This window comes from Dipodomys merriami, unplaced genomic scaffold (genome assembly GCF_024711535.1).
Source record: "Dipodomys merriami isolate MVZ:Mamm:240054 unplaced genomic scaffold, mDipMer1.0.p SCAF_57, whole genome shotgun sequence".
In the NCBI taxonomy this organism is placed as follows: Eukaryota; Metazoa; Chordata; class Mammalia; order Rodentia; family Heteromyidae; genus Dipodomys; species Dipodomys merriami.
The window spans coordinates 6,471,347-6,543,435 of NW_027206146.1; the positions used below are offsets into that span (position 1 = coordinate 6,471,347).

Genomic DNA, 72,089 nt, shown 5'->3' on the forward strand with positions numbered 1-72,089 from the left:
ACCCTGGAGGTCTTCCCCTTCCCCCCATTGCCAATCATCATATGGACTCCAATATGAGAATTTCACAGTATCTGGCAGGTACTGGTGGCTCACACTTGTCATCCCAGCTACTCAGGAAGCTGAGGTGTGAGGATCGTGGTTCAAAGTCATCTCTGGGCAGGAATATCCGTGAGACTCTTATTTCCAATAAACCACCAGAAAATTGGAAGTGGCGCTGTATTTCAGAGTAGTAGAGTGCTATCCCTGAGTAAAAGAGCTCAGAGGTAGCACCAAGGCCCTGGGTTCAAGCCTCACCACTGACCAAAAAAAAAGCTGAAAATGGAGCTGTGGCTCATATGGTAGAGCTCTGGGCTTGTGCAAAAAAGTCCAGGAACAGCCCCTTATGCCCTGAATTCAAGCCCTAATAAGGGCACCCCCAATCATAGGGCTTGAACTCTAGGCCTGGGCACTGTCCCTGGGCTCTTCAGTGCTATAGCACTTGAGCCACAGCACCACTTCTGGCTTTTTCTGCATATGTGGTACTGAGGAATCGAACCTGGGGCTTCATGCATGCTAGGCAAGCACTCTACCACTAAGCCACATTCCCAGTCTATTATGTTTTTTTCCCTCTGTTTTATCAGCAGCAGGAGGGGTGGTCATCCAATGAACACATCTGAAACTTATCACGATCACGTTTCTGCATGACCCCATCTTGGTGCTCTTCCTCCTCTTGGAGGTTTTCCTTGGCTTCCTCGGGAACTCGTTGCTCTTCTCGTGGTCAGTGCACAGCTGCCTGCACTGGCCAGCCCTGAGGAAACCTCTGGACCTCATCCTGGCACATCTGGCACTGACCAACGCCTTGAGCGCCGTGTTCAGGCTGATCCCGGACCTCCTGCCCCTCTTGGGTGTGGGGGGGGACCCAGTCCTTTTTTTTTTTTTCTGTCTGACCTGGGCTGCAGGGCACTGCTCTATGGCTACAGTGTCACCCGCGCCCTGAACATCTGTACACTGTCGCTTCTCACGGCCTTCCAGGCCACCACCCTCCATCCTGGCCACCTCACGTGGGCCTGGCTGCAATGCAAGGCTCCCTCCTTCATCTTGCCCACTTGCCTCTCCTTCTGGATCTTCAACTTGCTCCTCTACCTCCCTGTCCTGAACCGTGGCCCCAGGCCAGGCAATTATTCGGTCCCTGCAGCTTCTTTCCCTTGGGCGCCCTGTGAAAGTGGCCAGCTGCGTTACCACACCTCCACGACGCTCTTGTGTGTCCTGATCCTGCGAGATGCCCTCTGTGTGGGCCTCACGGTGGCCGCCAGCCTCTACATGGTGACATTCCTCTACATGCATCGCCACACAGCCCGGCTCCTGCGCAGCCCTGCCCAGGTCTCCCCATTGCAACGTGAGATCAAAGCCACCCACAACGTCCTCACGCTGATAACCTTCTTTGGAGGTGCATTTGGCTTGAACAGCTTTGTCACTTTTTACTCTTTTTATAGACTGCAGGAAAACCCAGCATTGCAGAAGATGAGCAGGATCCTGTCATCCTGCTATCCGGCCATCTGTCCTTTTGTCCTGATGAGGCACAGGAGAGTGATTTCCAAATTCATTGCTTCATTTTCAAAGATGCGAATTTCCTTGACCCAGAGTAGATGCCGCTGCTGATGGGTCACCCCTGAGAACTGCTATTGGCAACATTAAAGGGGTGTATGTGAGCTTTTGGGTTTTTCACTAGGCATGAAGTGATTCATGCTGTTGTTGTTGTAGTACCTGCGTGTGTATGTGTGTGTGTGTGTGTGTTTGTGTGTGTGTGTGCGTGTGTATCCTAGGGCTTGAACTCAGGGCCTGGGTGCTGTCCCTGAGCTTTTGTGCTCCAGGCTGGTGGTGCTCTACCACTTGAGTCACAGCTCCACTTCCAGCTTTTTTAGTAGTTTATTGGGGATGAGGGTCTCACAGACGTTTCTGCCCAGGCTGGCTTTGTATGGTGATCCTCATATCTCAGCCTCTGGTGCAGCTAGGATTATAGGCATGAGTCACAGGAGACTGGTGTTTGTATAACTTTTATTCATTGCTTTTGACAAATTGCTCAAACTTCTAATATTATATGGAAGAAGTGAATGGAAAAGGGACAGAATTTCATGCTCTTAATCGGGGGGGGGGGAACTTTCACTTTAGCTTCCATAGTGATGATCATAAATAGCATTTATGTGGATGTGTTCTCATTATATGAATTATATATATATATATATATATATATATATATATATATATATATATATATATATATATATAAAGTATTTGGCTTTTCTTTTTTTCCCAAGAAGAGGTGTTGGATTTAATAAAAGTTTATTTTGGCACTGATTGAATTGCCAGGTGAATCCAGTCATTTGTGTGTGTGATTTTGTTTGTGGCTATGTGATCTTTTTTTCTGTTTGTGAAATAGTACTTTAACTCCCTGGAATGGAATCAACTTGGTGACTGATGTTAGGGAGTAAACTGAGTCAGGAAGCTGAATGGAAAGAGAAATCTCAAATTGCATTCATCAAGGAGTGTTGCTAATCACAACCCGAGACAGTGCGACAGGATACCAGAAAGTACAGGGACAGGTGTAGAGAAAAAGAAGAAATTCAGAGGGGACCAGGGGTCTCAAGGCTCACCAGCACTTGGGCCTTGACTTCCCCACAAGCAGACATGTTCATTTGAGTTCACACAGGGAAGGTTACCATAGGTACATGCAAACAGAAAACATTTATACTAGCATCACAACCAGAGCCAAAACAGATTTTGTGAGCTTCCCAGGGTCTCTCGTCTTGCAAAAGGAGAATGCAACTCAGGGAATGTCCAGACATGTAGTCCACCAGATCTAGACTCTAAGCTTAAGCTGGGGCTTGAACTCCGGGCCTGGGTACTGTCCCTGAGCTTCTTTTGCTCAAGTCTAGTGCTCTACCAATTGAGCCACAGTACCACTTCTGGCCTTTTCTGTGTATGTGGTACTGAGGAATCAAACCCAGGGCTTCATGTATGCTAAGCAAAGATTCTACTACTAAGCCCCTTTCCCAGCCAGTATAGAGCCTTATAAGCAGGAAATAGTGGAAGTACACTTCAAATTATACACAATGTGTAGTGGTGGGATTCTAGGCTCACAGTGTATCATCAAATGAGCAAGTGTGTCACATACCAAGTTGGAGGCCTGGTCTCTGAGAAAAAAATGGAAAAAGAGCTAACCAATGTGCAACGGCCTCTAAAGTAGAGAAGTAGCCCCCTTCTCTGCAGACACTCTCCAGAAAGTCCCATGGTTACAGCTATATACCCAGAGCCATAGTCTCTCCCCAGTTCTATCCAATTTGTTGCCTGAATCCTGATCACTGATGTGCTCCATTGTGTCCCAGTGCCATGCTGCTTGTCACAGTGTAGAATCATTGAGGCTGTAGGATCTAAATACAGGTGTCATGGCCTATATCTTGCTTTGTCCTTGGCTGTACCCTTTCTCATTGGCTGCATCCTGCTTTGTATTGGCTGTATCCTGCTCCCTCATTGGCTGTCTACTGACTTGTCATTGACTAGATCCTGCTTCTTCATTGGCTGACAAGAATTCATAGGATGATTTAATAAAATTTCTTTTAACAAACAGCACTGTTAGTAGCAATAGAATGTAAGGGTGAAATGAAATATCTAGCCACTGTCTTCATAAAAGTTCATTTTTTTGGGGGGGTCCTGAACTCTGGGCCTGGGCGCTGTCCCTCAGCTCTTCAGCTCAAGGCTAGTGCTCTACCACTTGAGCCACAGTGCCAATTCTGGCTCTTTTTCTTTTTGCTTCTGTGGTGCAGAGGAATTGAACTCAAGGCCTCATGCATGCAAGGCAAGCACTCTACCACTGAGCCACCTTTTCAGACCAGAAAATGCATTCTTTATCCCAACAATTATATTTTAAGCAACAAAACCCAAAAAAACTTTGATGGAACACCTTTTTACACACACACACACACACACACACACACACACACACACACACAGAGAGAGAGAGAGAGAGAGAGAGAGAGAGAGAGAGAGAGAGAGGCACATTCAGTAAGACTTCAAAACGTCAATGTTTTAAATTGCATCATATCTGAATTTGAGTAAGTTGTCTAGTGCTCAATACCCACAGCTCCACTCCAGGTCCTCTGGTGATCAATTTGATATTCTAGTCTCATGGACATTACTGCCTGGGCTAGCTTTGAACCTGTATCCTCAGATGTTAGCATCCTGAATAGTAGAATGACAGGCCTGAGACACTGGCTCCAGGCCCTTGTGGTGTTTCTATCATCCAACAAACAGCAAGGATGAGGTGAGCAGAGTTGGATGACCACCATGGTCTGGTCTTCAATTCCTCTAACAATGGATCATTCTTGGTGTAACATGAGTGAGTGATCCATCGTGAAACCATTCTGTTATTCTTCATGAGCAAGAATGGGCAGAGGGTGGGGTAGCTGAAGGACAACATCAGAGGCACACCCTTGGATTGTTCAATTTCTCCAGCATGTACAAGGAATAGACAGTCACGATGTTGTTGGAGCAATAGAAGAACATGAAGCAGCTGACCAGCAGCAGGTTGGTGTGGGTGGCTGTGTTCTCGGGCACTGGCTGGGAGGCAAGACTGGGACTGTGGAGGTGCCGGGCTCTGCGATGGTGTCGGTAGAGGAGCGTCACCATGTAGAGGCTGGGGGCCACCATGAGGACCAGGGACAGAACATCTCTCAAAACAATGGAGCTGATAATGGGCGATGGGGTGTGCCGTTCAACGTTCATTTGACAGTAGGGATGAGAAAATCCCCGGCTGATGTCGGTGGAATTTAAATTGGATTCCACAGTTTTGATCATGTGGAAATAGATGAAGGAATTCAAAATCCAGAAGGAGAGCAGTGAGGGGAGGATGCAGGTGGAGGATCGGCTTTTCAGCTAAGCCTACTGGGCAGGGGTGCGGCTGATGGTGAGGGCCTGGAAGGTGCTCATGAAGGTGGTAGTGCAGGCGGACAGTCCCCACCTGACCCTGAATAGGAACAGCATAGCCTTACACGTGGCATCATCCCAGAAACACAGGACTCCATACGAGGAGACGATGTAGGGCATGGACTCAAAAATGATGGTCAAGGCCTTGACCAGGTTCAGGTGCATGAAAACCATGGCAATGGGCTTCCGGAGCCGGGGTTTGCACAGAGCTGTACGCGTACAGCAGGAAGAGGACACAGTTCCCCAGGATGCCCAGACACACCTTAGACACAAAGAAGAGCCTGAACACAGTTTCTCCTGCAGTGGCTGCCATGATGTGTGTGTGTGTGTGTGTGTGTGTGTGTGTGTGTATGTGTGTGTGTGTGTGTGTGTGTGTGTGTGTGTGTGTATGTGAGAGAGAGAGAGAGAGAGAGAGAGAGAGAGAGAGAGAGAGAGAGAGAGAGAGAGAGAGAGAGAGAGAGAATGTATATGTGTGTTGCTGAGAATCAAAGCAAGAGTGCTGCCCAGCCAGGAAGGTGAGAAAGTTCTAGACAATACTCTGAGTCCTGCATGCGGAAATCTTCATGGCACTCCATTTCTTGATCAGGTAAGCCATTCTGAGGATGAACGCCAAAAGATAGAGTGTTAAACAATGATTTATAAATACTTTCTGGGGCTGGGAAGGTGGCTCAGTTGTAGAGTGCTTGCCTTGCATGCATAAGACCCTGGGTTCAATTCCTCAGTACCATATAAGGAAAAAGAAAAAAGCCAGAAGTGGCGCTGTGGCTTAAGTGGTTGAGTGCTAGCCTTGAGCTGAAGAGCTGAGTGACAGCGCCCAGGCCCTGAGTTCAGGCCCCACGACTGGACCCCCAAAAAATAGTTTCTTTTTTTGGGGGGTGGGGCATACCACTTATGAATTGGAAACTCAGGGCCCGGGTACTGTTCCTGAGCTTTTTTACTCAAAGCTGGTGCTATCTCAGTTGAAGCACAGCTCCATTTCTGGCTTGTTGGTGGATCACTGGAGATCAGTCTCAAGGACTTACCTTTCTGGTCTGACTTTGAACCTGGATTCTCAGATCTTTGCCTCCTGAACTGTTGGGATTACAGGGGTGAGCCACCAGGGCCTGGCCCATACAATTGTTTTAAGTGGAGTCTGGGAAAAATGTTCCATTTGCCAGTTCTGGATGGTTGGATGTGTTCTGACCTTGGTATTTCAGACATGAATGTGCTGTGACCCTTGAATCTGGGATGTAGGGCCTGGAAGGACCTGGGGAGACACATGTAAGAATCAGGAGGGAATTCAAGGGCACCACACTGGGCTGGGGTGTTAGGAAGGAAGATCACTGGCTGTCTCTTCCTGTGGTCCCTGGGACTCCATCATGGTCGGCAGTGGACAAGAAGTGCCGGGAGCCCATGCATCTGATTGGCTTCACTTTTTGTAAAATCTTCATTTTTTGAACAGCTGTTGCACAAATAGCACATCCATGTAAAATCCCTGTGGGGATGGCTATAGCATGTCTTTTGTTTTTTCTGGTTGGTCATGGGACTTGAACTCTGGGCCTGGGTACTGTCTCCATTCAAAAGCTCAAGGCGAACACTCTACTTCTTGAACCACAGAGCCACTTCTGGTTTTCTGTGGTTCATTGGAGATGAAAGTCTCACGGACTTTCCGGCCCTGGTTGGCTTCGAATCTCAATCCTTAGATCTCAGCTTCCTGAATAGCTAGTATTATAGGCGTGAGTCACCAGTACGCAGTACATTATGACATTTTTCTTTTCTTCTTTTCTTTTTTTTTTTTTTTGAGTCCAGTTGTGGGGCCTGAACTCTGGGCCTGGGTGCTGTCCCTCAGCTCTTCACCTCAAGGCTAGGGCTCTACCACTTGAGCCACAGCAACACTTCTGGCTTTTTTCTTTTTTCTTATATGGGACTGAGGAATTGAACCCTGGGCCTCAGGCTTGCAAGGAAAGCGCTCTACCACTGAGCCACCTTCCCAGCCCCAATATGACATTTTTCATGGTGTATAGAGATACTAGAAGGTAAATATATATCCCATATTTTCTTTACTTTTTTTCTCTCAGTCGTGGGGCTTGAACTCAGGGTCTGGGTGCTGTCCCTGAGCTCTTCAGCTCAGGGCAAGCGCTCTACCACTTTAGCCACAGCACCACTTCCAGTTTTGTTTCTTGGAGATAAGTGTCTCCCGGACTTTTCTCCCTAGGTTGGCTTTGAACCGTGACCCTCAGATCTCAGCCTCCTAAGTAGCTTGGATTACAAGCGTGAGCCACCAGCGCCTGGCTTATTTTCTGCATGTTTGAGAGTTTTCCCCCTGTATCATTCTCACTCATTACTGTTCTTTTGTTTTCTCTCACATCACATAGAATCCTTTGTTCCTCAATAAACTTGCACTGAATTAAACTATTATCCCATTTTTCCTGACCAAGTCTGTAAGAACATTTTCAACCCATTCTCCTGAACAATCTCCTGCACAATAAAGTTTCACTCTGGCCCTCTTTGCTGCTGCATGGAAGTATTCTCACCGTTTCCTGGCCAGAAGCAACAGCCAAATTGTTGAGCATGACAACTCTGTGTGTTGCCCTCCTCAGCATCCATTGTGCCTTCCAGAGACAGTTTAACTTTCATGAATTAGAATTCTTAGGAATTGTGATATTGGCTATGGTTCACAAATGTTCATCATATTCTCATATTGTAATATGTGTTATTTTTCCTATGTAATCAGGATCTTTCCAGATTTTCTATTTCTATGTGTGTTGGTCGTGGGGCTTGATTGTGGGTCTGAGCATGGTCCCTGAAAATTTTTCCTCAAGACCAGTACTCTATGACTTGATCCACAGCTCTGTGTCTGGCTTTTTGGTGCATAATTGGAGGTCAGTGTCTTATGGACTTTCTTGCCTAGGCTGGCTTTCAACTGTCATCCTCAGATCTCAGGTTCCTGAGTAGTTAGGATTACAGGCGTAAACCACACACACCAAAATTATCTTTTAACAAGTGCTTGCCTTTTTTCTTTCGCTATCTCTAAACTTTTTATGTTATTTAGCATGACCTCTAGAACTTTCTAGTGAAGTTTGTTATTTTGTATTTTCCCTTCTTATTGGACAGAAGAGCAGTGTGAAATGAGAGTATTAAATGCAGCTCCCTCACAAAGAACTGAATTGGGCTGCGTATTTTCCATAAGACTCTCTGTTCTGATTCTCATTCCATGACCCACTGGGCAATTTTAGGACTCATGTTACTAGGACCGACCATTGTGATGCATTATTTTACACAAAGACTTTAGTAATTAGCAGAAATAACTGGAGGAAAAAAGGAAAGATGGAAATGATATAAATAAACCTGATCAAGGCAGTGCCGTGAGAAACCGAACACCCAGCCTTTCTTAAATGTCATATTTCACCCAGTCAGAATAAAATTTCATTTATTCTCTCTCAGACACTGATGAAGCCAATCCACTGCTCTGAGAAGCCACAAGGGTGCATAGTTGTTTCAGCTGAACAAGATTTCCCAACACAATTATTGTGCTTTACAAATGGAATGAAAACTGCCCCTGAAAAATGATATCTCCACACTCTTGAAATATAAAAATCTGCTGTAAAAACTTGCTACTATGAAGATGCACTATGAAATTTCTGCCACAGAAATCAAATAGATGATTCAGACACAAAGATCAAGAGAACAATGTCAGAAAGGAGCCCCAACATTAGAGACTGGGTCCTCGGGTGATGACAAGGAGAGCAGACAGCCCTTATGGGAGAAAACAGAGAACCAGTCAGCTCCTTGTGAACAAGGCCACGTTTCACACATCCACCACTCAGTGTCCAATAGGATGGGGAAACGTTCACCATTAATGTAGTAGCTGGCAAACTAATTTAGATGGGAATTTTAGAGATAGCAATAGAGAAAATGCAAGCCCTTATGGAAAGAAGATTTTGTGCTACTCAGATGGCTGATATCTGAGGATCCCAGTTCTAAGCCAGCTCAAGCAAAAAAGTTTGTGAGATTTGTGTCTCCACAGAATCACCAAAATCTGGAAGCAGAGCTAGAGCTCACATGGTACAGTGTTAGCTTTGGGGTAAAGAATTTAGTGACAGTGTCCTAGCCCCAGCACTGGCACATAATCACACACACACACACACACACACACACACACACACACACACACACACACACACACACACATGATTTTGTAATTCCGCCCCCCAAAAGAAAGATCCCGTCCCCCCCAAAAATCCCGCCCCTCCCCCCAAAAGAAAGAAAGATAGAAAATGTACTAGAACTGTGTTAAGTGTTAACTTATTACTGGAAGATGCTATCTTTAAGGAGAAATGAGATTGCTGAGCTCCAGTGGTTTATGCCTGTCATCCTAGCTACTCAGGAGCCTGAGATCTGAAGATTGTTGTGCAAAGCCAGCTCTGGCAGGAAATCTGTGAGACTCTTATCTCCAATAAAACAGCAGAAAACCGGAAGTGGTGCTGTGGCTCAAGTGGTAGAGTGTTCACCTTGAGCTGAAGAGCTGAGGGACAGTGCCCAGGCCTAGAGTTCAAGTCCCATGACTGATAAATAAGAGAGAGAGAGAGAGAGAGAGAGAGAGAGAGAGAGAGAGAGAGAGAGAGAGAGAGAGAGAGAGAGAGAGAGATGAAATTAACATGCATTTGTAGGAAGCCCTTGTGTGTGTGTGTGTGTGTGTGTGTGTGTGTGTGTGTGTGTGTGTGTGTGTGTGTGTGTTTGTTAAGGCTTCAACTCAGGGCCTGGGTGCTCTCTCTGAGTATTTGTGCTCAAAGCTGGTCCCCTACCACTTGCGCAACAGTTTCAATTCTGGCTTTTTTGTGGCTTATTGGCTATAAGCCTGCATAGGCTGCCTTTGAACCTTGATTTTTAGATCTCAGATACCTGAATATCTAGGATGACTAGTGTGAGCCCCTGGCACGGGGCTGATGATTATGATATCAGCTTGGAGAGCAGTTTCAGTGAGATTGTTATAATCACTGTTACTCAGAGTGTTTGTTTTTTGTGCATAGAAAAGCTTCCAATCATATATATTTAGCTTGTTTCCTGCTGCTTTGCCATTAGAGTTCATGTAGCACAAAAGTGTCATTCCACTGGAGTTTTTCATGTTTTATATACAGAATCATCACATCTGCAAATAGGATTAATTTCTCTTTTTTAAAATTTGTTATTGTAAAGATACTATACAGTGAGTTACAGTTACATGAGCAAGGTAATGAGTACACTTCCTATTGATCATTGTTATCCCTCCGTTGTTTTCCCTCTACCATCCCTTTCCTCCCTACCTTCCCCGAGGTTTTTTTTTTTAATTGTGAACATACTGTACAGAGGGGTTACAATTACATGGGAAGACAATGAGTACATTTTCTATCAAGCATTGTAGCTTCCTCCTTTGTTTACACTTCACATCCCTTCCCAGCCTCCCCCTGCCCCCACCCTATCCCCCTCCCCACCAAAGTTGTAAATTTTTTTTCAACATGACAACTTGTATTTCTCATTGCTGCAATGGGTCCACCATTATCCTTATTTAAACGACTTGTTTTTCCCCTTCCCCTCCACAAATTATACCGACATCAAAACAGTGAAAGCAGGGGTTATACTGTGGGGGAGGGACATACAAAGCAACAAAGAAATAATCTTATGAATGAGTTAGAAACAAATGAATGAAAGAAAAAAACATTTAAATACATATCTTAGTGTTCATTTTCCTAATATCAACTTATGTGACCTTTTCTGCTTGACTCATACATATACTAGGTATTGTAAATAAGGGAAGCCATGGGATCTATGTTTCTTTGGGCTTGGCTTACTTCACTTAATATAATTTTTTCCAGGGGCTGGGGAGATGGCTCAGTGGTAGAGTGCTTGCCTTGCATGCATGAGGCCCTGGGTTCGATTCCCCAGCACCACATAAGCAAAAAGATAAAAGCCGGAAGTGGTGCTGTGGCTCAAGTGGTAGAGCGCTAGCCTTGAGCTGAAGAGCTGAGAGACAGAGCCCAGGCCCAGAGTTCAGGCCCCACGACCGGACCCCCACCCAAAAATATAATTTTTTCCAAATCTTTCCATTTCCTAACAAATGGGACAATGTCATTCTTTCTGATGGAGGCATAGAATTCCATTGTGTATATATACCACATTTTCTTGATCCATTCATCTACTGAGGGGCATCTGGGTTGGTTCCATATCTTAGCTATAGTAAATAATGCTGCAATAAACATAGTTGTGCCAGTAGCTTTAGTGTGGTCTTGTTTGTAAACATTTGGGTAAATGCCCAAAAGTGGGACTGCTGGGTCATAGGGGAGCTCTATGTGGAGTTTTTTGAGGAACCCCCATACTACTTTCTAAAGTGGTTGAACAAGTTTACACTCCCACCCACAATGAAGTAAGGTTCCCTTCTGTCCACATCCCCTCCAGCATCTGTTGTTATTAGAGTTCTTGTTTTTGCCATTCTAAATGGGGTGAGGTGATATCTTAATGTTGTTTTGATTTGCATTTCTTTTATGGCTAGGGAGGTTGAGCATTTCTTCATGTGTCTGTTGGCCATCCTTCTTTCTTTTTCAGAGAAATTTCTCTTTAAGTCTTTAGCTCACTTATTTATAAGCTGATTCAAACTTTGGCAAAGTAGTAGAGTATAAAATTAACCCCCCCAAAATCAATGGCTTTTCTGTTTGCCAAACAATTAGGAAAGTGTGGCTGAAATTAGGAAAGCAACTCCATTTGTAATAGCCCCACAAAAAGTAAAATACCTAGGAATTAACTTAACCAAAGAAGTGAAAGCCCTCTATGATGAAAACTTTAAAAACTTGAAAAAGGAAATCAAAACAGAACTTAGAAAATGGCAATAACTCCCATGCTCCTGGATTGGAAAGATGAACATCGTGAAAATGGCAATACTTCCCAAGGCTATCTACAAATTCAATGCGATACCCATCAAAATTCCAACCTCATTCTTCAAGGAAATAGAAAAGGCAATCCAAAAATTCATATGGAACAATAAAAGACCCCGAATATCAAAAACGCTCCACAACGGAAAGAACGCTGCCTGAGGAATATCAATACCAAATTTCAAACTCTACTACAAAGCCACTGTAATCAAAGCAGCTTGGTACTGGCACAAGAACAGACCTCAGGACCAATGGAATAGAATTGAAATCCCAGAAATGAACCTACATACCTATAGCCATCTAATCTTCGATAAGGGAGCTAAAAAAATAGAATGGAAGAAAGACAGCCTCTTCAGTAAATGGTGCTGGCAAAATTGCTTAACTACTTGTAGAAAACTAAAGCTAGATCCTTATATATCACCTTGCACCAGAATCAACTCCAAATGGATCAATGACGTCAGAGTCAAAGCAGACACTCTGAAAACATTACAGGATGGAATAGGAGAAACTCTAGGTCTCCTTGGCGCAGGCTGAAATTTTCTTAATAGGGACCCGGAAACACAACAAATCAAAGAAAGGTTGGATAAATGGGATTCCATGAAGTTGCAGAGCTTCTGCATGGTTTCTAAAGCATTTATAAGATTATTTCTTTGTTGCTTTGTATGTCCCTCCCCCACAGTATAACCCCTGCTTTCACTATATTTGATGTCAGTATAACTTGTGGAGGAGATGGGGAAAAACCAGTTGTTTAAGGATACAGGTGGACCTGTTGCAACAATGAGAAGTACAAGTTGTCATGTCCAAAATGAGCTTTATAACGTCGGTGTGTGGGGGGGTCCGGGGGGAGGAATGGGGGGAAGGAGAAAGATTGGGATTGGGGGGGAGGGGGGAGGCTGGGAAGGGATGTGAAGGGTAAACCAAAGGAGGAGGCTGCAATGCTTGGTAAGAATTGTACGCATTATCCTGCCCATGTTATTGTAACCCCTCTGTACAGTATGTTCACAAATAAAATTAAATCAAATTAAAAAAAAAAGAAAAAAAAGGACATAGCTAGCAAGATCAATAGAAAGCCTACGGATTGGGACAAGATCTTCACTAGCCATACAATGGAAAAGGTTCTCATATCTAAAATATTCTTGGAACTTTTTTAAAAATTGTGATTAAGTGATTACATAATTTCCCAAATTTCACAGTATTGTGGAATAATGATTCTTATTTAAAGGCACAAGTTCATTCCAACTTTCCTGGAGCAAATTGTCTATCACAGTCTATAACATATAATGGTGTACACACATACACCATACATGTGATCAGCAACATGGGGACATTTAGTAGTGCTTCGACCAGATGAGTGGGAATTCTTTGTTTCTTAAATCCTGTTAATTTTGTCGTACCACCTAACATTTTAGATTTAGCATCCATTTATCAGGGGGACCATGTACCGTTTGTCTCTTTGCTCTTGGCTGACCTCGCTCAACATGATTCCTTCTAGCTCCATCCATTTCCCTGCAAATGCCATTATTTTGTCATTTCTAATAGCTGCATAATATTCCATTGTGTATAGATACCACGATTTTTGGATCTATTCATCTGTGGTGGGACATCTGGGTTGTTTCCATATCCTAGCTATTGTCAACAGTGCTGCAATAAAAATGGAGGTGCACGTGTCCTTGTAGATTGGTTCCTATTGTTCAGCGTAGATGCCTAGAAGTGGTATGACTGGGTCATAAAGGAGGTCAATCTTTAGCTTCCTAAGGACCCTCCAGACTGCTTTCCAAAGTGGTTGTATAAGTGTACATTCCCACCAGCAGTGTAATAGGGTTTCTCTTTCTCCAAATCCTCTCCAGCATTTGTCGTTGGCTGATTTGTGGATGTGGGACATTCTGATTTGGGTAAGGTGGTATCTCAGGGTTGTCTTTATTTGTATTTCCTTCACCACCAGGGATCATGAACATTTCCTCATGTGTTTCATTGCCATTTTTATTTCTTCATCTGAGAAGTTCTTCTTTAGTTACCTTGCCCATTTAGTAATTGGTTTGTTAGGTTTGGGAGGGATTAGTTTCTTGAGTTCCCTGTATATACTGGATGTTAACCTCTTGTCTGATATATTGCTGGTAAATATTATTTCCCAATTAGTTGGTTGTCTTTCTAGCTTAGTTGTGATAGTTTTAGCTGTGCAGAAGCTTTTATTTTAAGGTAGTCCCATTTGTCGAGTCTCTCTCTAATTTTTTGTGACCATGGGACTCTGTTCAGGAAGTTCCTTCCTGTGCCTATTAGTTCAAGTGTCTCTCCTTCTCTGTCCTGCAGTAGTTTCAGAGCTTCAGGTTTAATGTTAAGGTCTTTAATTCATTTTGAGTTGATGTTGGTGCATGATGATAGGCTGGGGTCCACTTTTAGTTTTCTGCATGTGGCCGCCCAGTTTTCCCAGCACCAGTGGTTGAAGAGGCTGTGTTTCTTCGATTGTATGTCTTTGGCTCCTTTGTCAAATATCAGCTGGCTGTAGGCCTGTGGATTTATTTCTGGATCTTCTATTCTGTTCCATTGTTCTTCGGGTCTGTTTTTGTGCCAGTACCATGCTGTCTTTGTTATTATAGCTCTGTAGTAGAGTTTGAAGTTCGGCATGGATATCCCTCCCATGTTGTCTTTATTCCCTAAGATTGTTTTGGCTATTCTAGGTCTTTTATTGTTCCATATGAGTTTTTGGACTGTTTTCTGTATTTCAGTGATGTATGTCATTGGGATTTTTATTAAAATTGCATTGAATTTGTATATTAATTTTGGCAGTATTACCATCTTCACTATATTAGGTCGGCCTATCCAAGAGCATGGGAGGTCTTTCCATTTCCTAGTGTCTTCTGCAATTTCTTTCTTTAACATTTTATAGTTCTCATTAAATAGTTCTTTTACATCTTTGGTTAGGTTAATTCCTAAATATTTTATTTTTTTGTGAATGGGGTTGCTCCCTTTATTTCCTTCTCTTCTTGTACATTGTCAGTGTACAGGAAGGCAACTGATTTTTGTGGGTTCATTTTGTATCCTGCTACTTTGCTGAAGTGATTTATGATTTCTAAGTGTTTGGGGATGGAGTTTTTGGGATCGTGAAGGTATAGTAGCATGTCATCTGCAAGAAGGGATAGTTCAACTTCTTCTTTCCCTATGCGGATCCCTTTAATGTCTTTTTCTTGCCTTCTTGCCCTGGCTAAGGGTTCCAAGACTATATTGAAGAGGAGTGGAGACAGTGGGCATCCTTGCCTTGTTCCTGATTTTAGGAGAATTGGTTATAGCTTTTCCCCATTAAGTATAATATTGGCTATTGGTCTGTCATAAATGGCTTTTATTGTTTTTAGAAATGTTCCTTCTATTCCTATTTCCCCCAGAGCTTTTAGCATGAATGAATGTTGAATTTTATCAAAGGCCTTTTCTGCATCTGTGGCGATAATCATGTGATTCTTGACCTTGGCTCTGTTTCTATGTTGGATTATATTTATTGACTTACGAATGTTAAACCATCCCTGCATCTCTGGGATGAAGCCTACCTGTTTATAGTTTATGATTTTTTTAAAGTGTTTCTGGATTCTGTTAGCTAGAATCTTGTTAAGGATCTTTGCATCTGTGTTCATCAAGGAAATTGGCCTGTAATTTTCCTTTTTGGTTGGGTCTTTGCCTGGTTTGGGGATGAGTGTGATATTGGCTTCATAGAATGAGTTTGGGATAGCTCCCTCCTTCTCTGTTTCTCTGAAGAGCTTGAGGAGTATGGATATTAGTTCTTCTTTAAAGGTCTTATAGAATTCTGCTGTGAATCCATCTGGGCCTGGGCTTTTATTTGATGGAAGACTTTTGATAGCTTCCTATATCTGGTTGTAGGATATTGGCTTATTTAATTGGTTACTTCTTCTTTGCTCAGTTTGGGTAATTTGTGTTTCTCTTAAAATGTATCCATTTCTGCCCGATTTTCTTCCTTTAGAGAGTATAACTTTTGAAAGTAGTCTGTTAGGATTGTTTGGATACCTTGGGTACGTGTTGTGATTTTTCCCGTGGCATCCCTAATCCTGTTAATATGGGTTTCCTCTCTTCTTTTTTAAATTAATCTTGCCAATGGGCCATCAATTTTGTTTATTTTTTCAAAGAACCAGCTTTTTGTTTGGTTAATTTTGTCTAAATTTTCTGATTTTCTAATTGGTTAATCTCTGCTCTTAATTTGATTATCTGGCTTCGTCTAGTAACTTTAGGTTCCATTTTTTCTTGTTTTTCTAGCTGTTTTAATTGCATAATGAGGTTATTTAGCTGGTCTGTCTCCATTCTCTTGATGTGGGCACTGAGGGCAATAAATTTGCACCTCAGGACTGCTTTTGCTATTTCCCTCAAGTTTCTTTTTGAGGTGTTTTCATTTTTATTGAGTTCTAGGAAATATTTTATTTTTTCTCTGATCTCTTCTGTTACCCAGACATTGCTAAGGAGTGTGCTGTTCAATTTCCATGTATTAGAGAAATTTCTGAGGTATGCTTTGTTATTGAGAACTAGCTTGATTCCACTGTGGTCAGATAGGATACAGGGGATTATGTCGATCCCTTTGTATTTGCTTAAGTTCCTTGCATGAACTATGATATGGTCTATTTTGGAGAAAGTTCCATGAGCTGCTGAGAAGAATGTGTACTCTGTTGTTGTAGGGTGAAATACTCGGTAGATGTCAGTTAATTCCGCTTGAAGTATGGCCTCACTTAATTCGGTAGTTTCTTTGCCAATTGTCTGGTTGGTAGACCTGTCCTTTGGTGAGAGTGGTGTGTTAAAGTCTCCTAGTATTATCGTATTGGGATCTATTTTATTCTGTCAGTTTGAGAGTATTTGTTTAACAATTTGGGTGCACCAATATTTGGGGCATATAAGTTGATGATGGTTATATCCTCCTCTTGGATTGTTCCCTGTATTAATATGTAGTGTCCATCCTTGTCTTTCTGTACTGATTTTAATGAAAAGTTTATTTTGTCAGATACCAGGACAGCTACACCTGCTTTCTTACTGGGGGCATTGGATTGGTAGTTCCTTTTCCAACCCTTTACTCTGAATTTGTTTGTATGTTTGGCTGAGAGGTGTGTCTCCTGAAGGCAACAGAAGGATGGGTCGTGTTTTCTGAACCAGTCTGCAGTTCTTTTTCTTTTGATTGGCGAATTAAGCCCATTAATATTAAGAGAAAGTATGGGGAGATGCATTGTTGTCCCTGTCATTCCAATTTCCTCAGTTTTTCTTCTTTCCTTTCCTCTTGTGCTTGCTCAGTTAGACTTTGAGTAATGCCTGTCTGGGTGCTTTCTTCAGGTTGTGTCCCCCATCTTATTATTCTTTCTAATGCTGGCTTAATGTTTATGTATTCATTTAGTTTTTCTTTGCTATTAAAAATTTTCATTTCTCTATCGAATGTGAATGCTAACTTTGCCAGGTATATCAGTCTGGATTGGCAGTTATTGGCTCTCAGTGCTCGTATGGTACTTTCCCAGGCCTTTCTTGCATTCAGTGTTTGTGTGGAGAGATCTGCAGTGATTCTAATTTTTTTCCCATGGTAATGTAGCTTCTTCTTCATTTTTACTGCATGCAAGATTGTTTCCTTATTATTCAGATCTATCATTTTTACTGTAATGTGTCTAGAATTGTTTGTCCTGGGCTCTTGCTTGTTGGGTGTTCTATATGCTTCTGTTATGTAGGTAAGATATTCTTTTTTGAGGTGGGGAAAATTTTCACCAATTTTCTTGTTGAATATGTGTTGCATTCCCTTGCTCTGAAATTCTTCACCTTCGTCCACTCCAAGTATACGAACTTAAAATTTCTTGTCATTATCTGCTTGCTCTTGAATTTCCCTTTGGCTTAATTTGAGTGATTTTTCCATATCTCTCACTTTTTGGTCCAGTTGGTGTATTCTGTCTTCTGTATCTGACACTCTACATTCCATTTCGTTCACTCTGTTGACCGTGGCTTCTATTGTGTTTTGCATGGAGGAAATGGAATCCTTTATGGATTCGATGTTGGTTCTCAAAGTACTGATCTCACCTCTTATTCAGGTATGTACTACCTCTAATTTGGCATTTATCTCACTTGTTACTGAGGTTTGTGCAGCCTCTATTTTTGCATGCATCTCCTGTTTGATATCCTGTATCTCTGTTGATAGTTCATCCTTGTGCTCTTTCAATTTCTGATCTATTTCTCGCTTTACCTCTTGAGTCATTGCCTCCAGCAACCCTTGGATGTGGCTTTTGCTTCCATTCCTGCTTTGCTCCCACTGGGCTCTCCCCTGCATGGCTGGTGGCTATTGAGGATAGCTTGCTATCCTGGGTGGTGATAAACCTTGTAATTTTTCTCTGTGATTTTCGCATGGGGGTTCAGGAGACTAATCTGCAATATGGTTTTGGTGTATCTGTCTTTGCTTGGTTGCTGATTCTGTATTGGTAGAGAGAGTCTGTGCCTGATCTGGGTTTTGTTGGGGACCTACCTCCAGCTGATGGTCTGACCTACATAGGATTCTCGGCTCTCTGTTGTAGATTGCTGGCAATTCCCGCCTTTGGAAGCATTGAGCAGCCTAGACTGCTCATGTTTGCTCCTACGGGTGCTTTTGGCAAGATTGGATGTTCTGGATGCACTCTCCCAGATGCTGGAGTCTGATATGGGCTCCTGTTTTTTTTTTTTTTTTCAATTTTGGACTGGTTGTGGGCTTGAACTCCAGGTTTGGGTGCTGTCCCTAAGCTCTTCAGCTCAAGGCTGGCACCCTACCATTTGAGCCACAGCACCACCTCTGACCCTTTCTGCTTATGTGATGCTGAGGAATCAGATCCTGGGCCTCATGCATCCAAGACTATCACTCTACTGCTGAGCCACCTTATCAGCCTGAGCTCCTGTCTACTATCAGGTGCTGGCAGCCTGTGTTGCCCAATTCCCAGCCTAGAGTATATGGGTTGGGTTTTGGTGGGGTTTGGGATTCTCTTGTCCTGAGCCTCCAGGTCTTTTGTTGTCACAGGTGTGCTTCCCAGGGCGGGTAGTTCCCTCTTTCTCTCCCCTCTGCTGAGGCATATGCTCAGCTTTTGACTTCAGTTGGGAGGAGTTGGTTGTGTTGTATAGGCGCTGGATCCCCAGGCCTGGTTCTGCCCGCCCCCCACCTGGGGCACACCGTTTGGGACTGTGCTTCTGTATATACCACCTAGGTTATGCAGCCTGGGGTACACAGTTCAAATTTCTTCTACTGTTGGTTGTCTTGACCCAGGGGCGCTGTTCCTGGCTTGGGCATTTAAGCTCCCTTCCAGGGGCACTCTTGCACTAGCCTGGCCAGCAGAGTGTGCTCCACGGGTTGGTGGAGCTCTTGAACAGTTCCCAATTTTAGTGGGTCCTGTGGTCCAGGTGTTGGTGTAGGGAGTCTGGGTCAGGGTCTGGGGATTCCCTCCAGCTCTAGGCTCCCTTGAGGGATACACTGTCCCCTGTGGGGTACTCACCCTGGAGCTAGATTTTTCTGTGTGGTGTAGGTCATCAGTTGCTGTTGCAATCTGAGTTCAGTTGGGGTGGTTGCGGGCTGGGCTGGGCGGTGGTGACTCTGTGTGATTCCCTTCTGTCTCTGCCTTTGTCGAAGCTGTAGGGTCCATAGTGTCCACACCATGGGCCAGGGGTGGGGCTGGGCCTCCGTACAGGTTCTGAGTGCTGGGGTTTGCACTCTCCAGATCATCACCAGTTCCTTGTAGGTCTTTTGCTTTGCTTTTCTGGCATCCCGTGTAGCTCTGGGAGATCCCATCGTGGGGCCGAGTTCTGGGCTCAGTGGTTTCTCTGTTTCATAATTGGTGGGTCATACAAAGGTACCTCTGCGCTATCTGTGATACCGGCTTCTTTGCTATCTGCAGGCAGCTACCAGTGTCTCTGGGACTCTGGCAGCCTCTGCTGGGCCAGCTGTTAGCGGCTAGATGCACTGCCAGTGCTGGGCAGCTTTGGTGGGATGGAGCATCTCTGTTCGGATGAAGAATGAGGGGTGGGGGTGGGATCTTCGTGGAGACTCCCAGCTGGTAGGTTTTTCTGTTTGTGGTGATCAGTTGTCTGCAAACTGATGCCTCAGGTGGCTTCTGCGTGGGTGATCTACAGGCAGCCCCCTGTGTCTCTGGGACTCTGGTAGCCCCTGCCAGGCCGGCGGTCCACGGCTTGGTGTGCTGCCACACTGCCAGTGAAGGTTGGGGGTGGGGTCTTTGCTCTTCTCTGTTCTGAAATTCTTCTTTTCCTCTCTTTCTTTTGTGTTATTTTCCACCTCCTGTTTTTCTCTGAGGGTTCACCTTTTTGTTGGTGTCATCTCTTGGGGAGATTAAGCATTGGAACTGGAACTCTCTTTTTCATTGGGGAGAGTTGTGGTATTTCCCTACTGCCCCGTCGCCATCTTGGTTCCCCCCACCCTTCAATAAGGCTTATTTTATTCCAAGGATGCAAACAAGCTCAACACATATAAATAATAAATATTAAGGTCCTGCGACGGACCAGCTTGGCTGGAGCACTGGGACCTATGGGACAGGAATCTCGGGATAGGTGGGCAAAGCGGTCAGCGAAGTGACAAACAGACACAGACTCAAAAGAGTTGCATCTGAGTGTATCTTTATTGAGGAGAATTAACATTTTTATACAGTGTGTAATTGTGACATAGATTCTTTGTTTATTTAAGCATGTAATCAAATTTTTTTAAGGCAAAGCATTGATGAATTACATGAAAATTGATGACTATCCCACCAACTGTTTAAGCTAAGTGTTGCGAAACAAGTCTAGCATATTGTTTAATAGAATACATCATCTATTCAGCCTTTTTTATGTTTAATAATTAACAAACCTAACACAGGGCTGTAATTACATTATACTCTTTTTAATTTTATTTTTATCCACTAATTTCATCTTTATAAGCTCCTGCATAAGGAAATGCCTCTTGGTTGGTTCAGGAAATATGTTACTAACTTTATATTTTGTGTGAAAACACCATCTACTCCCTATAACGTAAGTTGGACTAAACTTAATCATAACTGTTGGGAGAATCTTTCTTTTTCTTTTATAATCAGAGGTCCCTTCTTTTTTAGAACTCTCTGAACTACTGGGATAACTCTTTCTAACTTAGTTTAGGTCATTGATTTTGTCTGTTGGACATATCTGGAAATTGTAAGTCTCTATATTTATTATGCATGAGCTGCAAAACCGCCTGTGAAGTTGTAGGAGTTTCTGGAGGCAACGTCACATCAGATGATAGATTGATTGGGGCATTGCCCACATTTAATCTTTGGCCTTAGTCTTTATTACTTAGAGATGCCGTCTCTATTGGACTGGAAAAATACAACATGCTCTGTTCGCGGATCAATAGAAAAATAACCAAAACGAGAATAAAGGCAACGAATGTACAGCCAAGAAGAATATAGTAAGAATAAAGGTAGAGGCTATAAAGGTGTAGCCAAGTGTATGGGAAGCCGTGAACCAACACCCCCTTCCTGAGGGCATGCTTCTTGAAGCTCTTTGTCCAATGCGATCTCTCACGCAGACTCCGCAGAAGTTGGCGTGACACCCACTGGTCACAGAAAGATGTCCACTCAGCTGGAAATACCAGGAACCACTGGAAGTGCAGAAACTTAAGCATTTGACCTTGTTTCTCTGGCCAGAGACTATTCATTGAAATTCAGTCCTTTATTCTGTTGTCGATTTCAAATCAGAAGCCATCTATCTACCACAGGCAGCTTTATGGAAGTCCTCCGCCCACCTGCGCCGGCCTCTCTTTGCTGAACCCAGCTAAGGACTCCTTGCAGACACATCTTCATGGCTGCTTTGCCTGCTGTGATCTCTGCTCCTTTCCAAATGCTTGCTTCAGCAGCTTCCTCTCCATTGTGCCTCTCGGACTGGGTTCCCATGGTGGTTGGATACTGAGCTGCTTGTTAGAGGAGGAAACAAGGGTTGTTGTATACAATGGCAGGCCTGAACTGGCCTGGAGGCAGGACAGAAGCTCTCCCAGGTGGGACTTGTCAGGGCACAGGGCAGGCATCCTGCCACTGGGCCCTGGGTCACTGTGGTGAGCAGCAATCACACTGGAACTTCTCTTTCTCAGAGAACAATGGGTTAAGTCTGACCAGATTGTCTTTTTTAGGGAATCCAGTTCTCCACGAACTCCTGGGGGATGCCTGAGGCTTGAGTCTATGCCAGGCTCCACTCCTGTCCTGAACCTTTCATTCCAGAAGTTTCAACCAAGTATATGTGGCGTGGCAAGGTCCAAAATAAAATCGAGGACTCAAAAACTATCAGGGGTGCCAACTGTGTATAGAGATTGTGAACAGGAAGGATAACAGGGGGAGTAGACTTCAAACTAGGTTGAGTGTCCAGTGGAGGGATAGGGGACTTGTGGAGCAGCAGATGATGAGCAAAAGCATCAGATACCGAGTTCCAGTCCTGGTCTCTGACCAAAAAAATATAAAAGAATAAAATACCCAATGTCCAGTGGGCTTCCGACTGAACATCACCCCTTTTCCTCATGACACTTCTCCAGAAAGTCCAGTGGTGATGGACGATTGGACCTGTAAGGACTTACTCTCTACACGGATCTATCTTGGAAGGTTTCCTTTGTTGTCTAAATCAGAACACTGATCTCCATTGTGCCTTTGCCACACTGCTTGTCACATAGTAGAGTCATGGAGATCACAATGGAAGAATATGTGTCACGGTGTATACACATCTCTGCGTTGACTGCATCCTGATTGTCATTGGTTGCCTCCTACTTCATCACTGGCTACAATTTTCTTTGTCATTGGCTGCAAGGTCCATTCTTTTTTCTTTTATGCCGACCTGGGGCTTGAACTCAGGGCCTGGCACTGTCCCTGGGCTTCTTTTTCTCAAGGCTAGCACTCTTCCACTTGAGCTATAGCACTACTTCTGGCTTTTCTTGTGATTAGTTGAAGTAAGGGTCTCACTAAGTTTTCTTCCCAGGGTGCCTGAGAACTGAGGTGCCTTCTGACTAGCTAGGATTATGGCCATGAGCCACCTGTGCCTGGCTCTGGCTGTGTCCTGTGGCCACATGCTGTTTCTTCCGTGGCTAGATGTTACTCTTTCATTGGAGAACCAGCATTCTTAGAGTGATCTAATAGAATTCTTTATAACAAACAGCACAGATAGTAGGAAGGGAACACAAGGAAGAAATGGATTGTCTAGCAACTGTCTTATAAGAATAGAAAAGCTTTTAATTCTAATAGTCTAAAGAAAATGTATTTCATTTGTCCCACTAATAATCTGTTAAGCAACTAAGCAATATAACACTTTTGTGCAAAGACACAAAAGTACCTCAGCATTTAAGAATTACTGCATAGGGGCTGGGAAGGTGGCTCTGTGGTACAGCTCTTGCCTTGCATGCCTGAGGCTCTGGGTTAAAATCCAAAGCACCACATAAGCAAAGTGAAAATCCGGATGTGGCACTGTGGCTCAAATGGTAGATTGCTAGCCTTGAGCTGAAGACTGAGGGACACTACTGGACCCCCCAAAAAAATTAAAAAAGAAAGAATTATAGCATCTCTGAACTGGAACAACACTTCACGTGTTCAATATAATCTCTTCCCCAGATATATTTCTAGGAATTTAAATGCTTTTAAGAAATGTTTTGGCTGTCCAATCAGCTGTTGAATGCTTTATGACAACCAGTACTTCCTATCATCGAGAGGGAGAGTGAATATTTAGAAAAAATTCTATTATTTTTCATTAGGAAAAAAGGACATACGGTTGGGTAGCATGATGACAAAATACAAATCAGCACATCCAGTGTTGGGATTTTCACTAGTGTGTAAAAGGAATAAAAGTTTACGATGTTGTTGGAGCAATAGAAGAACACGAAACAGCTGACTAACAGTAAGATGGTGTGGGTGGCCTTGTTTTCAGGTGCCAACTGGGAAGCAAGCCTGGGGCTGTGGAGGTGTCGGGCTGTCTTATGGTGTCGGTACAGGAAGGTCACCATATAGAAGCTGGTGGTGATCATGAGGATAACAAACACAAGATCTCGAAATAATAAGGTAATGACGTAATACCATGATCTATTGTATTCTATCTGGCTAGTCTCACAATATGCATTGGAAATCCCGGTACCAATCAAAGTGAAATTGCTTTTGGCTTTCATACCTGTAATGACTGGGACATAGATGACCATATTGATGACCCAGAAGAAGAGGAAAGAAGGGAAAATCCACATGGAAGGCTTAGATTTAAGCCACACCAATTGAACATGGCTGTTGCTGATGGTGATGGCCTGAAAAGCACTGAGGAGTGAGGTGGTACAAATGGACAGTCCCCGGGTGACTCTTAAGAAGTACACCACCACCTTGCAGCCCACATCGTTCAGAAATCGCTGGATTCCGAAGCATGCTATGATGTCTGGCAAAATTGTGAAGGTGAGATTCAGGATGTTGACCACAGTCAGGTGCATGAAAATGGCATCGATGGGCTTCTTCAAATGACGTTGGAATAAAAACATGTACAGATAGAGCATGGAGAGCAAGGAGTTCCCCATGACACCAACACACAGCTGGGCTATGAGGAAAAGCCCCCATATTGATGCATCGGAGAACATTGCTAAGGTGTTTGAGAGGTTTGATGCATAGATAAGCAGGGAGTGTATACAAGAGCGAAAATCAGTGCACTGGATGATGGATCCAATCCAAATTGAGCTTCACAAAGAATATCGAAGATCAAAGTCATTTTCAGGCTCACGGGTGGCCCTTCTGGAGTGGAATGCCAAAGACAAAAGATCTAGAGAATCTAGAGGACAGAAATGGTTGAGATAATAGAAAAGAAACCCTATCTCACACCATGGATCCTAGTGCCTTCTCTAGGAAAACCGTGGGCCTGTGGTACACAGGAGTTTGCATATTATGATTTCTTTGGACTCCAGATTATTATATATGCTCTGTGTGTGTGTGTGAGTGTTGAAGTCTTGTAGCTTGATCTGAGGGCTTCACCTCCATCTTTATGCTGATTAATTAGAGATAAGTCTCAGAGACATTCTGGCTTGGGCTGGCTTCATATCATGATCCTAAGTAGGAAGGATACAAGTGTGAGCCACCAGTGTCCAGCTACAACATCTCATTTGAAAACACATCTAATTTGTAATACATAAGAAAGGTAAGGGACAGACCATTAGTTCAAGCTCCAGCATCCCCAAAGAAATGTTTACTACTTCAGGAAGACTACCAGGTGGAATGTTTCCTGTGAAGAAATGACAAACTGGGGAAAATTCCTGGTTAAACTGTTAAAATAAGCTTCAAAAGAGGAGTGGGCCAAATATATCAGATATGAACATGGTTTCACACACTCCCTAAAAACTCAATGAAGCATTGTACTGACCATGGTTCTATTTTAGCATGCCTTGATATGAAATACAGTCATTATCTTGTGACTCCAGAGATGAAATGCCAGTGTATTTCTGGAGGGAAATGACACAAAAATCTACACAAGCCAGTCTTGTACGATGATAAAACATTGGGACAATGGTAGAGGAGACTAAGATTTAAAATTGGCTTCAGCTCACCCCATTACCCTATGCAGTGATCACCGGAGTAGAAATGAGGAAAATATAACAACAGATACGGAAAATCTCCTGAGAGATAGATTTAGTATATATAAGTTTTGAATATTTTTATCATGCAGAGATCTTGTTCTTGTTTTCATGTTAAAAAATATCTATGATATCCCTAGCAATGTATCTATGGGTGTTGGAAATTTTCCATTAAAGTTGGTGGAATAAAGTCACTTGTTGTTTGAAGAGTTTGTCAATTATGAGAGAGTGTGAGTGAATGCATCAGTGGTACACAGTAGACACTATGTGGAAAAGAAACTGTACAACTTGTGGTTGAGAACTGTATGGGAAGATTGGGAAAGGTAAAGTTAGCAGTGGCATTATCCAAAAGGAAATGTAGTGAACAAGGTGGCACTGTGGCTCAAAATAGCAGAGCGCTAGTCTGAAGCTTAAAATCTCAGGAGGAGCATGTACACCCTGAGTGGATGCCTCACAACTGACAAATATTTATATTCATTACTGGACTTATGAAATAGTAACCCTTGTATATCAACTTTATAGTAAAAATACAAATTAATAATGAAAATTAAACTGATAAAAACTGGGAAGACTGAAATTCTAACATCTGTCATTTCACAGAATCCATAAACTATAAGAAAAGCATTTGTAGCTTGGTGCCAGTGACTCTCCTATAGTCCTAGGTACTCAGGAGGCTGAGATCTGAGGATCATGGTTCGAAGCCAACAGACTTTGAAAGTTTGTGACCCTTACCTTTCATAAATTACCAAAGTAGGTGGAAGTGGCTCTGTCGCTCGTGTGATAGAGTCCTAGCCTTGAGCATAAAAACACAGGGACAGAGCCCAGGCCCTGATTTAAGCCACAAGACAGACAAAAAAATTAAATAAACATAAATGCATACATACATACATACAAATACAAGACATCTGTAGATCAATGAATAAATTATGAGTAAAACACTTTAGGCCTCTCCCAGGTTACTGCAGATAAAATCAATCTAAGAAACAGTGAGGTTTCCATGTTCCCTTCATAAAACATTATTGCCACCCTGTTTCAAATTACAACATGCAGAGCAGGAAATGTTGAAAACCTGGGGTAAGGAGGATGCTAAAGTCTTCTTACCTCTTCCTACATCATGTTCCTGTCAGGGCTGAGAGCTGCACAATGCTGGCTCACGAGACACAGCTTCCTGGAGGCAACCTGGCATTGTGGACAGGCTGCCTGTGCCCAGCCATGACTATGAATCATACCAGGGTGATGAGGCTTCTCCCAGTGGACATCAATCAGTGTCACCTGCTGTCTGGTCGGCTTTGTTTACAGGCTTCAATCTGATGTCCCCACAGGACATGCAAAACTCTCTCCCAGGTGCCAAGGCAATCTCTGAGAGAACATATTAAGTTGATTACTTAGAGAACAGAATTACAACCTCAAGATGTGTGTTTTTTCCAAGTCAAACTCATCAGAAAGTAAACTTCACGATGTTGCTGGTTATTAAAAGTTAGTTCTCACAGCCTTGGGGACATACTGAGTGGAACCCAGAACACTCTCTGTCTTTCCTGCTGGGGGCCTTGGCTCTGCAGAGCTTGGAATCTGGTGGGCCAGCTGTGTAGGGCTCCTGTACCCCACAGCACAGGATTCTAATGCACAGGCTGTGCTACAAGGTTTTCTCCTGTCCAAAGCTCTGGACACACATTGATAAGCCATGTAACAAAATAAGAACAGAAAATTTCCCTAACTGAACGTGGATTCTCATCCACCTCTAGAGATATGTAGAACCCATACCAGACAGGGTGCCAGAAGAAATACCACTAGACACATCAAAGTGAAAACGCTGAACTTCTAAAGCAAGAAACCATTTTTAAATGCAGCAAACTAAAGAAGGAACTTTATTACAACGAAAAAAAAAAGATGAGAATGACCGCAGATTTCTCCATACCAACTGAATGTAGGGAGAGCCTGGAGTGGTATAATTCAACTCCCAAATAAGAACAATTGGCAACCCAAACTGGTGTAACCAGCCTGGCTAAAAATCACAATGGATGGTGAAACTCATACCTTCCATGACAAACAACAGCAAAAAAAAGAATCCATAGAATTACATCAGATCTACAAGGCATAATAAAGGAAAGGCTACAATTAGAAAATAGAAAACAGTCAAAGTAAACACAGCATTATATAAAATCACTACATTATGAATAAATACAAGAATTCAACATATAGAATTGAATAAAGATCATTAGAAGTTTAGTAACTACCAAAAAGGAAAAAAGCACACGAAAGGAAAATAACAGGATGGCAGGAACAATGACATAGTTCTCCATAGTGACATTCAACATCAATGGGTAAACTCTCCAACCTAAAGATGTAAGCAGTATATTGGGAAAAAATACAAAACAACTATAACAACAGAAACTCAGCACACAATGAAAAATTATTTAGAGCTATAAGATGTACTAAATTCATCATGCAAATACATCTTGCAAGAAGGGCAGAGTAGCCACATTGTCATCCGATAAAATTTATTCCTCATTAAAATCAGTACAAAGAGACAAATAAGACCATTACAAAGTACATGATCCTCAAAGAGGAAATCATAGTGGATGATATTTGTGCACCAAACCATGGAAGACATAAAGACATTAAACAAATACTCTTAGCCTTACATAACCTCATAGACCCCAACACAATAATAGTGGGAGATTTTAACACCCCACTTTCATCAAAGGATAGGTCTACCAAACAAAAATCAGCAAAGAAGCTTCTGAATTAAATAACTCCATTACTCAAATGGACATAGAAGCCTTCTAGAAAGTATTTTACCCAACAAGCACACAACTCACATTCTTTTCAGCAGCACATGGAACATTTTCCAAAATTAACCATATTCTAGGACACAAAGTCAGCCTGAGGAAAATCAAAAGGATGGAAATAACTCTTGGTATCTTATCTGATCACAGTTAAATTAAACTGCTTCTAAACAACAGAACATTTCAGAAAACACTGAAACACACAGTGATCCAATAACACACTACTGAACAACAGGTGAGAATTCACTGAAAAATATAACACTTCATATCAGACCATGTGGGGGCAGCAAAAGCAGTATTGAAAAGAAATTTCTTAGTGTAAATTGCACACATATAGATAAGACAAACAGTGTGAGTAAAGCTACTCAGAAAATAGTGCACACCAAACCTCAAACAATCAGATGGGGAGAGATAGTAAGGAATAGGTGATAAATAAATTAACTAGAGACTAAAAATACAGTTTATATAAAATCAACAAAACAATAAGTTGCTCTTTTGGGAAAAAATAAAATAAAATTTACAAATGACTATCTAAATTACTGAAGGAAAGAAGAGACGCAAATGAACAAAATCAGGGATGCCAATGCAAACATTGCAAAAAATCACCAAGATATACAAAAGATAATGAAGGATTTTTTTCAAAACTTGCATTCTAACAAGATGGATAATCCACTAGAAATGTATGCAAGCTGCTTGAGCTCCACCATGATTAAAACAAATTGAATAGGCCCATAATACCTAATGACATTGACAGTCTAAACAAGGAAAATCCCAGGAACCAGGGTTGGTTCTGTAAGACTTTTCAAGTTGAACTAACAGTGGTACTCATCAAACTCCTCCATGAACTAGAAGCAGAAGGATCATGTCCAAACTCAACATCAGAGAGTGGAGATCACTGAGTTCACTCACCTTCCTTCGTTATGCAGACTTGCTTTCAATTATCTTTCCAGGACATCGTCAACTGTAGACTTATCATGCCTAAACTTGGTGATATTGATGCATGTCCCACTCTCTTCCCAATCCCGTAAGCTTTTTTTTTGTTGGACATGGGGCTTGAACTCTGAGCCTGGTCGCTGTTCCTGAGTACTTCAGCTCAAGGCAAGCACTTGAGCACAGCACCACTGCCAGGTTTCCAGTGGTTAATTGGAGATAAGAGGCTCACAAACTTTCCTGCATGGGCTGACTTTGTACTGGGATCCTCGCATCTCATCTCCTAAGTAGCTAGGATTATAGGCATGAGCCACAGCGCCTGACTAAAATTGTTATTTTGTAGATGATGTGCAGAGGGGTTGATGTTTCACATTACAGTTAATGAGAACAGTTTGTTTTGGATAATGTTACCCCTTCCCACAATCTCTCAGTTTTTTTCTCTCTTTCCCAACCACAAGTTGCATAGTTCAGTTCCACACATTGTCTAATGTGTACCACTGCTGGCTTTGTTCACCCTTTGTCCTCCATTTTGGGGAGACTATTATGACTTCAATCTCCTTGCACATCACAACTCCGATGTAAGTATTTCTTGTTCTCCTTGTTCATATTTGGGAGGTTCTATGATATATCCAAAACTTATTGAAGCTGGGTGCCAGCTTCACACTGTTTTGAGAGCTTCTTAGAACCTGTGATCTGAGGATCACAGTTCAAAGCTAGACTGGGCAGAAACTCTGTTGTGAGTCTCTTACCTGCATTTAATCAGTAAAAAGCCACAGGTGGATCTGTAGCTCAGGTGGGAGACTGCCAGACTTGATAAAAAAAAAAAGCTCATCCACACAGCCTTGGTCCTCAGGTCAAGCCCTAGGAGCAGTACAAGAACAAAGCAACTAAACAACAGCAACAACATCTGACTAGCTAGGATTATGGGCATGAGCCACTAGTGCCTGGCTCTGGCTGTGTCCTTTGGCCACATGCTCTTTCCTCGGTGGCTAGATGCTACTCTTTCATTGGAGAACCATCATTCTTATAACAAACAGCACCGTTAGTACGAAGGGAACACAAGGAAGAAATAGATTGTCTAGCTACTCTATTATAAGAACAGAAATGCTTTTAATTTTCATAGTGTACAGATAATGTATTTCATTTGTCCCACTAATAATCTGTTGAGCAACTAAGCAATATAAGAATTTAGTGCAAACACACACAAGTACCTCAGCATTTAAGAATTACAGCATAGGGGCTGGGAATTTGGCTCAGTGGTACAGCACTTGCCTTGCATGCCTGAAACTCTGGGGTAAATTCCTTAGCACCACATAAGGAAAGAGAAAAAAGTCGGATGTGGTGCTGTGGCTCAAGTGGTAGAGTGCTAGCCTTGAGCTGAAGTGCTGAGGGACAGCAACTAGGCCTAGAGTTCAAGCCCCAGAACTGGAAAGCTCAAAAATATTAAAAAAGAAAGATTTACAGCATCTCTGAACTGGAACACTTCCGGTGTTCAGTACAATTTCTTCCCCAGATATATTACTAGAAACTTAAGCTTTTGAAGAAAACTTTTGGCTGTCCAATCAGCTGTTGAATGCTTTATGACAATCGGTACTTCCTATCATCGAGAGGGAGAGTGTACATTTGGAAAGAATTTTATTATTTTTCATTAGGAAAAAAGGGCACACGATTGGATAGCATGATGTTAAATACAAATGATCACATCCACTGTTGGGATTTTCACTGGTGTGTAAAAGGAATAAAAGTTTGCCATGTTGTTGGAGCAATAAAAGAAGACAAAACAGCTGACTAACAGTAAGATGGTGTGGGTGGCCTTGTTCTCAGGGGCCAACTGGGAAGCAAGCCTGGGACTGTGGAGGTGCCGAGCTGTCTTGTGGTGTCGGTACAGGAGGATCACCATATAAAGGCTGGTGATGATCATGAGGATAACAAACACAAGATCTTGAAATAATAAGATAGAGATGAAATACCATAATCTATTGTCTTCTATCTGCCGAGTCTCACAATATGCATTGGAAACCCTGGGACCAACAAAAGTGAAATTGCTTTTGGCTTTCATAGATGTAATGACCGGGACATAGATGACCATATTGATGACCCAGAAGAAGAGGAAAGAAGGGAAAATCCACACTGAAGACTTAGATTTAAGGCACACCCACTGGGCATGGCTAGAGCTGATGGTGATGGCCTGAAAAGCACTGAGGAGTGAGGTGGTACAGATGGACAGTCCCCGGGTGACTCTGAAGAGGTACACCACCACCTTGCAGCCCACATTGTCCAGAAATCGCTGGATTCCAAAGCATGCTATGAAGTCTGGTAATATTGTGAAGGTGAGGTTCAGGATGTTGACCACAGTCAGGTACATGAAGATGGTATCCATGGGCTTCTTCAGATGACATTGGAATAAAAACATACAGATAGAGCAAGGAGAGCAGGGAGTTCCCCATGACACCAACACACAGCTGGGCTATGAGGAAAAGCCCCCATATTGATGCACCTGATAACATTGCTAAGGTGTTTGTGAGGTTTGATGCATAGATCAGCAGGAAGTCTATACAGGAGAGAAAAATCAGCGTACTGGATTATGGATCCATTCCAAATTGAGCTTCACAAAAAATATCGAAGATCAAAGTCATTTTCTGGCTCAGGGATGGCCCTTCTGGAGTGGGATGTGAAAGACAGAAGGCGTAGAGAATCTAGAGGACAGAAATAGTTGTGATTACAGAAAAGAAATCCTGTCTCACACCATGGGTCCTAGTGCCTTCACTAGGACAAATGTGGGCCTGTGGTACACAGAAATGTGCATATTATGTTTTCTTTGATCTCCACATTATTATATATGCTCTGTGTGTGTGTGTGTGTGTGTTTGTGTGTGTGTGTGTGTGTGTGTGTGTGTGTGTGTGTTTGAAGTCTTGTAGCTTGATCTCAGAGCCTGAATGGTACCCTGTGTTCTTGTACTTTTGCTAAAAGCTAACAGCTTCACCTCCATCTTTATGGTGATCAATTGGAGATAAGTCTCAGCTACATTCCTGCCTGAGCTGGCTTCATATCATGATCCTTACATCTCAACTGCCTAAGCAGCAAGGATACAAGTGTGAACCACTAGTGTCCAGCTAAAACATGTCATTTGAAAACATATCTAATCTGTAACAGATAAGAAAGGTAAGGGACAGGCTATTAGTTCAAGCTCCAGCTTCCCCAAAGAAATGTTTACCATCCCAGGAAGACTACCAGGTGGAATGTTTCCTGTGAAGAAATAACAAACTGGGGAAAATTCCTGGGTAAACTGTTAAAATAAGCTTCAAAAGAGGAGTGGGCCAAATATACCAGATGTGAATATGGTTTCACACACTCCCTAAAAATTTAGTGAAGCATTGTACTGACCATGGTTCTATTTTGCATGCCTTGATATGAAATGCAATCATTACTCTGTGACTCCAGAGATGAAATGCCAGTGTATTTCTGGAGGGAAATGACACAAAAATCTACACAAACCAGTCTTGTACGATGATAAAACATTGGGACAATGGTACAGGAGACTAAGATTTAAAATAGGCTTCAGCTCACCGATTACCCAATGCAGTGATCACCGGAGTAGAAGTGAGGTAAATATCACAACAGATACAGGAAATATCCTGTGTGATAGATTCATTATATGTAAGTGCTGAACATTTTTATCATGCAGAGTTTCTTGTTCTTTTTTTCATGTTAAAAAATATCTGTGATGTCCCTAACAATGTATTTATGGGTGTTGAAATTATTCCATTAAAATTAATGGAATAAAGTCACTTGCTGTTTGGCGAGTTGGATTGTCAATCATGACAAAGTGTGAATGAATGCATCAGTGGAACACAGTAGACACTATGTGGAAAAGAAACTATACAACTTGTGGTTGAGAAGTGGATGGGAATGTTGGGAGAGATAAAGTTAGCAGTGGCATTATCTAAAAGGAAATGTTGTGAAGAAGGTGGCACTGTGGCTCAAAGTAACTGAGTGATAGCGTGAAGCCTAAAATCTCAGGAGGAGCATGTACACCCTGAGTGGAAGCCTCACAACTGACAAATATTTATATTCATTACCTGACTTATGAAATAGTAACTCTTGTATATCAGCTTTAGAATAAAATACAAAATAATAATGAAAATGAAACTGATAAAAAACTGGGAAGACTGAAATTTTAACATCTGTCATTTCACAGAATCCATAAACTACAACAAATACATTTGTAGCTTGGTGCCAGTGGCTCTCTCCTTTAGTTCTAGGTACTCAGGAGGCTGAGATCTGAGGATCATGGCTTGAAGCCAACAGACTTTGAAAGTTTGTGACCCTTACCTTTCATAAATTACCGAAATAGCTGGAAGTGGCTCAGATGTTCATGGGATAGAGTCCTAGCCTTGAGCACAAAAACTCAGGGATAGTGCCCTAACCCTGATTCAAGCAACAAGACAGACAAAAATAATTAAAAAACATACATACATACATACATATATACATACATACATACATATAAGAAATCTGTAGATCAATGAATAAATTATTAGTAAAACAATTTAGGCTCTCCCAGGTTACTGCAGATAAAATCAATCTAGGAAAGAGTGAGGTTTCCAAGTTCCCTTCAGGAAACATTATTGCCACCCTGATTCAAATTACAACATGCAGAGCAGGAAATGTTGTAAAGCTTAGATAAAGAGGATGCTAAAGTCTTCTTACCTCTTCCTATCTCATGTTCCTGTCAAGGCTGAGAGCTGCACAATGCTGGCTCACGAAGCACAGCTTCCTGGAGGCAGCCAGGCATTGTGGATAGGGTGTTGTGCCCAGCCTTGACTATGAAACATACCAGGGTTATGAGGCCAGTGTGATGATACCAGACCCTCTGGGTGCAGCAAAAGCAGTATGGAAATGAAAGTTCTTCCTAAACTTGTACACATATAGATAACACAAGCAGTGTGAGTAAAGCTACTCAGAAAATAGGTGCACACTAAACCTCAAACAACCAGATGGAGAGAAATAGTAAGGAATAGGGGATAAATTAACTAGAGACTAAAAATACAGTTTATGTAAAATCAACAAAACAATAAGTTGCTCTTTTAGGGAAAAAACAATAAAACTTACAAATGACTATCTAAATTAAAAAAGAAAAGATGAGACTCAAATGAACAAAATCAGAGATGCCAATGCAAACATTGCAAAAAACCACCAAGAAATCCAAAAGATAATGAAGGGCTCTTTTCAAAACCTACACTGTAACAAGATGGAAAATCCAGTAGAAATGCATGTAACCTTCTTCATCTCCACCAAGATTAAAACCATTTGAATAGGCCTATAATACCCAATGACATTGACAGTCCAAACAAGGAAAATCTCAGGAACCAGGGGATTTTTGTCTCATTTTGTAAGAATTTTCAAGCTGAAGTAACAGTGTTACTCATGAAACTAGTCCACGAACTAGAAGCAGACGGATCATGTCCAAACTCATAACATTAGCGAGTGGAGATCGCTGAGTTCCCGCACCTTCTTTCCTTATGCAGACTTGTTTTCAATTTTCCCCATTCAGAACAGCATGAACTGTAGATTTGTCATGCCTAAACTTTGTGATGTTGATGCATGTCCCACTCTCTTCCCAATCCTTTCAAAGCTATTTTTTTAAAATGAAGTGATGTTGAGTTCTGTCAAAGTCTTTTTGTGCATGTATCGATACAATCATGCTATTTCTATCCTCTTTTAAAAATGTTTTGGAGGGATGTAGTTAATGTCAGTGTTTAATCTCAGAATTTATTTCTTTAGTTGCTGTATTTCTGACTTGTATATATTTGTTTTATTTTTGGTTTTATTTTTGATGTTTAAGTAGTTGGACAGAGGAGTTGCCTTCCCACAAAGTACTATAAGAGTGAGATGACTTGACCAATGTCATCTTTCTTCTCTACATGTCATATGGTATTTGTAGAGTTGCTCCTCTTTGTATTTGAGGCCACTAGTGTTTGTTCCTTCTGAAAGTCCTGACCATCTTCAATACTGAGGGTTTTTATTTTAGAGAAGACTGTTTGTTCATTTTATTTTTCATCTTTTTTCTCCACTTGTCATAAGGTATTTGTAGAGTTGTTACTCTTTGTATTTGAGGGCAATAGTGTGTGTTCCTTCTGAAAGTCCTGACCATCTTCAGTACTGAGGATTTTTATTTTAGAGAAGACTGTCTTTTCATTTTATTTTTCAAGTGAGAATATTCAATTTTTTTTGTGGTCATGGGGCTTGAACTCTGGGCCTGGTCGCTGTCCCTGAGTTCTTCAGCTAAAGGCAAGCACTTGAGCCACAGCACCACTGCCAGTTTTCCAGTGGTTAATTTTAGATAAGAGGCTTATGAACTTCCCTGCATGGGCTGGCTTAGTACTGGAATCCTCGAATCTCAGATTCCTGAGTAGCTAGGTTTATAGGTATGAGGCACTAGTGGTGCCCGATTAAAATTGTTATGTTTTAGATGATGTGCAGAGGGGTTCATGTTTCACATTACACTTAAAGAGAACAGTTCATTTTGGATAATGTTACCCCTTCCTACAATCTCTCTCAGTTTTTTTCTCCCATTCCCAACCACAAGTTGCATACTTCAGTTCCACACATTGCCTAAAGAGTACCAATGCTGGATTTGTTTACACTTTGTCCTCCATTTTGGGGAGACTACAATAACTTCAAGCTCCTTGCACATGACAACTCGGTTGTAAGTAGTTCTTGTCCTCCTTGTTCGTATTTGGGAGGTTTTATTATATATTAAAACTTATTGAAGCTGGGTGCCAGCTTCGCACTGTTAAGATAGCTTCTCAGAACCTGTGATCTGAGGATCACAGTTCAAAGCTAGACTTAGCAGAAACTCAGTTGTGAGTCTCTTACCTGCATTTAACCAGCAAAAAGCCACAGGTAGAGCTGTGGCTCAAGTGGGAGACTGCCAGCATTGATAAAACAAAGCTCAGGCACAGGGCTGGGAAGGTGGCTCAGTGGTAGAGCGCTTGCCTTGCATGCATGAGGCCTTGGGTTCAATTCCCTAGCATCACATAAGCAAAAAAGAAAAAAGCCAGAAATGGTGCTTTGGCTCAAGTTGTAGAGCACTAGCCTTGAGCTGAAGAGCTGAGGGACAGCACCCAGGCCCAGAGTTCAGGCCCCATGACCAGACCAAAAAAAAAAAGCTCAGGCACACAAACTTGGTCCTCAGTTTAAGCCCTAGACCAGTACAAGAACAAAACAACTAAACAACAGCAACAAAGAAAACTCAAAAAAATAAACAAACAATACAAAACCCTAAAACGTTCATGAAATGGCTTCTCCAACAATTTTGCTAACTAAGAGGAAAAATTTGGGAATTCAGCCGATTCAAGCAGAATTTCCCTGCTAACAAAACATGATAAGAACACTATTCCTGTCAACCAAACTAGAAAATGGTAAAGAAATGTAGTTGAGATACTCATCCCAAAGTCTCAGAAATATATGTGATAATATACTAGAAATATCACACATGACAATAAGGCTGATTTTATTCCAAGGATGCAAATTAGCTCAACATATACAGACAATAAATATTAAGGTCCAAAATAAAATCTAGGACTAAAATACTATCAGTGGAGCCAACTGCATATATCGACCATGATCAGGAAGGATAACAGGGCGAGTAGACTTCAAACTAGGTTGAGTGTCCAGTGGTAGGATAGGGGACTTGTGGAGCATCAGATGATGAGAAAAAGTGTTAGATAGCGAGTTCCAGACATAGTCTTTGACCAAAAACAGAAAATAGGATAAAAATACCCAATGTCCAGAGGGCTTCACACTGAACAGCACTCCTTTTCCTCATGACACTTCTTCAGAAAGTCCAGTGGTGATGGATGACAAGACCTGCAGGGTCTTACTCTCTCCACGGCCCTATCTTGGAAGATTTCCTTTGTTGTCTAAATCAGAACACTGATCTCCATTGTGCCTTTGCCATACTGCTTGTCACAGAGTAGAGTCATGGAGATCATAAGATGGAAGAATATGTCTCATCATGTATACACATCTCTCCGTTGACTGCATCCTAATTGTCATTGGTTGTCTCCTTCTTTGTCACTAGCTGCAATTTTCTTTGTTATTCGCCGCAAGCTCCACTCTTTTTTCTTTTTTGCCAGACCTGGGGCTTGAACTCAGGGCTTGGGCATTGTCCCTGGGCTTCTTTTGCTCAAGGTTTGCACTTAAGCCATAGCACTATTTCTCGCTTTTCTTGTGATTAGTTGAAGTAAGGGTCTCACTAACTTTTCTTCCCAGGGTGCCTGAGAACCAAGGTGCCTTCTGAGTAGCTAGGATTATGGGCATGAGACACCTGTGCCTGTCTCTGGCTGTGTTCTTTGGCCACATGATGTTTCTTCGGTGGCTAGATGCTACTGTGTCATTGGAGAACCAGCATTCTTAGAGTGATAATAAAATTCCATATAACAAACAGCACTGTTAGTAGGAAGGGAACATGAGTAAGAACTACATTCTCTAACCACTGTGTTATAGGAACAGAAATGTTTTTAATTTTAATAGTGTACAGAAAATGTATTTCATTTGTCCCACTAATGATCTGTTAAGTATAAGCAATAGAACCCTTTTGTGCAAACTTACACACACAAGCACCTCAGCCTTTAAGAATTACAGCATCTCTGAACTTGAACAACACTTCAGGTGTTCAGTACACACAATTTATTCCTCAGATATATTATTAGGAACTTAACGGCTTTGAAGAAATTTTGGCTGTCCAATCAGCTGTTGAATGCTTTATGACAACCAGTACTTCCTATCAACGAGAAGGAGAGTTTACATTTGGAAAGAATTTTATTTTTCTTCATTAGGACAAAAGGACAAACGGTTGGGTAGCATGATGATAAAATACAAATGATCACATCCAGTGTTGGGATTTTCACTGGCGTGTAAAAGGAATAAAAGTTTGCGATGTTGTGGGAGCAATAGAAGAACACAAAACTGCTGACTAACAGGAAGATGGTGTGGGTGGCCTTTTTCTCAGGTGCTGACTGGGAAGCAAGCCTGGGACTATGGAGGTGCCGGGCTGTCTTGTGGTGTTGGTACAGGAGGCTCACCATATAGAGGATGGTGGTGAGCATGAGGATAACAAACACAAGATCTTGAAATAATAAGATAGAGATGAAATACCATGATCTATTATCTTCTATCAGCTGCATCTCACAATCTGCATTGTAAATCCCGGGACCAACCAATGTGAAATTGCTTTTGGCTTTCATAGCTGTAATGACTGGGAGGTAGATGAACATATTGATGACCCAGAAAAAGAGGAAAGAAGGGAAAATCCACACTGAAGACTTAGATTTAAGCCACACCCACTGGACATGGCTAAAGCTGATGGTGATGGCCTGAAAAGCACTGAGGAGTGAGGTGGTACTGATGGCCAGTCCCCGGGGTGACTCTGAAAAGGTACACCACCACTTTGCAGCCCACAGTTTCCAGAAATTGCTGGATTCTGAAGCATGCTATGATGTCTGGTAACATTGTGAAGGTGAGGTTCAGGATGTTGACCACAGTCAGGTACATGAAGATGGTATCGATGGGCTTCTTCAGATGACGTTGGAATAAAAACATGTACAGATAGAGCATGGAGAGCAGGGAGTTCCCCATGACAACAACATACAGCTGGGCTATGAGGAAAAGCCCCCATATTGATGCACCTGAGAACATCGCTAAGGTGTTTGTGAGGTATGATGCATAGATAAGCAGGGAGTCTATACAGGAGAGAAAAATCAGCATACTGGATTATGGATCCATTCCAAATTGAGCTTCACAAAAAATATTGAAGATCAAAATCAGTTTCAGGCACAGGGGTGGCCCTTCTGGAGTGGGATGCCAAAGACAAGAGATCTATAAGACAGAAATGGTTGAGATTATAGAAAACAAACCCTGTCTCACACCATGGGTCCTAGTGCCTTCACTAGGAGAACCGTGGGCCTGTGGTACACAGGAATTTGCATATTATGATTTCTTTGGTCTCCATATTATTATATATGCTCTCTGTATGTGTGTGTTTGTGTGTGTGTGTGTGTGTTTGAAGCCTTGTAGCTTGATCTGAGGGCCTGAATGGTACTCTGTATTCTTTTATTATTGCTAAATGCTAGGAGCTTCATTTCCATCTTTATGCTGATTAATTGGAGATAAGTCTCATAGACATTCCTGACTTTGCTGGCTTCATATCATGATCATCACATTTCAACTTCCTGAGTAGCTAGGATTATAGGTGTTAGCCACCAGTATCCAGTTACAATCTCTCATTTGAAAACACATCTAATCAGTATTACATAAGAAAGGTAAGGGACTGACCATTAGTTCAAGCTCCAGCATTCGCAAACAAATGTTTACCATCCCAGGAAGTTTTCAGGTAAAATGCTTCCTGTGAAGAAATGACAAAGTGGGGAAAATTCCTGGGTAAAATTTTAAAATAAGCTTCAAAAGAGGAGTAGGCCAAATATACCAGATGTGAACATGGTTTCACACACTCCCTTAAAACTCAGTGAGGTGCTGGGAAGGTGGCTTAGTAGTAGAACACTTACCTTGCATGCATGAGGCCCTGGGTACCATTCTTAGCACCAGATAAACAAAAAGAAAAAAGCTAGAAGTGGCGCTTTGGCACAAATGGCAGAGAACTAGCTTTGAGCTGAAGAGCTGAGGTACAGTGCCCAGGCCCAGAGTTCAGGACCCACGATCGGAGCCAAAACAAAACAAAACAAAACAAAACTCAGTTAAGCATTGTAGTGACCATGGTTCTATATTAGCATGCCTTGATATGAAATGCAGTCATTATCATGTGATTCCAGAGATGAAATGCCAGTGTATTTCTGGAGGGAAATGACACAAAAGTCTACACAAACCATTCTTGCACTATGATAAAACACTGGGACAATGGAACAGGAACCTAACATTCAAAGTAGGCTTCAGCTCACTCATTACCATATGCAGTGGTCACTGGAGTAGAAGTGAGGAAAATATAGCAATAGATATAGGAAATCTCCTGTGTGATAGATTCAGTATATGTAAGTGGTGAACATTTTTTATCATGGAGAGATCTTGTTCTTGTTTTCATGTTAAAAAATATCTATGATGTCCCTAACAATGTATCTATGGGTGTTGAAATTTTTCCATTAAAATTGGTGGAATAAAGTCACTTGTTGTTTGGAGAGTTGGTCAATTATGAGAGAGTGTAAGTGAATGAATCAGTGGGCCACAGTAGCTACTATGTGGAAAAGGAACTATACAACTTGTGGTTGAGAACTGGATGGGAAGATTGGGAAAGGTAAAGTTAGCAGTGCATTATCCAAAAGGAAATGTTGGGAAGAAGGTAGATCAAAGTAGCAGAGTGCTAGCATAGAGCCTAAAATCTCAGGAGGAGCATGTACACCCTGAGTTGATGCCTCACAACTGACAAATATTTATATTCATTACCTGACTTATGAAATAGTAACCCTTGTATATCAGTTTTATAAATAAAACTACAAAATAAGAATGAAAATGAAACTGATAAAAACTGAAATTCTAATATCTGTCATTTCACAGGATCCATAAACTATAACAAAAACGTTTGTAGCTTGTGCCAGTAGCTCTCTCCTATAGTCCTAGGTACTCAGGAGGCTGAGATCTGAGGATAATGGCTTGAAGCCAACAGACTTTGAAAGTTTGTGACCCTTACCTTTCATAAATTACCAAAATAGCTGGAAGTGGCTCTGTTGCTCATGTGATAGAGTCCTAGCCTTGAGCACAAAAACTCAGGGACAGTGCTCCAGCCCTGATTCAAGCCACAAGACAGACAAAAACAATTAAATAAACATACATACATACATACATACAAGACAACTGTAGGTCAAAGAATAAATTATTAATAAAATAATTTAGGCCTCTCCCAGGTTACTGCAGATAAAATCAATCTAGGAAACAGTGAGGTTTGCAAGTTCCCTTCAGAAAACATTATTGCCACCCCGATTCAAATTACAACATGTATAGCAGGAAATGTTGTAAAGGTTAGGTAAGGAGGATGCTAAAGCCTTCTTACCTCTTCCTACCTCATGTTCTTGTCAAGGCTGAGAACTGCACAATGCTGGCTCACGAGGCACAGCTTCCTGGAGGCAGCCTGGCATTGTGGATAGGCTGCCTGTACCCAGCCTTGACTATGAACCATACCAGGGTGATGAGTCTTCTCCCAATGGACATCAATAAATGTCACCTGCTGGCTGGTTGCCTTGTTTACAAACTTCAATCTGATGTCCCCACAGGACATGCAAAACTCTCTCCCAAGTACCAAGGCAATCTCTGAGAAAACATATTAATTTGATTACTTAGATCAAAGAATTACAACTTCAAGATGTGTGTTTTTTCCAAGTCAAACCCATCAGAAAGTAAACTTCAGGATGTTGCTGGTTATTAAAAGTTAGTTCTCACAGCCTTGGGGACATACTGAGTGGAACCCAGAGCGCTCTCTGTCTTCCCTGCTGGGTGCTGTGGCTCTGCAGTGCACGGAATCTGGTGCGCCAGCTTTGTAGGGCTCCTGTACCCTACAGCATGAGAGTCAGGATTCTAATGCACAGGCTGTGCAACAAGGTTTTCTCTGGTCCAAAGCTCTGGACACATATTGATAAGCCATATAAAAAATAAGAACAGAAAATTTCCCTAACTCAATGAGGAATCTCATCCACCTGGTAGAGATATATAGAACCCATCCCAGACAGGTTGCCAGAAGAAATAACACTAGACCCATCAAAGTGAAAACACTGATCTTCAAAACAAGAAATCATTTTTAAATTCAGCAAACCAAAGAAGTAACTTTATTACAATAGAAAAGAGTTGAAAATGACTGCAGATTTCTCCATACCAACTGAATGCAAAGAGAGCCTGGAGTGGTATAAGGCAACCCCCAAATGAGAACAAATGGCACCCCAAACTGGTGTAACCAGCCTGGGTAAAAACCACATTAGTTAGTGAAATGCAAACCTTCCACGACAAACAACAACAGCAAAAAGAATCCATAGAATTACATCAGAACTACAAGACTTAATGAAGGAGAGTCTACAATCAGAAAATAGAAAACAATCAAAGTAAACACAACATTATATAAAAATCACTACACTATGAATAAATACAAAAATTCAATATATAGAATTGAATAAAGATCATTAGAAGGCTAGTAACTACCAAAGAGGAAAAAAGCACACGAAAGGAAAATAACAGGATGGCTGGAACAATGACATAGTTCTCCATAGTGACATTCAACATCAATGGGTAAACTCCCCATCCTAAAGATGTAAGCAGTATATTGGAAAAAAATACAAAACAACTATAACAACAGAAACTCATCACACAAAGAAAAAAAAATGTAGAGCTATAAGATGTACAAAATTCATCATGCAAATGTATCTTGCAAGAAAGGCAGAGTAGCCACATTGTCATCTGATAAAATATATTCCTTATTAAAATCAATACAAAGAGAGAAATAAGACCATCACATATTAACAAGTACATGATCCACAAAGAGGAAATCATAGTGGATAATTTTTGTCCACCAAACCATGGAAGACATAAAGACATTAAACAAATACTCTTAGCCTCACAGAACCTCATAGACCCTAACACAATAATAGTGGGAATTTTTAACACCCCACTTTCATCAAAAGATAGGTCAACCAAACAAAAATCAGCAAAAAAGCTTCTGAATTAAACAACTCCATTACTCAAATGGACATAGAAGCCCTTTAGAAAGTACTTTACCCAACAAGCACACAACTCACATTGTTTCAGCAGCACATGATACATTTTCCAAAATTACCCATATTCTAGGACACAAAGTCAGCCTGAGTAAAAACAAAAGGATGGAAATAACTCTTGGTATCTTATCTGATCCCAATTCAACTGTTCCTAAACAACAGAACACTACTGAAACACTCCAACATACAGTGACTGAATAAGACATTACTGAACAATAGGTGGGAATTCACTGAAAAATATAACACTTCATACCATACCCTCTGGGTGGAGCAAAAGCAGTATGGAAAGGAAAGTTCTTAGTGTAATTGTATAGATATAGATAAGACAAACATTGTGAGTAAAGCTACTAGGGAAATAGATGTACACCAAACCTCAAACAACCAGATGGAGAGAGTAGTAAGGAATAGGGCATAAATTAACTAGAGACAAAAAATACAGTTCATATAAAATCAACAAAACAATAAGTTGCTCTTTTAGGAAAAAAGACACAATAAAATTTACAAATGACTACCTAAATTAATGAAGAAAAGAAGAGACGAAAAATGAACAAAATCAGAGAAGCCAATGCAAACATTGCAAAAATCCACCAAGAAATCCAAAAGATAATGAAGGACTCTTTTCAAAACCTACATTCTAACAAGATGGAAAATCCAGTAGAAATGTACGCAAACTGCTTGAGCTCCACCAAGAAGATTAAAACAATTTGAATAGGCCCATAACACCCAATGACATTGACAGTCCAAACAAGGAAAATCCCAGGAACCAGGGGATTCATGGCTGATTCTGTAAGACTTTTCAAGTTGAACTAGCAGTGGTACTCAACAAACTGATCCATGAACTAGAAGCAGAAGGATCATTTCCAAACTCATAACATCAGAGAGTGGAGATCGCTGAGTTCCCTCACCTTCCTTCCTTATGCAGACTTGCTTTCAATTTTCACCATTCAGGACAGCTTCAACTGTAGATTTATCATGCCTAAACTTTGTGATGTTGAGGCATGTCCTGCTCTCTTCCCAATGCCTTCAAAGCTTTTTTTTTATTTTTTTAATGAAGTGATGTTGAATTCTGTCAAAGTCTTTTTGTGCATGTATCGATACAATCATGCTACTTCTATCCTCTTATAAAAATGTTTTGGAAGTTCCGGGAAGATGGCGGAGGAGAAGCTGGAGGCTAAACAAGCTCTCACATAGAAAGCAGTTTTAGAGTTCCAGTGAACAGTCCTTAGCCAGAGGATCACACCAAGTGTGCCCTCACAGGACAGAGAGTTAGGCCAGAGAGAGAAAATACAGGCAACGAAACAGTCCTGAGCTCTTGCCAGCAGATGCCATGGTAGCGGCAGCGGTGGCGGCGGCAACTGCAGCTGCCATACCTGAATCACAGAGAGTCTGGGACCAAGGAGCCAGACGCTGCGGGCGAGAGGATTCTACTCAACACCAGCAAGATCCGCAAAGGAGCAGACATCTTCATCCTGCAGTTCACAGACCAGAGATGACCCAGGAACCAAGACTTGGCATGAGTAGAAGCCTAATGTCCTCACTCCTTCTCAGGGAGCAGAGGAGGGAAGGCCACTCCTCCCCCACCCTCCCAGTACCGGAGATCTCCATCTTGGATACTGACAAAGCTTGGTGGAGATGCTAGCTCCAACTCAGGCCTTGGAATAAATCTAGAGTCATCTAGCAGGTCACAAGAGCCTAATCTGACGTGCCAGACTCAGCTCCACCCAGGGAAAAGTCACCCAGCTTGGGCGCCAACCCCAGGAGTGGTTTTCTTCTCTGGGTAATCAGAGCCAGAGGCTTCCCTTCCCTTTAGCAGCCTTGACAATCAATTGAAATTCAGTAAACAGAAACCCGGAGATTGGCACCAGGCTGGGCTCTGTGAGTTTCTCACAAACCAGCCAGAGAGAAAAGCTACTGTTTGCTGAAAGTCCTCAACTCTACCCAGAACCTAGACTCATCACAGCATCTCCAAACTCGAGGAAAAAGCCATCTCCCTTTTGTGATACTCAAAGCAGATCTCCCTCCCATTGAACTAACCTGGGAGGAGGATCACAGTGCAATTTTCTGCCTGTTCAAAGGAACTGACTTAGGTAATGAACCAAGCCACAGGACCACAAGCAGACCAGAGACTCCAACAAGAGGCTGGTTATGGACAAAAGGGAGACATAGGATTTTTCCCAGGTCTCCCAAAAAAATCAAAGAACATTTTTTTGTCGTACCTTCTATAAAATTTTTACCTTTTTTGAAAAAAATTGGTTTCTAGTAATTTTTTTTCCCTCTTAGAATTTTATTTTAGGGGAATAAGTGTGTGTGCATTTTTCTTTTTTTTTTCTTTTCTGTTTCTGTTTTATTTTGTTTTTGTTTAGCTCTACTGAACTTCTGATCTTTTTTCTTTCTTTCTTATCCTTTTCACCTGCTCATTTCTTTCATTCTTCTTTATGTGACTTAATTGCTGTTCTGCACATCCTCAGATAAACCCGTAGTCGATTGTTAGACCTTATCTCCCATTGTGTACACACTTAATCCACAAATTTCTCAGTTCAAAACCTCTTAGACTTAAATTCCTTAATAGAAGTACTACCTCTTTATGCCTATCGAATATTTTAAGTATTCGTATTTTTAAGTTTTTCACATCTCTTTATATCCCTGCCCTTCTCTCATTATATTCATATTCTTCTCTGAATGGTCTGTTTTCGATTCTGTATAATATTTTTAATTTTTACTTTTCTATTTTTTCTGGTATCTTTTTGTTCCTTCTCTTCTTTTTTTCTCTCTCTCTACTTTCATCCTATCCAACCTATTTCCTGCTTTGAGATTAGGACTTAGTTAACACTCCCTGTGCTTCCCAAATCACTCTATTCCTATTTTTACCCACATCTCTTCCTAAAGCTAAAAATTTCTGGTTTACCAAATTCTTCTTTGCAGTTCCTAGCCCACTAATATATAGTTGTTTGATGTTGAATAGATGTATCTGTTGAACTCGATTGAATCTGCAGACTATTGACTGTGCAAATACAGACTTTGGTTGATGCTTGCCTTAACATAGTGTTCTGGCACAAAACTGGGGTTAATTTCATCCCAAATGGGCAGAGTAAGCCAGAAATACACAAGAAAGATGGCAAATCCGGGTATCTCAACTCCCACTCATGATAATCAGGGGACAGAACAGATAATGAATAATCCAGAGGAGAGTTCCCAAATAGCTCTACAAACACGGCTGGCAAACATGATAAATGAAAAGATTGAAAACATACAAAGATTCTGTATGAGCATGATAGGGAGAGAGAGGAGGCAATCCAAAAGTTTATACAGGAATATCATAAGTGTGAGGAAGCTACTCAAAAACTGATACAGGATTTGCATGAGCAGCTTGAGAATACTCAAAAAGAAAGGCAGGAATGGCATGAGCAGGCTGAGAACACTCAAAGAGAACTACAGGAATCCCACGAATGGGAGGAAGCTAATCAAAGAGTAATACAGGAATTGAGAGAGCAGGATGAGAATACACAAAGATCACTAAAGGCATTCATGGAATCCATTAATAAAGAGCTGAAGGAAATCAGGGAGACCACAGAGGGAATGCTGAATGAAACCCAACACAAGGAATGGAAGTCCAAGGAAACCATAACCAATCAACTAAGTGATTTGACAATAAACATTGAACACCAAATTTAGGAAGTAAAGAAGTTCATACAAGATCTAAAACAAAGCTTCAACAAAGAATTTGAAGCCATCAAAGCTGACCAACTAGAAAGAAAAGAAATAAAAAACAAAGTAGAAAGTCTCAACAGCAGCTTAGACCATGCAGAAGATCGAATTTTGGGGATTGAAGACAGCCTAGACATTATAGAGAAAGAACTAAAACCATCCAAGACAAATCCAAGAAATATGAGAGATCTATCCAACACTTGGAAGACACAATAAGAAGGCCTAATCTAAGGATAATGGGTGTAGAGGAGCACCTAGAAACAGAAGTTAATGGTCTAGGAAATTTGTCTAACAGGATCCTAGCAGAGAACATCCCAAACATGCAAAAAGATAGAACTAATCAGATACAAGAAGCTTTTAGAACTCCAAATAGACCAGACCAGAATAGGACATCCCACTGTCACATTATAATCCACACAGGATCAATTCAGACCACGGAAAATATCCTTAAAGCTGTCAAGGAGAAAAGATTAAGTACCTATAAAGGGAAACCAATTAGAATCACGTCAGATTTCTCAGCAGAGACAATCAAAACCAGAAGAGCCTGGAATGATGTATGCCATGCACTAAAAACAAACAACTATCAACCAAGAATACTGTACCCAGATAAACTCTCCTTCATAACTGAAGGCCAAATAAAAACCATCCATAGCAAAGAAAAATTGAAACAATAAATCTCCACCAAACCAGCCCTACAAAAGATTCTTAAAGATGTCCTAAACATAGAAAACCAACAAGGCCACAATAAAGGCTAATAAACTGCACCCAAACTGAGAATCAAAGAACCATAGGAACAACCCAGTTTTTGCAGCCCCCAAGAACTTGGATAACATGGCAGGAACTCCCAAATACCTCTCAGTCCTATCTCTTAACATTAACGGACTTAACTCTTCAATTAAGAGACATAGACTGTCTAGTTGGATTAAAAAACAAGATCCTTCTATCTGCTGCCTTCAAGAGTCCCATTTTGTCCGTAAAAACAAACACATTTTCAATGTTAAAGTTTAGAACAAAATCTACCAAGCAAACAGCCCCCATAAACAGGCGGAGTTGCAATCCTATTATCAGATAAAATAGACTTCAAATTAAAATTTGTGAGAAGAGATAAAGAAGGTCGCTACATACTAATTAAGGGATTTCTCCTTCAGTAGGATATTACCATTCTCAATATCTATTCACCAAACAACGGAGCAGCCAAATTTATCCAAGAAACACTACTTTCCCTCAAATCCCACACAGATCCAAAGATATTAATTGTTGGGGATTTTAACACACCATTCTCCCCACTAGATAGATCAACTTGGCAAAAACTCAACAGAGACACTGCAGATCTAAACAGCTGCATAGATCAACTAGATTTAACAGACATCTACCGAATATTTCATCCAGCAGCATCAGAATACACGTTGTTCTCAGTAACACAGGGAACATTTTCTAAAATAGACCACATTTTAGGCCACAAAAGAAACTTGTCCAAATTGAGAAGCATTGAAGTTATACCTTGCATTCTCTCACACCACAAGAGAATAAAATTAGAAGTCAACACCAAAAGCCACCAAAGAAGTCCGGTAACACGTGGAAGTTGAACAACACACTGTTGAATCACGAGTGGATCAAGAAAGAGATTAGAAATGAAATTCAAATGTTCATATGTTCATGCTATTCAACAAAAATGAGCACACAAATTACCAGCTCCTCTGGGACATAGCAAAGGCAGTACTCAGAGGCAAGTTTATAGCTTTGAGCTCCTAAATCAACTAATTGGAGAGATCTGAAACCAACAATTTAATGAGACATCTGAACCTCCTTGAAAAAGAGCAGCTAGATAAACCCCAATCCAGTTGATGGAAAGAAATAATTAAAATTAAATCAAAATTAAATGAATTAGAATCAAAATATATATAGAAAGAATCAACAAAATAAAGAGTTGGTTCTTCGAAAAAATTAACAAAATTGACAGTCCTTTAGCAAATCTTATCAGAAAAAGAAGAGAACACACCCAAATAAACTTAGAGATGAGAATAGAAACATCACCACGGAAACACCCAAGATTCAGAACATTATAAGGGAATACTTCTCAAAACTTTATGCTAATAAGTTTGAGAACTTGGCAGAAATGGACCTTTTCCTATCCAATATTGACTTGCCAAATCTAAACCAAGATGAGGTAAACCATCTTAACAGGCCCATATCAACCATTGAAATAGAAACAGCAATAAGAGACCTCCCAGCTATGAAAAGTCTAGGACCAGATGGTTTCACAGCGGAATTCTACAAGGCCTATAAAGCAGAGCTTACACCAACACTCCTCCAACGCTTCAATGAAATTGAAAGAGAAAGTTCACTACAGAACACATTCTATGAAGCCATCATAACCCTCATCCCAAAACCAGGCAGGGACTCATCAAAGAGAGAGAACTATAGACCCATTTCTTTGATGAACATTGATGCAAAACTTCTCAACAAAATTTTGGCCAATTGACTTCAACAATTCATTCAAAAAATCATTCACTATGATCAAACAGGATTCATTTCAGGGATACAAAGCTGGTTCAATATACGCAAATCAATTAATATTATTCATCACATCAACAGGAGCAAGGATAAGAACCACATGGTTATCTCAATAGATGCAGAAAAAGCATTTGACAAGATCCAACACCCCTTTATGATGAAGGTGTTGGAAAAATTAGAAATCCATGGAACATTCCTCAATACAATAAAGGTTGTATATAACAAACCAACAGCCAGTATTATACTTAATGGTGAAAAATTAAAGCCATTTCCTCTTAACTCAGGAACAAGACAAGGATGTCCACTCTCTCCACTTCTCTTCAACCTAGTATTAGAATGCCTAGCTACAGCAATAAGACAAGATGCAGACATAAAAGGGCATCCAAGTAGGGAAAGAAGAAATAAAACTCTCCCTATTTGCAGATGACATGATCTTGTATTTAAAGAATCCCATAGACTCCACTCCCAGATTACTCAAGCTGATTCAAAGCTTTGGCAAAATAGCAGGGTATAAAATTCACCCTCAAAAATCAATGGCTTTTCTGTATGCCAACAATGAGAAAAGTGTGGCTGAAATTAGGAAAGCAACTCCATTTGTAATAGCCCCACAAAAAATAAAATACCTAGGAATTAACTTAACCAAAGTAGTGAAGGACCTCTATGATAAAACTTTAAAAACTTGAAAAAGGAAATCAAAACAGAACTTAGAAAATGGGAAAAACTCCTATGCTCCTGGATTGGAAAGATTAACATTGTGAAAATGGCATATTTCCCAATGTTATCTACAAATTCAATGCAATACCTATCAAAATTCCAATGTCATTTTTCAAGAAAATAGAAGAGGCAATCCAAAAATTCATATGGAACATTAAAAGACCCAAATAGGACAAACGCTCCTCAACTGAAAGAACACTGCTGGAGGAATATCAATACCAAATTTCAAACTCTACTCTAAAGCCATAGTAATCAAAACAGCTTGGTACTGGCAAGAGAACAGACTTCAGCACCAATGGAATAGAATTGAAAACCCAGAAATGAACCTACATACCTATAGCCATCTAATCTTCGATAAGGGAGCTAAAAAAATAGAATGGAAGAAAGACAGCCTCTTCAGTAAATGGTGCTGGCAAAATTGGTTAACTACTTGTAGAAAACTAAAGCTAGATTCTTATATATCACCCTGCACCAGAATCAACTCCAAATGGATCGATGACGTCAGAGTCAAAGCAGACACTCTGAAAACATTACAGGATGGAATAGGAGAAACCTTAGGTCTCTTTGGCGCAGGCTGAAAATTTCTTAATAGAGACCTGAAACACAAGAAATCAAAGAAAGGTTGGACAAATGGGTTTGCATGAAGTAGCAGAGCTTCTGTATGACAAAGGTCATAGCTAGCAAGATCACTAGAAAGCCCACAGTTCGGGAGAAGATCTTCACTAGCCATAGAACGGACAAAGGACTCATATCTAAAATATACTTGGAACTCAAAAATTTGAACCCCCCAACAACAAATCCTCAAAGAAACAACTGCCCAATAAATAAGTGGGCTAATGACTTAAAGAGAAACTTCTCTGAAGAAGAAAGAAGGATGGCCAATAGACACATGAAGAAATGCTCAACCTCCCTAGCCATAAAAGAAATGCAAATCAAAACAACATTGAGATACCACCTCACTCCAGTTAGAATGGCAAAAATCAAGAACTCTAATAACAACAGATGCTGGATGGGATGTGGACAGAAGGGAACCTTACTTCATTGTTGGTGGGAGTGTAAACTTGTTCAACCACTTTGGAAAGTAGTATGGAGTTTCTTCAAAAGACTCCACATAGAGCTCCCCTATGACCCAGCAGTCCCACTTTTGGGCATTTACCCAAATGTTTACAAACAAGACCACACCAATGCTACCAGCACAACTATGTTTATTGCAGCATTATTTACCATAGCTAAGATATGGAACCAACCCAGATGCCCCTCAGTAGATGAATGGATCAAGAAAATGTGGTATATATACACAATGGAATTCTATGCCTCCATCAGAAAGAATGACATTGCCCCATTTGTTAGGAAATGGAAAAACTTGGAAAAAATTATATTAAGTGAAGTAAGCCAAGCCCAAAAGAACATAGGTCCCATGATTTCCCTTATTTGCGATATCTAGTATATGTATGAGTGAAGTAGAAAAGGTCAGATAAAGTGATGTTAGGAAAATGAACCCTAAGATATGCATTTAAATGTTTTTTTTTCTTTCATGCATTTGTTTCTAAAGCAATTATAAGATTATTTCTTTGTTGCTTTGTATGTCCCTCCCCCACGGTATAACCCCTGATTTCACTGTATTTGATGTAGGTATAATTTGTGGAGGGGAAGGGGAAAAACAAGTCATTCAAATAAGGATACAGGTGGACCTGTTGCAACAATGAGAAGTACAAGTTGTCATGTCAAAAACGAACTTTACAACTTGGGGGGTGGAGGAGTATTTGGTGAGGGGGGAGGGAGGATGGGAAAGGATGGGAAGGGTAAACAAAGGAGAAGGCTACAATGCTTGATAAGAAATGTACTCACTATCTTGCCCATGTAATTGTAACCCCTCTGTGCAGTATTTTCACAATAAAATATTAAAAATTAAAAAAATATTTTGGAGAGGTGTAGTTAATATCAGGGTTTAATCTCAAACTTTATTTCTTTAGTTGCTGTATTTCTGACTTGTGCATATTTGTTTTATTTTTGGTTTTGTTTTAGATGTTTAAGTAGTTGGAAAGATGATTTGGCTTTCCACAAAGTACTATAAGAGTGAGATGACTTGACCAATGCAATCTTTCTTCTCCATTTGTCATAAGGTATTTGTAGAGTTGCTCCTCTTTGTATTTGAGGGCACTTGTGTTTGTTCCTTCTGAAAGTCCTGACCACCTTCAGTACTGAGGATTTTTATTTTAGAAAAGACTGTCTTTTCATTTTATTTTTTAAGTGAGTATATTCAATTTTTTTTGTCGGTCATGGGGCTTGAACTCTGGGCCTGGTCGCTGTCCCTGAGTTCTTCAGCTCAAGGAAAGCACTTGAGCCACAGCCCCACTGCCTGTTTTCCAGTGGTTAATTCCAGATAAGAGGCTCACGAACTTTCCTGCAGGGGCTGGCTTTGTCGTGGGATCCTCGGATCTCATCACCTGAGTAGCTAGGATTAGGGGCATGAGCCACTGGTGCCCAACTAAAATTGTTATGTTGTAGATGATGTGCAGAGGCTTTCATGTTTCACATTACAGTTAATGAGAACAGTTCGTTTTGGATAATGTTACCACTTCCCACAGTCTCTCTCAGTTTTTTCTCTCATTCCCAACCAAAAGTCGCATAGTTCAGTTCCACACATTGTCTAATGAGTACCACTGCTGGCTTTGTTCACACTTTCTCCTCCATTTGGGAGAAACTACTGTGACTTCAATCTCCTTGCACACCACATCTCGGTTGTAAGTAGTTCCTGTTCTCCTTGTTCATATTTGGGAGGTTCTACAAAACTTATTGAAGCTGAGTGCCAGCTTCACACTGTTATGATAGCTTCTCAGAACCTGTGATCTGAGGATCACAGTTCAAAGCTAGACTGGGCAGAAACTCTGTTGTGAGTCTCTTAATTGCATTTAATCAGCAAAAAGCCACAGTTGGAGCTGTTGCTCAGGTGGGAGATTGCCAGAGTTGATCAAAAAAAGCTCAGGCACACAGCCTTGGTCCTCAGTTCAAGCCCTAGGACCAGTACAAGAACAAAAAACCAAACAACAGCAACAAAGAAAACTCAAAAAATAAACAAACAATACAAAACCCTAAAACGTTCATGAAAAGGCTCTTCCAACAATTTTGGTAACAGAGAGGAAACATGTGCGAACTCAGGTGATTCAAGCAGAATTTCCCTGCTAACAAAACATGATAAGGACACTATTCTTGTCAAGCCAACTAGAAAATGGTAGAGAAATGTAGTTGAGATACTCATCCCAAAGTCTTAGAAGTACATGTGATAATATACTAGAAATATCACACATGACAATAAGGCTGATTTTATTCCAAGGATGCAAATTGGCTCAACACATACAGACAATAAATATTAAGGTCCAAAATAAAATCTAGGACTAAAACACTATCAGGGGAGCCAACTGTGTATAGAGACTATGAACAGGAGGAAACAGGAGGAGTAGATTTCAAACTAGGTTGAGTGACCAGTGGTGGGATAGGGGACTTGTGGAACATCAGATGACAAGCAAAAGCATCAGATAGCGAGTTCCAGTCCTGGTCTCTGACCAAAAAAAAAATAGAATAGAATAAAATACCCAACGTCCAGTGTGCTCCACACTGAACAGCACCCCTTTTCCCACGACACTTCTCCAGAAAGTCCAGTGGTGATGGACGATGGGACCTGCAGTGATTCACTCTTTCCCAGGCCAATCTTGGAAGGTTTCCTTTGTTGTCTAAATCAGAACACGGATCTCCAATGTGCCTTTGCTACAGTGTTTGTCACAGAATAGAGTCATGGAGATCACAGGATGGAAGAATATGAGTCATCCTGTATACAAATCTCTCGTTGACCGCATCCTGATTGTCATTGGTTGCATCCTGCTTTGTCACTGCCTACAATTTTCTTTGTCATTGGCTTCAAGCTCCACTCTTTTTTCTTTTTTTTCCAGATATGGGTCTTGAACTCTGGGCCTGGCCACTGTCCCTGGGCTTCTTTTGCTCAAGCTAGCACTCTACCACTTGAGCCGTAGCACTACTTCTGGCTGGTCCTGTGATTAGTTGAAGTAAGGGTCTCACTAACTTTTCTTCTCAAGGTGCCTGAGAACTGAGGTGACATCTGACTAGCTAGGATTATGGGCATGAGCCACCTGTGCCTAGCTCTGGCTGTGTCCTTTGGCCACATGCTGTTTCCTCAGAGACTAGATGCTACTCCTTCATTGGAGAACCAGCATTCTTAGAGTGATCTAATAAAATTCCATATAACAAACAGCACCGTTAGTATGAAGGGAACAGAAGGAAGAAATAGATTGTCTAACAACTGTCTTATAAGAACAGAAATGCTTTTAATTTTAATAGTGTACAGATAATGTATTTCATTTGTCCCATTAATAATCTGTTAAGCAACTAAGTATTATAACACTTTTGTGCAAACACACACAAGTACCTCAGCATTTAAGAATTACAGCATAGGGGCTGGGAATTTGGCTCAGTGGTACAGCACTTGCCTTGCATGCCTGAGGCTCTGGGTTAAATTCCCAGCACCACATAAGCAAAGGGAAAAAAGCCGGACGTGGCACTGTGGCTCAAGTGGAAGAGTGCTAGCCTTGAGCTGAAGAGCTGAGGGACAGCACCCAGGCCCAAAGTTCAAGCCCCACAACTGGAACCCTCAAAAAAATATAAAAAGAAAGATTTACTGCATCTCTGAACTGGAACAACACTTTACATGTTTGATACAATTTCTTCCCCAGATATATTACTAGGAACTTAAGCTTTTGAAGAAAAGTTTTGGATGTCCAATCAGCTGTTGAATGCTTTATGACAACCGGTACTTCCTATCATCGAGAAGGAGAGTGTACATTTGGAAAGAATTTTATTATTTTTCATTAGGAAAAAAGGGCACACAGTTGGATAGCATGATGATAAAATACAAATGATCATATCCACTGTTGGGGTTTTCACTGGTGTGTAAAAGGAATAAAAGTTTGCGATGTTGTTGGAACAATAATAGAAGACAAAACAGCTGACTAACAGTAAGATGGTGTGGTTAACCTTGTTCTCAGGGGCCGACTGGGAAGCAAGCCTGGGACTATGGAGGTGCCGGGCTGTCTTGTAGTGTCGGTACAGGAGGGTCACCATATAAAGGCTGGTGATGATCATGAGGATAACAAACACGAGCTCTAAAAATAATAAGATAGAGATGAAATACCATGACCTATTGTCTTCTATCCACTCCGTCTTACAATATGCATTGGACATCCCGGGACCAACCCAAGTGAAATTGCTTTTGGCTTTCGTAGCTATAATGACTGGAACATAGATGACCATATTGATGACCCAGAAGAAGAGGAAAGAAGGGAAAATCCACACTGAAGACTTAGATTTAAGCCACACCCACTGGGCATGGCTGGAGCTGATGGTGATGGCCTGAAAAGCACTGAGGAGTGAGGTGGTACAGGTGGACAGTCCCCGGGTGACTCTGAAGAAGTACACCACCACCTTGCAGCCCATATCATCCAGAAATTGCTGGAATCTGAAGCATGCTATGATGTCTGGCAACATTGTGAAGGTGAGGTTCAGGATATTGACCACAGTCATCCTGAAGATGGTATCGGTAGGCTTCTTTAGATGACGTTGGAATAAAAACATACAGATAGAGCATGGAGAGCAGGGAGTTCCCCATGACACCAACACACAGCTGGGCTATGAGGAAAAGCCCCCATATTGATGCACCTGAGAACATTGCTAAGGTGTTTGGGAGGTTTGATGCATAGATAAGCTGGGAGTCTATACAGGAGAGAAAATCAGTGCACTGGATTATGGATCCATTCCAAATTGAGCTTCACAAAGAATATGAAAGATCAAAATCAGTTTCAGGCACAGTGGTGGCCCTTCTGGAGTGGGATGCCAAAGACAAAAGATTTAGAGAATCTAGAGGACAGAAATGGTTGAGATTATTTAAAAGAAACCGTGTCTCACACCATGGGTCCTAGTGCCTTCACTAGGGAAACTGTGGGCCTGTGGTACACAGAAATTTGGATATTATGTTTTCTTTGAGCTCCACATGAAGGACTCTTTTCAAAACTTACATTCTAACAAAACGGAAAATCCAGTAGAAATGTGTGCAAGCTGCTTGAGCTCTGCCAAGAATATTAAAAGAATTTGAATAGGCCCATAACACCCAATGACATTGCCAGTCCAAACAAGGAAAATCCCAGGAACCAGGGTTGATTCTGTAAGACTTTTCATGTTGAAATAACAGTGGTACTCATTAAACTCGTCAGAACTAGAAGCAGAAGGATCATGTCCAAACTCAACATCAGAGAGTGGAGATCGCTGAGTTCCCTCACTTTCCTTCCTTATGCAGACTTGCTTTCAATTTTCCCTTCAGGACAGCTTCAACTGTAGATTTATCATGCCTAAGCTTTGTGATGTTGAGGCATGTCCGCTCTCTTCCCAATCCCTTCAAACCTTTTTTTAAATGAAGTGATGTTGAATTCGTTCAAAGTGTTTTTGTGCATGTATCGATACAATCATGCTACTTCTGTCCTCTTTTAAAAATATTATGGAGGGTTGTAGTTAATGTCAGGATTTAATCTCAGACTTTATTTCTTTAGTTCCTGTATTTCTGCCTTGTCTGCCATATTTGTTTTATTTTTCATGTTTAAGTAGTTGGACAGAGGAGTTGCCTTCTCCCAAAGTACTATAAGAGTGAGATGACTTGACCAATGTCATCTTTCTTCTCCCAGTGTCATAAAGCATTTGTAGAGTTGCTCCTCTTTGTATTTGAGGGCACTAGTGTTTGTTCCTTCTGGAAGTCCTGACCATCTTCAGCACTGAAGGTTTTTATTTTTGAGAATACTGTTTTTTCATTTTATTTTTAAGTGAGTACATTTATTTTATTAAATTTTTTTTGGCAGTCATGGGGCTTGAACTCTAGGCCTGGTCACTGTCCCTGAGTTCTTCAGCTCAAGGCAAGCACTTGAGCCACAGCCCCACTGCCAGATTTCCAGTGGTTAATTGGAGATCAAAGCTGGCTTTGTTTTGGAATCCTTGGATCTCAGACTCCTGGGTAGCTAGGATTATAGGCATGAGCCACTAGTGGCGCCGGACTAAAATGCTTATGTTGTAGATGATGTGGAGAGGGGTTCATGTTTCATATTATAGTTAAGGAGAACATTTTGTTTTGTTACCACTTCCCACAATCTCTCTCAGTTTTTGCTCCCATTCCCAGCCACAAGTTGTATAGTTCAGTTCCACACATTGTCCAATGAGTATCACTGCTGGCTTTGTTCACACTTTGGCCTCTTTTGGGGAGACTACAATGACTTCAATCTCCTTGCACATCACAACACAGTTGTAAGTAGTTCTTGTCCTCCTTGTTCATATTTGGGATGTTCTATTATATATCCAAAACTTATTGAAGCTGGGTGCCAGCTTCACACTGTTATGATAGCTTCTCAGAACCTGTGATCTGAGGATCACAGTTCAAAACTAGACTGGGCAGAAACTCTGTTGTGAGACTCTTACCTGCATTTAACAAGCAAAAAGCCACAGGTAGAGCTGTGGCTCAAGTGGGAGACTGCCAGCGTTGATAAAAAAAAAAAAAAAAAAGCTCAGGCACAGGGCTGGGAAGGTGGCTCAGTGGTAGAGCGCTTGCCTTGAATGCATGAGGCCCTAGGTTTGATTCCCCAGCACCACATAAACAAAACACAAAAAGCTGGAAGTGGCATTGTGGCTCAAGTGGTAGAGCACTAGCCTTGAGCTGAAGTGTTGAGGGACAGCGCCCAGGCCCAGAGTTCAGCCCCCACCACCAGACCAAAAAAAAAAAAAAAAGCTCAGGCACACAGCCTTCGTCCTCAGTTCAAGCCCTAGGACCAGTACAAGAACAGAACAACTAAACAACAGCAACAAAGAAAACTCAAAAAATAAACAAATAATACAAAAATGTTCATGAAAAGGCTTCTCCAACAATTTTGGTAACAGAGAGAAAAACATGTGGGAACTCAGTCGATTCAAGCAGAATTGCCCTGCTAACAAAACATGATCAGAACACTATTATTGTCAAACAAACTAGAAAATGGTAAAGAAATGTAGTTGAGATACTCATCCCAAAGTCTCAGAAGTACATGTGATAATATACTAGAAATATCACACATGACAATAAAGCTGATTTTATTCCAAGGATGCAAATTAGCTCACCACATACAGACAATAAATATTAAGGTCCAAAATAAAATCGAGGACTTAAACACTATCAGGGGAACCAACTGTATATTCAGACTGTGAACAGGAAGGATAAGAGGGGGAGTTGACTTCAAACTAAGTTGAGTGTCAAGTGGCAGGATAGGGCTCTTGTGGAGCATCAGATGATGAGCAAAAGCATCAGATAGCGAGTTTCAGTCCTAGTCTCTTACCAACAAAATAGAATAGAATAAAATACCCATTGTCCAGTGATCTCCAGACTGAACAGCATCCCTTTTCCTAATGACACTTCTCCAGAAAATCCAGTGGTGATGGACGATGGGACCTGGAGGGACTTATCCTCTCCACGGCCCTATCTTGGAGGGTTTCCTGTGTTGTCTAAATCAGAACACTGATCTCCATTTATACAGTGCTTGTCACAGAGTAGAGTCATGGAGATCTCAGGATGGAAGAATATGTGTCATGGTGTATACACATCTCTGCGTTGACTGCATCCTGATTGTCATTGGTTGCATAGTCCTTTGTCCCTAGCTACAATTTTCATTGTCATTGGCTCTAAGATCCACTTTTTTTTTGCCTGACCTGGGTCTTGAACTCAGGGCCTGGACACTGTTCGTCGATTCTTTTGCTCGAGTCGAGCACTCTCCCACTTGAGCCAAGGCATTATGGCTTTTCCTGTGATTAGTTGAAGTAAGGGTCTCACTAACTTTTCTTCCCAGGGTGCCTGAGAACTGAGGTGCCTTCTGACTAGCTAGGATTATGGGCATGAGCCACCTGTGCCTGGCTCTGGCTGTGTCCTTTGGCCACATGCTCGGTGGCTATATGCTGCTCTGTCATTGGAGAACCAGTATTCTTAGTGTGATCTAATAAAATTCCATATAACAAACAACACTGTTATTAGGAAGGGAAAGCAAGGTAGAAATAGACTGTCTAGCTGCTGTCTTTATTAAAAAAGAAATTATTTTTAATTTTAATTGTGTACAGGAAATGTATTTCTTTTATCCCACCAATAGTCTTTTTTTTTTTTTTTGCCGGCAGAGGCAGTTCTGGGTCTTGAACTCAGGGCCTGGACACTGTTCCTAAGCTCTTCAGCTCACAGCAAGCACTGTCCCACTTGAGCCACAGTGCCACTTATGATTTTCTGAGTGGTTTATTGGAGATGGGTCTCACCGAGTTTCCTGGTTGGGCTGGCTTTGGACTTCCATCCTTATATCTCAGGCTCCTGAGTAGGAAGGATTACAGGCATGAGCCATCGATGCCTGGCTTGTTCCTGAGCTTCTTTGGCTCAAGGCTAGCACTCTACCACTTGAGCCACTACACCACTTCTGGCTTTTTCTGTGTATGTGGTTCTGAGGAATTGAACCCAGGACTTCATGCATGCTAGTAGGCAAGCTCTCTAAATTTTCTTTTGAGCTTGGCACTGGTGGCTCACGCCTGTAACCCTAGCTACTCAGGAGGTTGATGTGTGAGGATCAAGGTTGAAAGCCAGCCCAGGCAGGAAAGGCTGTGAGACTCTAACCTCCAATTAACCACCAGAAAACCAAAAGTAGTGTTGTGGATCTAGTGGTAGAGTGCTTGCCTTGAGCTCAAGAGCTGAGGGACAGCACCCAGGGTCAGAGTTCAAGCCCCATTAAATGACAAAAATGAAAAAAAAAACTTTAAAAAATTATTGTCAAGGACTGGGAAGGTGGCTTAGTGGTAGAGTGCTTGCTTTGCATGCATAAGGTCCTGAGTTTGATTACTCATCACCACATAAGCAGAAAAAGCAGGAAGTATCGCTGTGGCTCAAGTAGTAGAGCGCTAGCCTTGAGCTGAAGAGCTGAGGGACAGCACCCAGGCCCAGAGTTCAGGTCCCAGCACTGACAAAAAAAATACACACACACACACACACACACACACACACACACACACACACACACACACACACACACATATATATACATATAAATATATATGTATGTGCACATATATATATATGTATATATATACATATCTCCTCACCAACTAAAATTTGTACAAATCATTTCCAACATATTGTCTTCTGTATATTGATGTTGCATTGGTTCAGTCCTTGTCCTTTATCTCACCATTCTGTTGCTCCCCTTCGCTTCCCTAATTCAAATAAATTTATATGCAATACTATGGCACCAAGCTCAAATACAGGAACAACAGGGGATATAAATATAAAATGTTTGGGAAAACATACTCCTTCAATGTTTAAGAATTACAGCATGTCTGAAGTTGAATAAGACTTTAAGTGCTCAATGCACATAGTTTTACTCCTCATGTACATTACTAGGAACTTCACTGATTTTGAGCAAAAGTTTTGCCTGTCTAATTAGCCATTGATTGCTTTATGACAACTGGTACTTCCCATCAATGAAAGGGAGAGTGTACATTTGGAAAGACTTTTTATTATTCTATGTAAGGAAAAAAAGAGACATGGCTAGGTAGCTTGAGGATAAAAAACAAATGACCACTTCCAGTGTTGGAATTTTCACTGCTGTGTAAAAGTAATAAAAGTCCATGATGTTGTTGGAGCAATAGAAGAACATGAAACAGCTGACCAACAGCAGGATGATGTGGCTGGCATTGTTCTTGGGTGCTGGCTGCGAGACAAGCCTGAAACTATGGAGGTGCCGGGCTGTCTTGTGGTGTCGGTACAGGAGGGTCACCAAATAGAGGTTGGTGATGATCATGAGGATTACAAACACAAGATCTCAAAATAAGAAGATAGAGATGCTATCCCATAATCTATTGTGCATCTGCTGAGTATGACAATATACATTGGAAAATCCAGAACTTGCAAGAGTAAAATTGCTTTTGGCTTTCATAACCTTAATGACCAGGACATTGATGAGTGTTATTGACAACCCAGAAGAAGAGGAAAGAAGGGAAAATCCACACTGAAGACTTAGATTTAAGCCACACACACTGGAGCAAGGTGGTGCTGATGGAAAGTGCCTGGGTGACTCTGAAGAGGTACACCACCCCCTTGCAGCACACAATGTCAGAAAATGATGAACTTGGAAGGATGCCATGATGTCTGGCAACATTGTGAAGGTGAGGTTCAGGATGTTGTCCACTGTCAGGTGCATGAAGATAGCATCGATGAGCTTCTTCAGATGACATTGGAATCCAAACATGAACAGATAGAGCATGGAGAGCAGGGAGTTCCCCATGACAATGATGCACAGCTGGGATATGAGGAAAAGCCCCCATATTGATTCACCTGAGATCATTGTGAATGGCATTGCGAGGTGGGATGCATGGAGCAGCCAGTTGATACCAGAATGAAAAATCAGCGCATTAGATTATTGATCCATTATAAATGGTTCTTCAGGAAAAATATGAGGAAGATGAAATCAGTTTCAGACCTAGGGTAGGCTCTTGTGGAATGGAATCCCAAAGGCTCCTGAGGATCTTAGAGGACAGAAATGGATTAGATTATTGAAGAGAAATCCTGGCTCACACCATGGGTCCTAGTACCTTCACTAGGAGAACTGTGGGCATGTGGTACACAGAACTTTGCACAGTATAAGGAGTTTTCTAGGTCATCAGATTGTACTGTGTGTGTGTGTGTGTGTGTGTGTGTGTGTGTGTGTGTGTGTGTGTGTGTGTGTGTGTGTGTGTTCACAAATCCCTGGGGCTTCATCTCACATCCTAACAGCTATCCCTGAGGTTTCTTTTTCCTTGTTGCTCAAGGCTAACAACTATACCTCCATCTTCATGCTGGTTTATTTGAGAATTAAGTCTTGCAGACTTTCCTGCCATGGCTTGCTTTAATTGCCATTCTCAGATCTCAAATTCCTGAGTAGGTAGGACTGTAGACATGAGCCAACAGTTCTCCGTATGAAAATTCTATTTCTTTTTTTAAAAATCCTATTTCATAACACATTTCATCCATAGTTCTCTAGAACGGTAACTTAGTTCAAACTCCAGTACCAGAAGAAATGTCCTTAGCACCGTATTAAATGTTCACTTTCAACTCTTCTGGGAAAGAAATTCCAAAGAGGGGGAAATTACTGGGTAAAGAATCAAAATAAGCTTCAAAGGAGGAGTGTGGCAAAAATAAATGATGTGAAAATGTTTTCACACACATCCTACAAACTCGATTAAGTAGTGTATTTAGCTTGCTATTATCTTAGCATGGCTTTGAAATCAAATGGGATCAATATAGTGTGATCAAAAGAATGGAATACAAGTGTATTTTGGGGGCAAATAAAAAAGCGACACAAAATAAATGCATTTTGCACTAGGATAAAACACTGGGGCAATGTAACAGGAGACTAAGATTCAAAAGAAGCTTCATATCACCCATTTCCCCTATGCAGTGATCACAGGAGTAGAAGTGAGGAAAATACAGGAGCACTTCAATAGACCCAGGAACTCCACTATGCAACAGATTCAGTATAAGTAAATGATGAATGTTTTTATCATGGAGAAATTTTAAAGTAACCATTACCATGTTCAAAATGTATCTATGGTGTCCAGAGTATCGTATCTGGCAGTACTGAAACTTTTCCATTGAGGTTGGATGAGCAAAATCGTCTTCTGTCTGAACGGTTTGTCAATTATGACAATTATGGGATGAACCAATGCAGCAGTGGTACACAGGAGACACTATGTGGATAGGAAGTATACAACTTATGTGTGGTGACAGGATGAGAAAACAGGGAAAGAAAAGGGGTGACATTGTACTCAAAAAAATATATTGAAGGAAGTGGCGCTGTGGAACATCTGGTAGAGTGCTACCCTTGAGCCCCACATCTCATGGACAGAAACTAGGCCCAGAATTCTCACAAGTGACAAAGCAAAAGTGTACACATTGCCTAACTTTTGCAATGGTAATCCCCTCTACATCAATTGTATCACAACAATGACAATTAAAATGGTGACAGGGAAGACTGCAACACTAACTCCTGTCATTTCAAAAAACTGATAGGATATAAGATATGGAACCAACCCAGATGCCCCTCAGTAGATAAATGGATCAAGAAAATGTGGTATGCACATACAATGGAATTCTATGCCTCCATCAGAAAGAATGACATTGCCCCATTTGTTAGGAAATGGAAAGACTTGGGAAAAATTATATGAATGAAGTAAGCCAGGCCCAAAGAAACATAGGTTCCATGGTTTCCCTTATTTGCAATAACTAGTATATGTCTGAGGCAAGCAGAAAAGATCAGATAAGTTGATGTTAGGTGAAATGAATCTAAAGATATGTATTCAACGGTTTTTCTTTCATGCGATTGTTTCTAACATATTTATAAGATGATTTCTTTGTTGCTTTGTATGTCCCTCCCCCACAGTATAACCCCTGCTGTCACTTTATTTGATGTTGGTATAATTTGTGGAGGGGAAGGGAAAAAACAAATCATTTAAATAGGGATACAGGTGGACCCACCCATTGCAACAATGAGATATACAAGAATAGATAGATAAGACACTTTTGCTCAGGACATCTTTCCAGAAAGTGCAGTGGTGACAGCTGGACATGCATGGGCATACTCTCTACACAGCGCTGTCCTAGAGTTTCACATTGTTTTTTGAATTTGGAAAACTGATCTTCTCCCTTGAGTGCCTTTGCCATGCTGCTTGTTCACAGAGAAGAGTCATGGAATTTGGAGGACCTAAGAATATGTGCCATTACCTATATGCTGCTTGGTCATTGGTTTCATCCTGCTTTATGATTGGCTGCATCTTTTGTTAACTGCATCCTGCTATGTCATTGGCTTCATCCTTCATCGTTGGCTACATCCTAACCTGTCAGTGGCTGCATCCAGCTTCCTCATGGTCTGTATCCTGATTTGTCACTGCCTGTGTCCTGTCCTTTCTCACTGCCTGCATCCTACTGCCTCATTGATTTTTATCTGCTAGGGTATTGGCTATATCCTAAATTTCCAAGGAATCCAAAAGGACTACTTTCAAAACCTATACAGAGATTTTGGCCAGAGAGGAAAAATTCAGGCAGCCTGCTTAAGAAAGCCCATTTTAGCACAGGTTGGAGACACCAGAGACAGAGTGGGTGTGGCTTTTCACTCCTCTCCAGTGCGAACTGGATTACTAGGAGTGAAAATCCACATCCTGCTGCCACGGATGGTAGACGGTCCAAAAAACCGGGAAAGTATGTATACACCCCAAAAACCATCTTCACTCCACCTCACAGAACAACATCTGGAAAGTAGCTCTCCCCGAACACGCCAAAAGAACACTATCTTTGTTACTGCATTAGAGCCTTCCAGAACAGCTAGTAGATAAATTGGTCCAGAGAAGGTGCAACTGTGGTATCATTTTTCAACAGGACAAAGGAATCTGATCAGTGATAGAAGGTCCACTAGGGGAACGTTGCCCTGCCCAGGAGGAGTTAGCTCTTCCCAGGAAGGGACAACTTTGCCAGGGTTGGAAGTGAGGGTCGTCCCTGCTCCTTGGCAGTGAACAAACATATTCCAGTCATATAGCAGCTATCCTCAGAGCTTAGCCCCTGTAGGAATTAAAAATCCAAAAGGCTGTAAAATCTCACTGGATAGACTGCAAAAGTGAGAGAGGCTCCAAGCTGGGCCAAAAAAGGGTCTCAAGAGCTAGACAAACTGGGAAAAGCCACTGATTCCAGACATGCCACAACCCCACCCACAGACAAGCTCACTTGCAGAGACTCCAACCTGCAGAAACCAGCCACCTCCTTCCTGCATTCTCCACAAAGCCGATCCCCTCTCCCACTGAGTTAGTGTGAGAGGAGGGACACAAGACTCCCAAGGTTGCAAGGCAGAACTTTTTTCTGTCTACTCAAACTGATTTGAGAAAACAACTAAGCCATAAGGAAAACCAATCACTGCAAGGAAATCAAAGGCTCCATCAGGAGACGGAGTAGTACACATAGGGAAGACACAAATAAAGTGAAGAATTCTTTTCTAAATGTAATTTTTATTTTTTTCTATTTTTATTTCATTTATATATTTTGCCCCATTTTTCTTCTTCATTACCGTTTATTCCTACAGAGCCTATGGTGATTACTCGGCTTCCTCCTTAATTGTGTGTATACTTCATTCAGACTATATTTTGATCAAATATCTATTGTTCAATTTTATGATTTTTAATTTTAGAATTTTTACTTTATCCGTATATACATTGTTTTTTCAGGTAAGGGGTAGGTTTACTCAGTAGACCTGCTGGGACCAGGTCAGGTTGGCATTCCTCATGGATGAGAAAGGCCTGGGAAGACCTAAGAGAGAGAGCTTGGAAATGAAGTAGTGAAGAACTGGGAAAGAGATGGGAAAGAGAAAGAGCTGGGAAAGAGACCAGGGAAAGAGAGAGAGCTGGGAAAAAGAGCTCATAGAGCTGGGAAAGGGCTGAGAAGGAAAACATATATATATATTTTAAAATATCTTTATTTCTTCCTTTGCTTTTTCTTATTTTTTCTTTCTCTGAATTTAGGTCTTAGCTTTCTTCTGTCTGTTCCCTTCCTTCACTATATCCCTCTACTCTTATTTTCTCCTCCATTTTTCTTTATATCTCTCAATCTTCTAATTCACCTCAACTCATTTTCTTTTATTTCTGGTCCTTCACTACTTATTCCTCTGCTTTAGTCCTCTGATCCCTATTTGATTGTTGTTGATCTAGACTCTATCTGTATCCAATGTGACAGTGTCAAAGTGGATTATTGTATCATCCTTTTGGTTCAAACTACTTTAAAGCTCATGACAGATTTGTTCACTGATTTCAACTATCTATCTATCTATCTATCTATCTATCTATCTATCTATCTATCTATCTATCTAAACCAACCCCAATCCCTGTATTTGTACAGATTTTAGAGATTCAAAATAGGAGATAGGTATTCTCCTATTGACCTCTTCTTTTCTTTATTTAGGGAGTATTGTTCTTCCAGAGTGGGGAATATATATATATATATATATATATATATATATATATATATATGTGTGTGTGTGTGTGTGTGTGTGTGTGTGTGTGTGTGTGTGTGTGTGTGTATTCACTGATTTCAACTATCTATCTATCTATCTATCTATCTATCTATCTATCTATCTATCTATCTATCTAGATAGATAGATAGATAGATAGATAGATAGATGAAATCAGTGAATACACACACACACACACACACACACACACACACACACACACACACACACACACACACACACACACACACACACACACACACACATATATATATATATATATATATATATATATATATATTCCCCACTCTGGAAGAACAATACTCCCTAAATAAAGAAAAGAAGAGGTCAATAGGAGAATACCTATCTCCTATTTTGAATCTCTAAAATCTGTACAAATACAGGGATTGGGGTTGGTTTTTGTCTTAAAAGTGTGTTCTGTGGTGGTACTGGAAATGCTTTCATATCCTAAAAAGAAAGATACAGTTAACATACCTGCCTATGATTGTTAACCCTTAAAGTCTGTGCAGCTATAGGTTCTGGGTTGGTTGTTGTCTTTAAAATGTTTCCTGGTGTAGTACTGCATTTGCTGTCATTACTAAATGGGCAGAACTAGCCATAGAAACACAAGAAAAATGGCACGTCAAGGAACCTCAACTCCTACTCAAAATAAATAGGCAACAGTGTAATCATTGAAAAACCTAGAGGACAGTTCTCAAGCTCTACAAACAGTACTTGTAAATATGCTGAATGAAAAGACTGAAAGCCTGCATGAGGCTATACTTGAGCATGATGAGGCTAACCAAAGATTAATAGAGGAATTTATGGAATCCACAAACAAAAACCTGTATTAATTCCAACCAGAGGGAATGAGAAGGTGGCTCAATTATAGGGTACTTGCGCTGCATGTAGGAGGCCGTGAGTTTGATTCCTCAGTGCTACATAAGCAAAAAGAAAAAAGCTGGAACTGGTGCTGTGGCTCAAGTGGTAGAGCACTAACATTGAGCTGAAGAGCTGAGGGACAGTGTCCAGCCAAGAGTTCAGGCTCCATGTCCAGCAAAAAAAGAAGCCAAAACATAAAATATAATTCCAGCCAAAGGAAAGGAAAACCAATGAAAAATATATCAGATTTAGTTCAGAATCTTAGCAGAGAAATTCCTGAACATCCAAATGATAGGTCCACTCAGATACAAGCAGCCTTTAGAACCCCAAACAGACAAAACCTAAATGGGACATCCCACCACCACACTGTGATCTGCACAGGATTTATAAAGACCAAGCTTAAGCTGGGGCTTGAACTCAGGGCCTGGGTACTGTCCCTAACCTTCTTTTGCTCAAGTCTAGTGCTCTACCACTTGAGCCACAGTGCCACTTCTAGCTTTTTCTGTGTATGTGGTACTGAGGAATCAAACCCAGGGCTTCATGCATGCAAGGCAAGCACTCTACTACTAAGCCCCTTTCCCAGTCAGTATAGAGCCTTATAAACAGGAAATAACAATGGAAATACACTTCCAATTAGACCCAATATTCAATGGTGAGATTCTCGGCTCTCACTGCATCAGCCAATGAGCAAGCGTGTCACATATCAAGTTGTAGTTCTGGTCTCTGGGCAAAAAAAGGAAAAAGAATTAACCAATGTGCCACAGCCTCTAAAGTAGAGAAATAGGCCCCATTGCTTAGGACACTCTCCAGAAAGTCCCATGGTTACAGCTGTATACCCAGATCGATAGCCTCTCCCCAGTGCTATCCAATTTGTTTCCTGAATCCTGAACACTGATGCTCTCCATTGTGTCCCAGTGCCATGCTCCTTGTCACAGTGTAGCATCATGGAGGCTGTAGGATCTAAATACAGGTGTCATGGCCTATACCTTGCTTTGTCCTTGGCTGTACCCTTTCTCATTGGCTGCAACCTGCTTTGTAATTGGCTGTATCCTGCTCCCTTATTGGCTGTCCTCTGACTTGTCATTGACTAGATCCTGCTTCTTCATTGGCTTACAAGTATTCATAGGATGATTTAATAAAATTTCTTTAACAAACCGCACTGTTAGTAGAAATAGAATGTAAGGGTGAAATGAAATGTCTAGCCACTGTCTTCATAAAAATAGAAAGAAGTTGTTAATTTTAATAATGTACAGAAAATATTTTTTCGTCAGTTGTGGGGCTTGAAATCTGGGCCTGGGCATTGTCCCTCAGCCCTTCATCTCAAGGTGAGCACTGTACCACTTGAGCCATAGCACCACTTCGGGTTTTTTCTGCTTATGTGGTGCTGAGGAATTGAACTCAGGGCTTCATGCATGCAAGGCAAGTGCTCTACCACTGAGCCACCTTCCCAGACCAGAAAATACATTCTTTATCCCAACAATTATATTTTAAACAATAAAACTCCACAAAACTTTGACGGAAACACACACACACACACACACACACACACACACAGAGAGAGAGAGAGAGAGAGAGAGAGAGAGAAAGGCACATTCAGTAAGACTTCAAAACGTCAATGTTTTAAGATTGTAGCATATTTGAATTTGAGTAACTTTTCTAGTGCTCAATCCCCACAGCTCCGCTCTAGGTCCTTTGGTGGTCAATTAGATATTATAGTCTCATGGACATTCCTGCCTGGGCTAGCTTTGAACCTGTTTCCTTAGATGCTAGCATCGTGAATAGTAAAATGACAGTCCTGAGACACTGGCTCCTGGCTTCTGTGGTGTTTCTATCATCCTACAAACAACAAGGATGAGTTGAGCAGAGTTGGATCGCTACAATGGTTTGGTCTTCACTTCCTCTTAAAATGGATCATTCTTGGTATAACATAAGTGAGTGAACCATTGTGATACCATTCTGTTATTCTTCATGAGCAAGAATGGGCAGAGGGTTGGGTAGCAGAAGGACACCATCACAAGCACAGCCTTGGATTTGTTCAATTTCTCCAGTGTGTACAAGGAATACACAGTCATGATGTTGTGGGAGCAATAGAAGAACACAAAGCAGCTGACCAGCAGCAGGATGGTGTGGGTGGCTGTGTTTTTGGGCGCTGGCTGGGAGGCAAGGATGGCACTGTGGAGGTGCCGGTCTCTGCAGCGGTTTCGTAAAGGAGCCTCACCATGTAGAGGCTGGGGGTCACCATGAGGACCAGGAACAGAGCATGTAGCAGCACAATGGAGCTGATAATGGCCGTTGGGGTGTCCCTTCCAAACTTCATTTGACAGTAGGAATGATAAAATCCCAGGCTCATGGCAGTGGAATTGCAATGGGATTCCACATTTGTGATGATGTTGAAATATATGATGGATTCAAGATCCAGAAGGAGAGCAGTGAAGGGTGGATGCAGGCGGAGGATAGGCTTTTCAGCTAAGCCAACTGGGCAGGCCTGCGGCTGATGGTGAGGGCCTGGAAGGCACTCAGGATGGCGGTAGTGCAGGCGGACAGTCCCCGAGTGACCCTGAACAGGAACAGCACCTCCTTACATGTGGCATCATCCTAGAAACACAGGACTCCATACAAGGAGACGATGAAGGGCATGGACTCAAAAATGATGGTTAAGGCATTGACCAGGGTCAGGTGCAGGAAAACTATGGCAATGGGCTTCTGGAGCCGGGGTTTGCACACAGAGCTGTACGTATGACGCAGGAAGAGGACACAGTTCTCCAGAACGCCCAGACACACCTTAGACACAAAGAGGAGCCTGAAGACAGTGTCGCCTGGGGTAGCTGTCATTGTAGGTGTGTTGGGGAGGGGGTGGGGGGTGTGAGAGAGAGACAGAGACAGAGAGAAAGAGAGAGACAGACAGAGAGAGAGAAAATGAGAGAGAGAGAGAGAGAGAGAGAGAGAGAGAGAGAGAGAGAGAGAGAGAGAGAGAGAGAGAGAGAGAGAGAGAGAGAGAGTATGTGTGTGTTGCTGAGAATCAAAGCAAGAGTGCTGCCCAGCCAGGAAGGTGAGAAAGCTCTAGACAACAGAGTGGGTCCCACAGTCGGTAATCTTCAGGGTACTCCATTTCTTTATCTCATAAGCCAGGCTTAGAATGAATGCCAAAAGTTAGAGAGTTAAACAATGATTTAAAAATAGTTTCTTTTTTTGGGATGGTTCATACCGCTTATGGAATTGGAACTCAGGGCCCAGGTACTGTCCCTGAGCTTTTTTACTCAAAGCTGGTGCTATCCTAGTTGAACCACAGCTCCATTTCTGGCTTGTTGATGGATCACTGGAGATCAGAGTCTCAAGGACTTCCCTTTCTGGTCTGACTTTGAACCTGGATCCTAAGATATTTGCCTCCTGAGCAGTTGTGATTACAGGGGTGAGCACTAGCATCTGGCCCATACAATTGTTTTAAGTGGAGTCTGGCAAAAATGTTTCATTTGCCAGTTCTGGAGGGTTGGAAGTGTTCTGACGTAGGTATTTCAGACATGAATGTGCTGTGACCTTTGAATCTGGGATGCAGGGCCTGGAAGGACCTGGGGAGACACATGCTAGAATCAGGAGGGAATTCAAGGGCACCACACTGGGCTGGGGTGTTAGGAAGGAAGATCACTGGCTGTCCCTTCCTGTGGATGAATTCTGGGTCTGGGTGCTGTCTCCATTCATCAGCTCAAGGCGAACCTCTACTACTTGAACCACAGCACTACTTCCGGTTTTCTGTGCTTTCATTGGAGATGAAAGTCTCACGGACTTTCCTGCCCCGGTTGGCTTTGAATCTCAATCCTTCGATCTCAGCCTCCTGAATAGCTAGTATTATAGGCGTGAGTCACCAGTACGCAGTACATTATGACATTTTTCTTTTCTTTTCTTTTTTCTTTTTTTTTTGGGTCCAGTTGTGGGGCCTGAACTCTGGGCCTGGGCGCTTTCCCTCAGCTCTTCAACTCAAGGCTAGCGCTCTACCACTTGAGCCACAGCACCACTTCCGGCTTTTTTCTTTTTGCTTATATGGTCCTGAGGAATCGAACCCAGTACCTCAGGCTTGCAAGGCAAGCGCTCTACAACTGATCCACCTTCCCAGCCCCAATATGACATTTTTCATGGTGTATAGAGATCCTAGAAGGTAAATATATATCCAATATTTTCTGGACATTTTTTTCTCTCAGTCGTGGGTCTTGAAATCAGGGTCTGGGTGCTGTCCCTGAGCTCTTCAGCTCAGGGCAAGCGCTCTACCACTTTAGCCACAGCACCACTTCCGGTTTTGTAGTGGTTTCTTGGAGATAAGAGTCTCTAGGACTTTTCTGCCTGGTTGGCTTTGAACCGTGACCCTCAGATCTCATCCTCCTGAGTAGCTGGGATTACAAGCGTGAGCCACCAGCGACTGGCGTATTTTCTGTATGTTTGAGAGTTTTCCCCCTGTATCATTGTCATTCATTACTGTTCTTGTGTTTTCTCTCACATTTCATAGAATCTTTTGCTCCTCAATAAACCTGCACTGAATTAAATTAGTATCCCATTTTTCCTGACCAAGTCTGTAAGAACATTTTCAACCCATTCTCCTGAACAATCTCCTGCACAACAGTTTCACTCTGGCCCTCTTTGCTGCTGCACGGAAGTATTCTCACCATTTCCTGGCCAGAAGGAACAGCCAAATTGTTGAGCATGACAACTCTGTGTGTTGCCCTCCTCAGCATCCATTGTGCCTTCAGAGACAGTTTAACTTTTATGAATTAGAATTCTGAGGAATTGTGATATTGGCTATGGTTCACAAATGTTCATCATATTCTCATATTGTAATGTGTGTTATCTTTCCTATGTAATCAGGATCTTTCCAGATTGTCTTTTTCTATGTGTGTTGGTCGTGGGGCTTGATTCTGATTAGTAATTGGTTTGTTAGGTTTGGGAGGGATTAGTCTCTTGAGTTCCCTATATATACAGGATGTAAACCCATTGTCTGATATATTGATGGTAAATATTTTTTCCCAATTAGTTGGTTGTCTTTCTAGCTTAGTTGTGAAAGATTTAGCTGTGCAGAAGCTTTTTATTTTAAGGTAGTCCCATTTGTGGAGTCTCTCTCCAACTTGTTGTGACCCTGGGACTCTGTTGAGGAAGTTCCTTTCTGTGCCTATTAGTTCAAGTGTCTCTCCTACTCTGTCCTGCAGTAGTTTCAGAGATTCAGGTTTAATGTTAAGGTCTTTAATCCATTTTGAGTTGATGTTGGTGCATGGTGATAAGCTGGGGTCCAC

General features: G+C 41.5%; 2 protein-coding genes across 2 annotated transcripts; both read right to left on the minus strand.

The window, feature by feature from the left end:
* Positions 1–22,004: 22,004 nt before the first annotated feature.
* Positions 22,005–24,354, minus strand: LOC138812472 (olfactory receptor class A-like protein 1). The gene is made up of 2 exons (XM_070000410.1): positions 23,572–24,354; positions 22,005–22,121 (listed from the first exon to the last, which is right to left on the minus strand). The coding sequence occupies exons 1-2, from the start codon at positions 24,352–24,354 to the stop codon at positions 22,005–22,007; spliced, it is 900 nt and encodes a 299-aa protein (XP_069856511.1).
* Positions 24,355–30,798: 6,444 nt separating this feature from the next.
* On the minus strand, positions 30,799–31,494 carry LOC138812473 (vomeronasal type-1 receptor 4-like). The gene has a single exon (XM_070000411.1). The coding sequence runs from the start codon at positions 31,492–31,494 to the stop codon at positions 30,799–30,801; it is 696 nt and encodes a 231-aa protein (XP_069856512.1).
* Between the last annotated feature and the right edge of the window lie 40,595 nt (positions 31,495–72,089).

Bases quoted from the DNA above. Each gene is read 5' to 3' on its own strand.
- LOC138812473 (XM_070000411.1), bottom strand. From the start codon at position 31,494: ATGGATACCATCTTCATGTACCTGACTGTGGTCAACATCCTGAACCTC.
- LOC138812472 (XM_070000410.1), bottom strand. From the start codon at position 24,354: ATGGGGAACTCCTTGCTCTCCATGCTCTATCTGTACATGTTTTTATTC. The intron at 22,122-23,571 runs GTATGTCCTTTT...CTCTATACACAG, and splicing joins TGTCATCATGCTACCCAACC to TTGGCACCCCTGATAGTTTT.